A 71,839-nucleotide genomic window follows, 5' to 3' on the forward strand; every position below is an offset into this window, starting at 1 on the left:
CATGTTTGGTAATGTAGAATCAGGAAAGCAGGTGATTGTGTACAAACTAAGTCTAGCTGAAGCTGAATGCCTGAACCCCTTCTTTGTGCAAACTCCATCCAGTCCACCCGTAATTAATAAAATTTATTAAGCCATAACAAAACTTGGATGGTAAAGACTGAAGAATGAAGACAGAACGGCCATCATATAACAAAAACGTACCGCATAGAAATAAACTCCTTCTTGCATGGTTTTTGAATTGTCGTTGAATCGGACGGTCAGATCGTTTGGCCTAGAATTCGTTGAGGCAATTGGTTTCATTTTACCCTAAATTCGGTCTTTAGTCAAAAACCGTTGAATCGATCAATGATTCGTTGGTCTAGGCGGTTGAACCATTGACCCGTTTAATTGTTTTTGGCCATTTTTTATTTTTAAAATTTTTACTATCAGACAATCGAACCGTCAACCCAAAAACCAATGGCCAGAGCAGTTCCATTTCCATGTCATTTTTTAAAGGAATTTTTAAAACCATGCCTTCTTGTGGATGCAAGCTAGTTCTTATTATCATCTATCCCCAGCACTCAACTATTATTGCAACCAAATTAATAATGCCCTTTTGAATTCATACTTTTCTTATTGACTAGTAATTAAGCACATGCGTTACACGTGAGAAACTTTTCTTCACATTAATTACTTGAATATTAGATATATCATAGTTAAGATAGAAATTGAAAAAAAAAAGAAAAGAAAAAGTAACAATATGATTAAAAATAAAGTTAAATATTTATTATTCAATTATGATATCATGCATTTTTTTGAAAAGTTTGATCATTAACCCACCATCTAAATAAAAAATAGTATTGCTTTTGGATTAGTTTTAAATTAGAGAAAGTTATAATCAGAGTTGGCTATACATTTAAAATTTGGTTACAAGTTGGTCCATAAACCAAAAAAATTCTAACAAACAGCTTTACATTTCAAGTTATAAAAACCCTCACCATGTCATCGGAGGGTTATGTGGCTATTGTTAACATAGACTCTTAATCCATATTGGACACAATAAAAAGCTTATACTGAAATTGCCCTTTAATGTTAAATGGATTAATAAATAATCCATTTGACCCCAAATGGTCAAATATTGAGGGTTATGTGACTATCCCAATGTTTGATTTTTTTTCTAAAAATTTAGTTTAACACAAAATTATAAAGGGAATAAGGAACAAATAAGAAAAATAAAAATAGTTAATTAGTAGATATTGGCAGCAAGCTCTTGCTATATAATTGAGGAAAGATGACTGATATTAATTATATCGTGGTGCTGAAAATTCACAATCTCCCCCTGGGCCCTGGGTCCTGGGTCCTGGGTCGTTGATATGATAGATAAAAGTGATAGAAATCATTTCTCTCTCTCTCAACAATTATGTCTGTTCTCACTCACAAAACCCGTAATCAATTGTCGAAAGAGAAATTAACAAAAATGAAAGTCAGAATTCCCTTCACCTAAAAGCAAACGGTCAATTATTGTTTTCTTTTCAAATTTTTTAAACTGTTAAGCAACCTATGACCACCACTAATTTCAGAGCTGTTACTTATGTCGTGCAGGTACAAGCAAGAGTTGAAGAATAAGCACGTGTTGATAATGCATCATAGGCTCTTTAGTTTAACATATTAGTTGGTGATCAGAACCCCAAATGTCGACTACTGCCGTCTTGTTGGGTTTGTCGTCTGGGGGTTAATTAGTCAAATGGTAATGAACTAATGATGAATCTATAATCTAATCTATTGATTGACCCACGACACGACATCAATTAATTACGCCAGATCATATACCCTTGCCAAGTAATGTGCTAGCTAATTCCCACCATATTAATTACAGTTAATGGATGCAGATTTTAAATGACGATTTATATATAGATAGATTATAGATAGGTGAAGAATTTATGCTACCAAAAAGAAATTTGATTTCTTTTATTCAAACTCTAACCCCTTTCATCCTCCACTCATTTCCCTTTCTACCCCTATTCCTTCCTTTCCCTGACCTATATTTTCTTTCGAATTAACCAAACACAGCCTAATGGATTATATATCAATAACCATTATTAAGCAAGAATAGTTCACAAAAACCCACGGAAAATTAACACAAATACAAAGCAAAGCTGATGTATTTGTAATAACTAATAGGTGTGACAGAATAAGTACTGTTGTCTCACATGGCCATTGCTTAATTAGTTTGAACAAAATAATATGTCCCATGTGCATTGATCGAATGCTAATACAAATGCAAATGCATTTTCGTCAATTATTGTTGATACTGCTTAAATGATGAAGGGGACACGTGGACTTGACTAAGGGATGAAGGTTCAGCCTGACAAGCGTCGAGGCACCTCGGCATCCAATCTAGTTCGAAATTAAAGAATCGAAGTTCAGTTCGAGGCTAATAATTCGAATCGCCATGTAACCGACTCCAAAAGTTTCTCCAACGGATCCCAAGTTAGTCGAGATCACGATGAGCTAAGAGATCCTGATTTTTCCGAGATCACGATGAGCTAACAGATCCCGGCTTTTCCGATATCATGATGAGGACTCATCCCAGCTCCGCCAGAGTAAAAAATGAAACGATAAGCCTTATCTATATATTGCTCCTTCGGAAGCTGAACGAACCCTATCTCCACACCCCGGAGATCCCGGAGCTCCTTCGTGAGACCCACGATTACTCCAGTATATAAAGATGGGAACCTTAAGGCAAAGGCACACGTGATTACTCTACTCTCTAGCACTCAAGCTCTCAAACTTTCAAGCACTCAGCTCGCATTTACAACATACTAACTTAAGCATCGGAGCGACCTTGTCGGGTTAGCCACCCCGGGTTCTCTGATAGATTGTTTTGTAGACCGATCCAGCTCGCCGTCCACTTGGAGTTTGGATCGTCCTCCAGCTAGGAGTAGTCAGATCACGCACCATCAATTGGCGTCGTCTGTGGGAAACGATTGAAAGGTCATTCCTACCTCTTTACAACTTCAACTTCAATGGCATCCTCCATCCACATCGGGGAAAAGCGTTGAGATGAACACCACCGGGGGGGCAAGCCTAGCAGCCAACCTTTCCCTAAGCTCCTACGGTGTGCATCGAATAGTTCACCATTCCGCTCACAGCGTCTGGAGTCTCATCATTAATTGCACTACCGAGCACCGCACAGGTAACACCCCGCTTCCCCCCGAGGTAGGCGCAACTTTCTCTGAGCCCTCCGTGGTTTCTCCTAGAGTGGGGAGTTTCCAGTTTCACGACCTTGTTCAGTGCATCTGGGCCATTCAGATCCAGATGTAACAGGTTCAGCAGTTTCAGCAGTACCAACAATATTACCTCTACCAGCAATATCAATACCAGTTCCCTCCATTGCAATCAATCCAGCAGCCGATTCTACCTCGGCACCCAGGGCCCCATCATAATCATAACCCAAATCGCCTTGGAGTTAACCAGAACATCAACCGATCCCTCATCGAGACGAAGAGACTTCACAAACACCGATTCCTCTCCGATGTCAAGTCTCACCCCGAAGGAGGAGAGACGGTCAACACACCCCGAGGGAGGAGTCCCGGAATAGAGTTGCTCGTGAGAGTGCTTTATGAGCTAAGAGGTTTTTTTTTGGTTGCTTTAATGAATTGTTTCCCTCTTGATTTGTATATGTGCCGGACGTTTTTTTATTTTTTATTTTTATAAAGAATATATGTGCCGGACTCTGAGTCACTGACTATGATGGTTGGTTCCCGCCTTAATTGCTCTCCTTTGATTAATAAATTTTCCATATTTTGATCAAAGAATATTTTTGTAAAATTAAATGATCTAGCTTAACGATAAGGCTTAATATCTACTAACCACAAGACGGTGAGTACAATAGCCACGCATCGATAACATCTCTTGTGCCTTTGATTATTATTCATGAGAAATGTTCCTTGCCGTGGTTAGCATTTTGTGCATAGTACGTTGGATCACCCTTTCCCTGATTAATTTGAAACTTGAATTCGGATACTAATGAAGTAATGGGTTTGGCTGATACTTATCATATCCGTGGTTTCTCGAATTTAACCTGGTTCAAAGGGTAAAAGGGCTTTCAAACCGATCCCTATGAAACAGTGAAAAAAACTAAAAAAACGAACCAAGATGCAGTCCGATAAATTTAACCTTGTGTGTAATGTGTAATAACTAGTACTGATCGAAAATTGTTCAGTTTTTACTGTTACTGTTTTATGGCCAACAATCAACATGGTCTCGTTTTGTTGGAATTCGCACACCTAATCAAGTGATTTATGGTGAAGTGATAGCTAACCAAATATCAGGAACATGAAGAGAGATATTGGTCGTAACTCATAAGACGTGACTGGAGCCACTTTTGTTTCTTGTTTGTTTTTTTCCTCCATTCCAGAGGCTAAGGTAAAGGTTTAGTCGCGATCAGTATTGTAATCGATAGGGTGAGCATAATTCGGCTAAAACCGAAAAATCGAATCGAAATTTTAGTTTTGGTTTAAATGTTTCGGCTTAATCAGTTTTTCGGTCGGGTTCGATTTTTTTTTCGATTTTTTTGAATTTTAGTTTTCGGTTTCAGTTATCAAACTTCATAAATCGATTAATCGAAAAAACCAACTTAATATTATAATTTATAATTTAATTTTATATTAACATTTAATAAATTAAGAATCATGACAAAGTTAAACTGCAAAAAACGTGTTATACAAAAAAGTGAAAAGTTGACGTGCGGGCGTGTAAGAGTCAGAGACAGAGACTCAGAGAGTCAGAGACTAAAGACTCTAAGCATCTTGCCGTCTCGGGACTCTCGTCTTCTTCTTCCACTCTTCCCGTTCCAGTCTTCCAGACCAGAGTCGAGAGTCCCGTCTCTTCGACTACCACGGCTGCCGAACGTCACCGATTCACCCAGCACCAACAGGAACACCGAACATGAAGTCACGAACGACGTTGGCTCATTGCCGAGTGCCGTGGCTCCCGACTGCCGCTGCTGGGCTGCATCTTCCTCAGTTCGTCTCTTTGATTGTCGCGGCTGCCGGATGTCAGTTCAGTTCGTCTCTTCAACTGTCGCGGCTGCCGGACGTCACCGGCTCACCTAGCACCAGCAATAACACCGAACACGAAGTCATGAACGCCGTTGACTCGTTGTCGAGTGCCACAGCTGCCGACTGCCGCTGCTGCTGCTGCATCTTCCTCAGTTCAGCTCCTCCATGCTTTGGTCATCTTCTTCTTCTTCCTGCGCTCCAGGCTCCGAACACGAACAGCATTGAATCGTTGCCGAGTGACATTGGCCACCTGAATCTTCTTGTGCTGTGTTGCATTTTCAGATTAAATAATTTCGATTTTAATCAAAATATCCGAAATAACCGAAAAAAAAAAATCAATTCGATTTATTTGATTTTCACGTATTTCGGTTTCGATTTGGTCTTTCATATAGTTAAATTGGTTTTTAAAACCGAATGCTCACCCCTATTAATCGAGATCAATCGAAGTCTAACAGTCACAGACAGGCTCAAATAATGCAGATGCGTTTTTGTTTTTACTTTACAAAACAAATTTCCATGCATTATGTCAAAACAAATTAGTAGCTAATAGCCATGATGATACAACAGTGTTAGGCTATTTGCTTCACCAAAACATGCAGAAAGCTAGACACTGCTAGCTTACGTGCCATATAGTATCAGATTTTAAAATAATACATAATATTAAAACTTTTTTTCATCCATATAATTTTTTTTCAAGAAAACAAAGGATCACGAGGTAGAGTGTAAAATGTTCTCCAGCTTCTTAATTTGCATGACACTTTGCTTTTTGCTAGTATTCTGTAAATCTGTTTCTTAGTAGTGTTTGGGATCATGATGTTTCCTCATAAAACGTGTCACATCAGCACCATATCAGAAATCTATTTTCAGAAAAAATGCATGTTGTTTGATTGACTGTTTTTCGAAAAATGTTTTCTCAGACTATATCTTGGAAATCAGAAAACGTGTGATATGAAAAATGCCCATTTTAATGTTTTCCTATTTTTCTACAGTTACTATCAATGGCGTACTGATGTGGCATTAAAAGATGCCTATGTGGCAGCAATAGCAATGATACCAAGTAGAAAAGCTGAGAAACAGCATGCTTATACAACACCTTTTTTGAAAAAATGCCTCTCAAAAAATGGCATGATCCCAAACACCCCCTTAATTTGCATCTGAAAATAGATTAAGCATATTTGATTCCTCTATATGCTATAGCTAGCCCATAATTCATAGCTCTGATTTCAGCATCTCCACCTCCTTTGGCATCACTAATTACCTTATAATTATTTGCTGTGTGTAATTAATTGCATCGCCCTTATTATATATAGATATAGATAAAAGATATAAGGAGACATCTGATTCAAGGAAGTACAAGAACAAATGAAGCATATCTCTGAAGCCTTGTATGTCCCCCTTACAATCCCATTTGGGGGGTATTCTGTTTTCTTCCCAAAAGCAAACCATATAATATCTATAGTTGGCCTGCACCATTTTTTTGGACAGCTATGTATGCATGTAATAATATTTATAGTATAGAAATTGATTTTGTCTATCATTTTTTTCATAGGATTAGTTTGGAAGGAGTACAAATGCAAATATGTACAGTATAAATACATACAAAATAATACAAAAATATATAGTTTTGCGCTCTACATATTTGTATTTGTACTCTTTTTAAACTAAGTCTTAGGGGATATTCTATAAGATGAATTTTTTGTTTTCATTTGTTTTTGAAATTGCAACATTAGAAAAAAAAATGTTTTGAAAGGGCAAAAACAAGCTGGTTTTGTTTCAAAAAGCAATACATATTTTTAGAGCCATAAAAAATAATGGTCATTAGAACAAACATAAATTTTATGTGTTTCTGTTTTAAGAATCAATTTGTTTTCAAATTAGCTAGGTTTTGTTTTATTTTTATAACAAGCAACAAGAAAAACAATTCACATTTGAAGAAACCCTTTAATGTTTTTAAAACTATTAGGTGGTGTTTGGCATTGATGCCGTTTTTTGAGAAAATGATGTCACATTAGTGCCACATCAGAAAAACGGTGCTTCAGAAATGACCTCTTATTTGGCATTGTTTTTCCATAAAAAACATTGCTCCAGACCATGCATTAGCGGTGCAATGACATGGCATCATCTTGGGCGTTGGATAATGTAGACTAATGTTGAAAACAGTTATACAACACTAGTAACAAACAAAACCAATTTGTTTTTTAAGGATACATTCTATGTAGCAGCATCAATGCCAAACAAAAAAAAAGGAGTCATTTTCTAAGGAAAACGGTGCAATAGACCCTCATGCATATAGCATCTGATGAAGGGTGATTTGGCCCGACCTAGCGAGAAGGGGACACGTGGACACGACTTGATTAAGGGACGATAGCTCAGCTTGGCAAGCCTAGTTCGCAACATTTGGAGCTCGGGTATTCAGCCACCATAGCCTAAAACTCACATCGGCATCAAGGCACCTCGGCATCCAATTCAGTTTGGAACCAAAGAACCGAAGTAAAGCTCAGGGCTAACAACCCGAATTGCCACATAACCGACTCCAGAGGTTTCTCCAGCAGATCCCAAATCTCTCGAGATCACAATGAGGTAATAGATCCCGACTTTTCTGAGATCACGATGAGAATTCATCCCAATTCTACCAGAGTCGGAAGTGGAATGATAAGCCTTATTTACATATTGCTCCTTCAGAAGCAGAATGAACTCTATCTCCACACCCCGAAGATCTCAGAGCTCTTTCGTGAGTCCCACAACTACTCCAGTATATAAAGATAGGAATCTCAAGGCAAAGGTACGCGTGATTACTCTACTCTCTACCTCTCAAGCTCTCAAATTCTCAAGCATTCAGCTCGCATTACAGTACACTAACTTAAGCATTGGAGCGGCCTCGCTGGATTAGCCACCCCAGGTTTTCTGATCCACTATCTTGTAGACAAATCCAACTCGCTGCTCGATTGAAAGCCAAATCGCCCTCCAACTGGGAGTAATCAGATCGCACAACAACAAATCATTTTCTCATAAAACATCTCTCAAGCAACGACATCAATGCCAAACAACCTACTTAATTGTTTTATAAAACAAAGCCAACTTTTGTTTTTGCTTTTTAGAACAAAACACAATTCAAAAACATGGTTTTTGTTTTTTGGTTAATGTGACAATAATTTCAAAAGTAAATGATAATAAAAACATTCATGATTGTAAAAACATTTTGTTCAAACGTGTGAAGATTAAGAAGAGAGTCATCTTAGGCATCAAAGCCGAAACAAATTTACCATTTAGAAGAAATGTTGGTTATGTAGGCATTTGGTTTGATTGAAAGTAAGAGAAACAAAAAAAGAAACTTTTTTTTTTTTTCTCATTGAACATTATATAAAACCAGACATAATCTCGGGGGGGAAAGCAGGAAAAGGCCTTTTTCACATTGGATAACCGTCTCCACACTTGGAAATCTCAATTATTGTTGTTGGCATAGGTGTGCATACTATTGTATGACTTATCCTACTGATGAGACATGATGACGTGGTGTGGCTATCTACTTCACGTGCTTAGAATTAAAAGTCTTTATATAGCCACGTCACTCAATAGGTGTCTCCAGTCTTCAGCTATAATTGGGTTTTGCCACGTGTGTAAAGGCCGATTAACTCAGAATCTCAGATTGTTAAAAAGATTAAAAATTGAAAAAGGGTCATACAATGATACATACACGAGAGCCTTTAATAACTTATTGCCTTTTTTACAGTTTTTCTACAAACATTGAGTTTTTAACTGCCAAAAAATGATTAAAATCCTTAAAATAAGAAATGTCAAATGCAGTTAGAGGGCCATCTTCCCCTTAAATAAGAGCTCCTTAATTAATTTCGATGGTGGACGCTGAAGCCTAAACACTATATTTGGTTTGACAGAGGATAAAAGAAAAACAAAAATTTGAAGTTGTAATGGTGGGCGCACATCATGAACAAGAGAAAAAAAAAATACAAAAGTTCTAGAATTTTACAAAATTTATTAACAACCTTTTCTTATCTTTCGTTTTTTCTTTCTCATTCTCCATCAAACCAAACATAACTTTAAGTGATGGTGGGTGCAAAATGCAAATCGTCTCGTGGACCGTGGACGAGGGACATGCAAGTGGTGACAGGGCCTCATCATAGCGTGGCTCCATTGGTTATTAACAATAATAACAGTAATGCTACTTCGTTGTTTTTATTTGTTAGGGTGGAAATTAAAAGATATTTTAGGTTTTCTGTTATGATAATTTAAATTTAGAAATAATTAAATTTTCCAAGCGAAGTGTGAAGACTTGGGATATTTACAATTTTTCATAAAAAAACAGAAAGAAAAATGAGTAAACAAAGGTATATTCACACCAGGATATTTACATTTGATCATTATTGAGAAGTTCCGATGAAGTGCTTCACTCATGCTGGTCGAACCGCGGTGACTCGCTCAACTCTCTCGTTTCAAGTTGCATGCAATCTTCTGGAATCCTTCTCGTTTACTTGCTGATGGCTATATATGAGGATTTGATAGTTTGGATCAAGACCAACAGTACTGAGAAATTATTCTCTTACAACTGATCAGCTTAATTATGAATTAAATCATAGTGAGAAATATTGCTGCTCCATCTTTCTTGCAGTCAATTGCCAACGGTCCCGATTCTGATCACATGAAAGGATTTTCGGAAGGAATCCGGATCTCTATCCCTCACACCCACCTCACAGTATGTTCTGGTCGGAGCTCTATCTCTCATATTTGTATTTATTATTGATGAAGATGTAGTTGTGAGATCAGTATGAAAGCAAATCCTAATTCTTACGCAACATCAAACATTTACCTCCACGTGTCCATGCCTTCCTTTGGTGTTTCTTAAATGGGATGCTCCCAGTTCTGGAAAATCTTGCCACATTATCTAATGTGAGGATTCGTGGTGTTTTTAGGCTTTCAAATATAATGGAGATGTAGGAAAGTATAGACTTTACCCGTTGGGATGTTATATTAAGTGCCAACGCCCAGCTCAATGAACTCCAAGTCTTATTACAAACAATCCGAGGTATTCATCTGATTGCTAGAGTTGCATCTCCCTCTCTCTTTAGATGGATCCCACTACCAGAAAATAGGATGGAGATCAACGCTGATGAAGCTACTTTAAATTTAGCGCCAGGTACAGAAATTATGATATGAGATCACCACGGAGCTTTTTGGATGGGCCAGAGCTGTCCGTCTCTCTTTGCTCAATGCAAGAAGCTGAAACTCTGGCCGTCTTCTCAGCCTTACAGTTCACGTAGTCATTGGGCCTCAAATGATATTATCATTGAAAGTGATTGCCAATCTGCTATCAAACTTCTGTTGGTGGGTTCTACCCCCAAGCGCGCGTATCGCCTCTATCATTGGCAACGGTAGAAGTTTAGTATTTTCCTGTTCAATCTGTAATTTGATGGTGCGTGATTTAGTTATTCTTACCTGGAAGGCAATCCAAACTTTAATTGGGCGGCGAGTTGGACCAATCTGCAAAACAGTGAATTAGAGAACTTGGACCAATCTGCAAAATAGTGAATTAGAGAACTCTGGGTAGCTAATCCGGTAAGGTCGCTCCGATGCTTAAATCAATACTTATGTTGTGAATGCGAGCTGAATGCTTGAGAACTTGAGTGTTAGTGAGTAAAATAATCAGACGTACCTCTCTTTTTTCTCCTCTCTGGGTCTTTGGGGTTGGTGTCTTTATATATGCATTGTTCAGTGTGGGCCTCACGCATCGCATTCGAGATTTCCAGGAGATTGTGCCTAACCGGTCCAAAATCTTTGGAGGTAAACATCATGCTCGTTGACCACCCTCTGGAACATTCGATACGTGGGCTAACTTCCAATAATCGTGGGAGTGTCGGGATATGCATGCCGAATTTGTCGGCAAGCACGTCTCGCAAGTCACCACCTGGACCTCAGTCAGGCCGGCACACCCTTGAGGGAGGTCGCTCCTTGCGTCGAAGTCGCTTCGGCTAGTGACGAGGTGCTTCTAGCCGACCTGAATTGTCGTCGAGGTCGCCAGGTTGGCGGTGAAGGCAGGTCTTCAGGTCTGGGCGAAGAGAAACCACAATTTGGGACTCCAAGTCATTACTTAGGTGGTGTGTGTCAACTAGCTGTTCCAAGATGCCATGTGTCATGATGTCATTGGAGAGCCAATTCTGCCATCATCAATTGCCCCCCACTCCCGAGCTGAGAGTAGCTCGGCGAAGGGAGGAGATTGCTCCTTTTGGCCTAGGATGACTGATTCAATCAATTCGTAGTCGCAAGCGTTGGTCTGATTTACTTCTCAGATCGGAATAGTTCGAGTGTTTGCTGCCTTACGCAAGACCTCGCTGTCTTGATTCTCGAGGCATGAGAGCAAATTCATCCTCTCGAGGAAAGGTGAAGCAGGTACCTCGAGGACATCTACCTTATTAGGGATGTAACCATCAATGGGTTCTGCAATCCGACCATTACCTCGAGAGCGAAGCTTACCATGTTGTCTTCAAAGGGTGGTTTTAACTGCGTGACTGTTTTATTAGGTCACTCCACCTAGGTAGACTTCGACACAGTGTCACTCAAATTGGTTCTTAAAAGAGTAGCCAATGAGTTCAACGCAGAGCCTAAAACCGAGGTAGAGGTCTACTGTGAAGAGATCAACCAAGTTTGAGTTTGTCATGGTGCCCAACTGGTATGCCGAATAGGTGATGTATTTTGTCATTCACTCCATTGCATAAAAGTTTTCTAAGTGTGGATTACCCCGAGGTGCCAAATTGTATGCACACCAATGAGGCTAAACGCAAACTGCTTTTTTTTTATTTTGCCCATGCCAAAGAGGCGACTAGGTATATGCCCGAGCTGACGTGGATAAGTGTGGATTACTAACGAAGTATTGGGTTTACGAGCTAGGCTCTAATAGGAATAACCCGATCTCAATGTACGCCGAAGTGAACAGACATTGTAGGGCATGTGCTCGTCCTACCTGCGCATAAGCTACTTTTTTATTTGCCCATGCCGAAGAGGCGACTGGGTCTCATGTGGTACCAAGGTCTTTTACCAACTTGGCACCTTAGCCCTTGGGCTCTAGGAGCGGCTTGCAGTCCACTCTCCTTATCCTTATTTAGCTAACGTGCGACCTGACCTTTTTGCCTAAGCGGGTGGTCATTCTGTAGTAACTTCTCATATGGCTGCTTCTATGTCATCCCGTGGGATTATCTTCTTGGGTGAATGCTTGCGAGACCACAACGTACATGTCTTGCCCCCCTTGCGAGCGCATAATGTTGTTGCTAGTGTGAGTTGGTAGTCAAAGGCCACGACTACATTGCATCAGCCTCGTTAGTGACGCCGATCATCCACTCCTACAATAAGCCACTAGGAGCTCGACCTACGGGGGCAACACTATTGACTTTAGGTCACCAGCTCGCATGGGATCCTTGGAAGGCTCAACCTGCAAGGGCGTCCATGCAGTCTGTTGGTCGCCAATTCCCACGGAAGCCACGAAGAGGTCGTCTTGTAGAGGCGACCTCGCAAAACAGGGCTGATGAGGCCTCGTCCTGGCTGACTGTTGTTGAAGATGAGTTGATGATGTTTTGCTATTGTCTACATCAGGCTTCTCCCATGCACAGATATGGAAATTCATACTTCATCTCATAGAACTGCTACGCTTCAATCCCGGTGGAAACCACTGATGGCTCTACCGCGAGGAGAGGGGTGTTTACATACAACAGCGGTGTATTTATCTAGGGCACTGGGGATGCTGAGTTTGGCCTGAACTTGTCTGCTTGTAACAGGGGAGTTCTCCAAGTTCATCATAGGTGTTTTTGTCCCCCAGTAATCGGTATTCGTTCTGGGTGTTGATGATGCTCAAAAGTGCCATTGAGTTCATAAAAAATGAAAATTAGAAAGTGATAACTTTAGTTTCTAAAATGTGAGATCTTAGCTTTCTGGAATAAGAGGATTTAGCCTTTTAGAAGGTAGAACTTAGCTTATTGTAGCATTTCCCACAGACGGCACTAATTGATGGTGCGCGATATAGCTACTCCTAACTGGAAGGCAATTTGAACTACAATTGGGCGGCGAGCTGAACCGATATGCAAAACAATGAATCAGAGAACCCGAGGTAGCTAACCTGGTAAGGTCGCTCCGATGCTTAAGTCAGTACTTATGCTGTGAATGCGAGTTGAATGCTTGAGAGCTTGAGTACTAGTGAGTAGAATAATCATACATACCTCTCTTTTTTCTCCTCTCTGGGTCTTTGGGGTTGGTGCCTTTATATAGGCATTGTTCAGTGTGGGCCTCACGCACTACATCCGAGACTTTTGGGAGATCATGCCTAACTGGTCCGAAATCTTTTGAGTAAACATCATGCATGTTGACCACCCTCCGAAACATTTAGTATGTGGATTAGCTTCCAAGAATCTTGGAAGTATCGGAATATACATGCCGAATTTGTTTCAATATGCCATATGCCATGATATCTTTGGAGGGCCAAATCCGCCCACATCATAATTTATTCAACCTCAAATCTCCTTCCCACAAATTCTTCTCATATTTCTCTCCACGTAATACTACTGTCTCTTGTCATTAATGGGTAGGGATGTGTAAGATTTTTGTGGGTAGGAGATTTTGAGTGAATTTATATAATTGTGAAGTATGAATGCCGTTACATTTAAAGCATTTTTACTTTAATGGTGTCTGGTTTCATTAAGGCCTATATGAAAAAATAACATCTCTGTGCCACATAGACGTTATGAAGTTTCAAGTGTAGTTTAATCAAAATATTTATCAAATAAATGTTATTTTCAGATTGTGTGAATATTGAGAAAATTGTATTTTTTTATGTTTCCCATTTTGAGTGTTTATTCACTATTTAATTTATGTGGTGCTTAGTCCTTGTTTGTTTGAAACAGTACAACTTACCCTTATTCATATTCTTTTGATTTTTAGGATTTCCAGTAAATAATAAAATAATATTTCTATCTATAAAAAATAATTATTAAAATGAGTAAAATAGGCCCATCTTGTTTTGTAAAAGTTTTTTCCAATTGAAAAAGTCACTTACTCACCTAAGAGAGATATAACTTTTACCCAAAAAAGTAAATTGGTCAATGGGAAAACATTACCCATTGATCAAATTTTCCATGCATATTTACATGCAAAAGAAGAGACCTTAAAGGTATCTAATAGTGCTTAACTGTAAAAAATATTATTATTATTTTTTTTAGGTTCAAAGAAAATATCATACAAAACATTTATTTAATAATTGATAATGGAACTAAGCAACGCTTTGATCTGCTAAGTCACATTTCTTCCATGAACTTATTGCATCTGATATGTTGAATGAATAAATTCTTTGAATTCTTTAGACATAATCGCAAATTCATTATTCAGGAAACTTTACTCAGTGAGACATATAGTTCCGATTTCGATTCTAATTAGCAACTTTTAAGCAATCCTTGGGAGGCAAATGAGGAAACTCCCAAACTGGCCAATATGCTTGTAGCAGAACAGGTATTAGGATCCTCCGAATTTATTTTTCTGTTAACTTCTTTATAGAAAAGGAATTTTTCCTTTTTATGTGTCATCTTAATATTAACTAAAAAACACATATATATATATATATATATATATATATATTTTTAAGAAAGAGATTTATTGGAAGGGCAACCCGCTTGTTGGTAGAGTCAAAACATAAAATGTGAATCAAACGGCTTTCCAATCCAACGCTTGGCCCCCCTGGTGGGGCCCACAATGATTTACTTATAGGCCGAGAAAAAAAATAATAAATTGACTTGATTAATTGATCTTAGCCACACATTCAATGGCAGTGCTTTAAAGAAAATAAAAAATGGAAAATAATGAGTCACTGAAGAATAGATTATAGTGTCATGATTTGATTTTACCATAATCCACAATTATTATTTATTAGGTGGAAGTGTAAAACCTCTGTCAAATCTCAACGATGAGAGATACATGGTGTATGAATAATGAATCTACCATGAGCCCAATCAACTCATGACTCAAGAGACAGAGACCCTCAAAGCGGCATGACTCGTTTATTGTGAAAATAACTCGCTCGAGTGACCGACTCACAACTTTTCAATCTTCAAATATTATTGAACATTGAGAGAGAGAGAGATGGTAATTCCCGGTTGCGGTTTAATCCTTTAAAATATCAATTTGATTGGTCAAAACTCTTTGTATATCATATTTTTTAGGAATTTCTTTCCTTATTCCCTCCCTCAACTATCCTATTTTTCTCTTAATTTACTGTTTTCCGAATTTTTCTTTCTTTTTTAATTCAAAGAAATTTCTTTTTTTACCCCAAAATCCTTATCACCGTAGAAGAACAATAAAAGCTGGACTGCTGGAATCCAGCTCCAAATTCTTGAGAACTTTGATTTTTTTTTTAATATTCACGTTTTCTTTTCCTTTTTTCGATCTTGCTAATAAAAAGCCCTTGGGAAAAATCAGTTTTCCTACTTTTGTTTTTTTGTGTGGATTGAGTGGTCATCGTAGCTGTGGTTTTCCTTCGCTCTGAGAATCTGAGCTTATTATTCTCTCTCTCTCTCTGGTTCTCTGAAGAACAAGAAGAACCATCGATTTCCAGACTTTTTCGAGTCTTTTATTCCACTCTTTCCCTCGCTGCTTCAACCTCTCCTTCTATCTCAGGCAAAGAATGTTTTGATTTTTCCGATGTATTTAATTTTTCTAGATCTCTCCGTGTCTGTGTGCGTTAAATCAGATAACCTCTATCTAGAGTTCAACTAGTTTTGAATGTCTTTCTTTTCTGTTCCTTTCTAATTTTCAGCTTCCGTATTTCAGTAATCTTCTTTTTTCAATTTCACAAGCTTGGTTTTTAGAGATTAAAAGCTTCTTCATCGGTTCTACATCCATCTTCGCCGCGTTAACTCTTGGGTAGTTCGTTCTCTCCGTCGCCCGCGCATTTGCTTGTGAATGGAGGAAAATGGATTTCATACGGCGTGAGGTGGCCGGAAGAAAATGCTATATTTGAAACAACCTAGCGCTATGTTAGGGTTTCGGAGCTTGGAATTCCGGTGATCTTTTCTCTCGCATGTACGTTTGATTCTTCCCGAGCCTGAGGCTCGGGATCCGAACCATGGCGTCAGAAAGCGAGCCACAAGCTCGGATCAAAGAGGAGCCAGACCCGGGTAGTGGTTATCTGCAAAAATTTCGATTGTACGAGACTCAATCGGTAATTAATTTTTACGAATTCTAAAGTTCTATTTTATTTGTTTTCAATCATTCCTCCTGTTTGATGTTGCGGATATTTTCCGAGGATCTACAATTTTATTGTTATGATAGTGTTTGTTACTCCTCCTTAACAGAGATGTATAATGTATTTTCCTTTTCGTGGTTGATACCGAACTTGTTATCCTTTCCCCTTCCGTCTGACTAAGCAGATTGTGATATATTTTCTCGGTTCACTGTTCATTTATTTCTTTATTTTAAAAATAGGGCAATTGTCGAAATGAGATTTTTCTAATTAGGGAAAATTTTCTGGCACCGATACAACTCCTTTGTTTCTTTATCTTCTCATGCATTACTTGGTTTACCATGTCTATGTTTTGTATTTATTTCCATGACTTGTTTATGCATTTTTTCATCATTTGTCTTCCATGGTTTAATATCATTTTGGTTTGTAAATTCCCACAGAAAATTTACACATTTCAAATTGAAATTTTCCATGCCTCAGAAATTTTATTTGATAGGAAGAGACAAGAGTAGAACATTATGGAGAGTATTAAAGATCGACAGATTAGAGCCTTCTGAGCTAAATATTCGTGAAGACTCAACAATTTACACAGAGGGAGAATGCTATGATCTGTTGAAGCGAATTGATGAAGGAAACAGGTCCACTGGTGGACTTAAGTTTGCCACCAGTTGCTATGGAATTGTTGGTATGCAATATCCAGCAGTAAAGTCTTCTGTAATACCTTAATAGACTCTGCTTATGTACATTGCGTCACTTACTGCTGCTTCTTTGCCTAGGATTCATTAAATTTTTGGGACCTTACTACATGCTGCTTATCACAAAAAGAAGGCAGATTGGTTCTATCTGTGGCCATACAGTATATTCCATCGCCAAGAGCAAGATGATTCCACTTTCGAATTCTTCTATGCAGCCTAATATGGCTAATTCTAAGAATGAGAACAGGTCTTTTGTCCATTCTTCATGTAAATGTGTAATATCAGTGGTACTTCTGAAGAAGACTTTAGGAACTAGTACTAAGAGTAAATCATTGTCCCCATGTGTACAGATGTGTAGTGTCTTCTGATGTTATTCTTTTATTATTGGCTTCTATTTTACCATGTTGGGGGAAATAATCTGAAAGTCAGACTTTCATAGTATTTCAAGCTATATTGGTTTTGGGGGTAAATATTCAAATTTTGCACTTGCATGAATATAAATCAATTTTGTTGGACTATCCACCTTAAGACGATCCTATGTATTTCTTGTGGTTAGGGTTGTTTTAATGAAAGATGAGAATGTATTAAATAAACTATTGATACATCTCAGTATTGTGCTCCTTTTAGTTATTACAATTTTCTTAAAGGCCTAGTGCCATTTTGATTTCTGCAAATGTTCCAAGTTAAAATTCTTGCTGTTGTGAGATTAGTAGTACATTATGAGTGAAACAAGGTGTGTTATCAGGATTTTCAGAATGCAGGTTAATTCCCCAACCCCCATGATGGGTTTAGCTTTTAAAAGATAACTTTTGTGCGGTTTAATATTTCTGTTCTAGCTTTGGATGGTGAGTAATCATTTGCATTATGTTTTTTGTTTCTTATTGATGACATAGATACAAGAAGCTCCTATGCACAGTGGATCTTACAAAGGACTTCTTTTTCAGCTACTCATACCATGTTATGCGTAGTCTTCAAAAGAACTTGTGTGATCATGAGACAGGGCAGGTAGTCTATGAAAAAATGTTTGTCTGGAATGAGTTCTTGACTCGGGGAATTCGGAATTACCTCAAGAATACCCTTTGGACAGTTGCATTAGTCTATGGTTTTTTTAAACAGGTAAAGTATTTGGTATAGTGATTTGAGGATGAACTTATTAATACTTAAACTCATGATTTTCCTTCCAAGAATAAAAAAAATTAAGCTCATTAAACAGAGGTAGCTGGATTTAAAATGTTCTATTCAAGGTTCCACTTATCCAGGTAGAATATTTGGCAAAACTGTTCCTCTAGTCAACCTACTGTAATGAAACTTTTTAAGTTCTGTATCAGGGTGGATTCGAGCCAAGCTGGGCCAATTATCTATCTTTCAAGCTCTGCTTGGCAGAAAAATGTGAGGCTCGAGTTTGGGCTTGAGCTAGAAACATAGGCTCAAATTCAGCTCAACTAAAATGCTCATGTATTTGAGCTTGTCTTGTTTCAAGATCAACAGTGAGCCATTATTTATATAAAAAACAAAAAAGTTATACATGTTAAAATTTATACATATAAAATATTATATATGCAAAGAATTATTTATTATTATACATTTAAGAATTAAAAATATTAAATATAGTATACGCTCGATCAAGCTTTGAGCTTCACCAGTTGAGCTTCATAGGTCTCAAACTTGGCTCAAAGCACAGTTTAGACCGAGACAAATTGGGCCTTTCATGAGTTGATCTTGAATAGCTTGTGAAATGCTCTATTCATATACAGCCTTAGTGCTGTCATATTTTTTGGTTGTTTCTCATGCTGGAATTTCTTATAAAAAATCTTATTTGTGCATTTTGACCTTGTGATCCTTTGCCATCTAAGTCGCTTTCCTGTGCCTTTTGAATTTAACTCAACTCAGCATTAATCCCTATTCCTAAGTCCTAACTATTTGGAGTTTAATTGCTTCACTTTATAGTGCTTTATCAAGAAATTTTCCTGGTGTTTGAGTTCATTTATGTAATTTTTAATACAATAGAAGAACTTTTATTCTATTTGTTCTATGGAATCATTGGAATATGCCAACTTTCACATGCTGACTTTGCTTGAATGAGCATACACATAGTTATTTGTGTGTGTTTGATTGCTACAAGCATGTGCTATGATAGGTTAATGATGAATTTGTGCTTTGTGAAACCAGGATAAGTTTTCAATATCTGGGAGGGAGTTCAAGTTGACACTCATTGCTAGGCGTTCACGTCATTTTGCTGGCACCAGGTTCAGACAAACTGAAGCTTGTAAATTGTATTTTAGATTCTTGTGATTACTGACAAGCATGTTTTTCAACGATGGAGAATGTTCTTAACAGTGAAGTTTTCTTCAGGAAAAAATAAAAAAACCAAGGCAAACCAAGGCACTGTAATATTGACTTTTAATGGAATTGTGAGTGCATAGTAGTGTTTATAAAATGTTGAGGAGTCACATTTTCTGGGGCTCAGGCCAGATATAGGGTGCAAGGACTATTAGAATTGCCTAGACACATCACACATCCAGGCCATTATGCTTGACATATAGACCTGGACAAGTTCTAGGTCAGACCAAACTGGATAAGAAAATTTAGCTGCCATTATATGACAACTTGGAATCCATATAGAAATTAACAAGATGTACAGGCTGGGCTGGACCTAGCAGGTAAAGACACTCAACACATTTGTGGAGTTTTTTTTTGGGGGGGGGTAATAAAATAAAATTGGATCAGAATGAAAAAAAAGATTACAAGAAAGGTGATAAGAAGTCACCTGAAAGTAGAAAAGAAGCTCTACACTCGTTGAAGCCACTAAACTCATCACTTCTCACAACCAAACACCCAACACACACATGAAAAAATTAAACCAAAAGAGAAACTTATCCCTCCAAACAGGTCCAATTAACTAATAAATTATACATCCCACAAAACATCTCCCCCCCAAGGCACACTTAACCAACCACCTGGCCACCCCAACTTCAGACACACCCACCCCTAGACAGACTGACAATAGCAAACATCTAAGAACATTTAACACCACCTCTCTTTAATTCTTTCTCAGCTACTCAGCATCATCAAATGCACGAGAAAAAAAAACCTTGTTATTTTTTTTAAGAACTTTCTTGGCTTTTTTCACTTCTTTATTAGGCCCTCCCAAATAAACCTCCTATCAACCTGGCAAAAACGTTTAAGAGCTGAATAGCTTCATGTATCTTATCCCTTCTAAAGCATCTTACTGCATAAGGGATCTTCCTAGCATCCACATCCTTCAGATCTTTAGAATTATCAGTAATACTGTCCAACTCCAAAATCACATTTATTTGAAGGTAAATGCAAAAGAAATTTTTATTAGAGAAGAAGGAAAAACACTTACACCCAGGTGATAATATTATCACCCGAAAGAAACAAACTCAAAAGCACCCCACCCGAACCCCGCAAACTTTTCAATCACAAATTGCTTTCCCAACCCTTACAAACAATAAAACAAGGCATTATAAATACCAATACATTGACACCCAGTCAAAATCCTTATAAGAATCCCAAACCAGCAATGAAACTAACATCCTTCACCAATTTCTCCCCTTCCCATAAAAGATAACTCTAAAATCTCGCTAACTTGTACTTCAGCTTCCACAACAGAATTTAGACAGGAGGGTGAATGTGACATTCAGTTCTTTAATACAGAAGAAAAGCGGTGCAGTGAACATAGCAGAATTCAGGCCAGTTAGTTTGTTGAGCAGCCCCTACAAACTATTGGCAAAAGTACTGGCAGGTAGGCTGGGAAAAGTGATTCTGGAGGTGATAGGGGAGACTCAGGTGGCCTTTGTAGAAGGTAGATTCTGGATGGGGTCTTGGTGGCTAGTGGATGTATAGACTCAAGGTTAAGAAGTGGAAGACCAGGCTTGGTTTGTAAGCTAGACATAGAAAAGGCTTATGACCATGTTGAATGGGGATTCTTGGAGGAAATGCGAAGGTTGATGGGGTTTGGGGAGGGCTGGATGGGTTGGATATATGGGTGCATTTCTTGAACCTCCTTCTCATTGTTAATTAATGGTGTGTCATCGGAATTATTTCAAGCCTCTAGAGGGCTGAGGCAAGGGGATCCACTCTCCCCTTTCCTGTTTGTCATAGTCATGGAGGCACTTAACTTGATCATGAAGAAAGGAGTGCAAAGGGGATGGATAGAAGGATTCAATGTTGGAAATGAAGGTCTGAGTATCAATCATCTACAATAAGTTGATACCCTAATTTTCCTAGACGCTTCAGCAATTCAAGTCCTGAACCTAAGAGCTATCTTGATCATGAACTTAGAGAAGTGCTTTTTGATAGGAATTGGGGACTTCAGAGCTGAGGTGGTGAAACAGTATTCAGAGGTGCTGAGATGTAAGGTAGGGGAGCTTCCTTTCGTTTATCTTGGGTTACCGTTGGGAGCAAGGGCATTATCAGGTAGTATATGGAAACCTTTATTAGGTGGAGAGGAGGTTAAACAGATGGAAAGCCAAAGTACCTATCTTTGGGTGGGAGAATCACACTCATCAAGAGTTTTCTGTCAAGCCTACCAACATATTACCTTTCCCTCTGGAAAGTCCCCAAAGAAGTTGCTGCAAGGGTGGAAAAAATTCAGTGGGACTTTCTATGGGAAGGGGTGGGGGGGACTAAAAAAGTCCACCTGGTTAAGTGGGAGAAGGTGTGTAGATCAAAGGAGGGGGGAGGCTTAGGGCTAAGGAGGGTAAAGCTATTTAATAAAGCTCTGTTAGACAGTTAGAGAAATAGCTATGGAGGTTTGGGCAAGAGCTCCTATGGGGTGATGAGGTTCGGGTGGGAATCTAGGGTGGTAAGAAGTTCATATGGGGTGAGTGCATGGAAGGGAATCATGAGCTCCAATCATAATTTCAGAAGCTTAGCTAAGTTTAAAGTGGAGGAAGGCTTTAGGGTAAGGTTTTGGGAAGATGAGTGGTTGGAGGTGGGAAGATTATGTGAGGTATGTCCTAGACTTTATAAATTGACAGATCAGCGTGTACCTATTGAGCAGTGTTATGAGTGGAGGGGGAAGAAAGTGGTCTGGAGTCCAAAGTTTAGAAAGACCTTTATTGGACCAAGAAGTGGAAAAATGCATTCAGCTATTGGAGAAATTGGAAGAGGCTAACATTTCCAGAGATACATCAGATGGTTTATGGTGGAAAGATTGCAAAGAAGGATGATTTTCGGTTAAATCCTTTTACAAGGCTCTGCTGAGAGATGGTAGGGATTCAAATCGGATGGAGGGGTGTGTGGGTTAATCCTGCTCCCCCAAGGGTAGAGGCTTTTGTGTGGCTGGTGGCACATGATAGTATCTTAACTAGCGATCATCTGAAATCCAGAGGCTTGCAGCTTGCAAGTTGTTAGGAAACAGTTCTCCACTTATTCTTTTCATGCAATGTGGCAAACTTTATGTGGAAGTTTTTCTCTCATCTGTTCGGAGTGGCTGCTTTTCATTCAGCAATGTCTGCAGAAAATTTTGTGGAGCTGTATTCCATTTGCAGTGTGTTGGGCCATTTGGAAAGAAAGGAACAGAAGGGTATCTGAAGACACAAGTAAAAAAATATAGAATATCTGATAGCAGGAGTGGGCAATATGACTTCTGCCTGGGCTCCAAGTCTTCCAGAGTTTGACCAAGACACAAGGAAGATCTGTTAGAGAACCTCTGGAATACTTTGGATTTGAATCCATGTAATTTTGATTCATTTTCAGTGTAATTCTGTTAAGCAGATGGTTTGTCATCTAGACAACCAGTATTTTGAGATGTACTGCATCTTTTTCAATTTATTGAATTTGCTTTTTATTCTTCAAAAGAAATCCTTTTCCAAGTTTAAATTTCTTTCACCTTTCCTTACTCTATCAATATTCACCTCCTCAACATTCGCCACCCCTTCTGCATTCTCTTCAGCTAAATCGAACTTATCCTGCATCTACTTTTCCCATGGAAAAACTTCTTTTTGACTACTAGAAATAGGTTCCAAAGCCTCCATGTCCAAAGCTTCTTCCAAAGGATTCGATTCACAACTGGTCTTTGTTAAATGCTGTAATCTTGATTTGATTTTCATCCCCTTCATCTTATATATTCTCTTGAATCTACTACAAGGACCATCCCCAACAAGATCTTCCTTTCAAATGCTGGAAAACTTTGCTGACATGAACCAACTGACAATTGCAAGATCCTTTTGATTTTTTCAATCCCCTACAGTGAAACCATCAGTACTAGGATCTTCCAGTGAAATTACATACCTTTTCCTTTCTATGTCCACCCCAACTTTCTTACAAAAACTTGTGTAACAGAAGCTGAGCCAATCATTTCTGCCTCGTACATAATCCAATGATCCAAGGGCCTCAAACCTTCTACATTTTTCTTAGCCATTTCACTGTTTCCATTCTCAAATGCAGGCAAATCAGTTCTCAGAGCACTGAAACAAGAATCATTTTCTAGATCACCCACCATTGAATGTCTCAAACTCCAAAACCACTTTTTTCTTAAAAGTCTCGAATTCAACCCCCTCTCCACACTCTACCAGTCAGACCAATGATTCCAGTCGCACTCGTATTGCCAAAAGCTTAAGCAACACCTAAATTGAAACCCTTTTCTTCGGGAGCCAGATTATCCTACACTTCTGTGAACAACTTCCTTCCAAACTCTTCACCAAAAAAAATCCCAATATTTTACTTACCTCCGCCACTTTATTCACAATTTTCTTCAAACCAGCCTCTCTTCCAACTGAATGTGTTTCGTCAATAACAACCAAATCTGGTTGATCAACTTCCTCTTCCTTAATCTTCTTCATTATCTCCGTCTTCAATTAAAGGTTTTGTTCTAAAGTTCAACCTCTTTTTGTGCCCCTGATCCTCCTTACCACACTAACGGCCTTTCTCATCCACCCTATTAACCATGTTCAACTTCTCAATTTCTCTATCCTTCTTAGGTTCTCCCATCCTTGTTATTGCCTGCCTAATTTCCTTTTGATTTTTAGCAGAACCAATCTCATCCAGTCCTCCTGAACATCCCTCTTCACCCCTTCTCCCCCTTCTTTCCCTTAAAATTATTGAGATCTTGCTTTGCTTAGACCTTTCCATCCCCTAATGATCAACCCCTTTTACACCATCTTCTATCAACCGCTCCTTCATCGAACCACTTTGACAACCAGCCCCCTGAAATTTGCTCTTTCCAATATTTATCAGCTTATTGCCTCTTTCATGGTGAACAGCTCCCTGCAATCCTTCTTGGGCCTGGACATTTTGTCTAGGCACTGCATTCAACCCACCCTTCGCATCTACTGTTTTGTGAATAGAAATTGGACACCCGACCTACTGCTTTAGAATGAGCCATCCCGATACCATCTTCAGACCTTCATGACCCAATCTCTCCATCTCCACCTCTCCTAATGATGTTGCTCTTTCCACCTCTCCATCTCCACCCCCTCTTGGCATTTATTTTGGTTTTGCATTAATTCCAGAGACGACGTAGCAACTATCCTCACCATGTTCTGATCTAAGAACCACTGCAGCTGACCACTCTGAGAGAGCTTTGCTCTCCACAGCAGTACCTAGCTTTCCATTTCATTGATTACTATTTTCAAGCGATAACCCAAATCCACTTTTCTTCCTTTTTGCCTTTTTTGGTCTATTTTTACCTATAGCCTGATCACATTTAGCATTTAGAGAGAGGTGTTGTATGAAGATATTTGCTAATTTCTGAGTTCTATGACTGGATTTTGGTTATAAATAAATACCATGCCTAACGTGCATCAAGAGGTTTCTAAGACTGCGACTGTTTTTAATAACTCCTTTGCTGTTGGTATTCAGATTGAGGTCCACTTCTTCCATGGCTCTTGTTTTTAATTTATGATGACTAAGCATTATAGCTTTTCAATATTTAAATAAACCAAAGGGTAATTTTTAATTGAGGCAATTTTTTTTTTGTCTTATTATAATTTGTTAATATGGTGGTTAATTCATTTGTGTATTTGTTCTGGTACAAGAATTATAGTCCTTAATTCTTGTAACATGATACATATAGCCTTGTACTGTTATAAGGTAAGACCAAAATTTTAGTGTTCGCATATGTCATCCTATTTGAATTCAGGGCTAGTTTTAGGAAAATGAGGACTTCTGATGCCTAATCTTCATGCTTCAATACTTCCTTTTTTTTGCCTTCTATAAAGCATTCTACAATAGCCATTTCTTCCTGAATATACAGAAATCATTTGATCGTGGTTCACTATCTCACATATGTGCCCTAAAAATGTTGGGTTTATAAAACCACATCCCTGCATGCGGAGTTTGATTAGGAATTTTAAATAACCCTTTTTCCCAATAATATCCTTAGTTTTTTCTACATGCTATTGATTTTGAAACTTGACATGCTTTTTACTCTTGTTGTAGGTATCTGAAACGAGGTGTAAATGAGAAAGGTAGAGTGGCTAATGATGTTGAGACAGAACAAATTGTTTGTGAAGATGTTCCTGAAGGATCTTCAATGCAAATAAGTTCTATTGTGCAGAACCGAGGCTCAATACCCCTTTTCTGGTCCCAAGAAACATCCCGCTTGAACATTAAACCTGACATTATTTGTATGTGTCAAGCTTGTTGAAATTGAAATGAAATGAATTTTTATAGGTATTTAAAGAAATGTACATAAGCTATATTATCTTATAACTTGCATCTCATTCTCATTCAGTGTCAAGGAAGGACCAAAATTATGAAGCTACCAGACTTCATTTTGAGAATCTTGTTAAGAGATATGGAAACCCAATAATCATTTTGAATTTGATTAAGGTAAGTTCCTTTATATTCATTACTGACTGGAATGTAATCTGTAATCATTTACAAAGCTTCAATAATAGAAGTTTCTCCACTATATTTATCCTTTCTTTCATTTATTTTTATTAATATATGGTTGGCTGTGGACAGACACATGAGAAGAAGCCCCGGGAATCTATACTCCGGGCTGAATTTGCTAATGCAATTGATTTTATTAATAAAGATCTATCAGAGGATAGTCGCTTAAAGTTCCTTCATTGGGATCTGAATAAACATTCTAGGAGGTGGATGACTTTTATATTTTCTCTTTGGATTTTTTATATTTTGTCGAAGTTCTGTTTTAGTAACATAATCTGACTTCAAAAAACCTGGATTTTTTTTCAGCAAAGCAGCAAATGTTTTGGCTCTACTAGGCAAAGTGGCTGCATATGCATTGAACTTTACAGGCTTTTTTTATTGTCAAATAATGCCTACTTTGAAAACTGAAGGGTGTTTAAAGTTGCCCCACTTCAAGTGAGTATTAATAAAAAGTGCATTAACTATTTTTGCCAGATTGTACTTTTGGAAAAGCATTCTGTTTAGATTTTAGTTTTGCTGGCTATGATTTTTTTATCAGCAAGAAAAAAATTCTTTATTGAACTCTGAGATTAGATACAAGTGTTTTAGCTACTCAGTAGCCCAAATTTATCAGAATACTGCTTGCCCCCGATGCTTAGATTTGATAGTTCCCTGTTTTACCACTAACAGATTTCAACATTGCCCAAAATAAAGTTGATCTATCATCTCCCTGTTTTGCTTGGACATCCTACACCCCATTTGTTGCCCTTTTAATCCAGCCAAAACTATTGTTCAAACTCTTTCCAATAAAGTCAATTTTCCTAGACATAGATCTGTATTTCCAAGGGGCTGAGTTGGTTTTCTTAGCCCAAGAAATAACCAATAAGGACTCTTCCAATGTGTTAAAAGCGCAAAGGCCATTTTGTGCCTGAGGCGCAAGGCAAGGTGCACAATTAAAAAAAAAGGTAAAAATTAAAAAAAATGCAAAAAATTAAAAAAAAATTATAAAACATAATATTAATAAAAATATACACTTAAGTTTTAAAATAATTGTTCTAAAAAACCTAGTATCTAAAATTAAAATACATAAATATAATATGTAAAGCATATTCAATTGAGAATTTAAAAATGAAATCAGACATATAAAACATTTCCAAGCATATAAAATCCACAATCTCTTTTTTTTCTCAATTGCATCAAGTAGGTAACATGGCATATTACATTCCTAATTCTATGAGCCGCCTTTGTGCCACACCCCTTGAGGCAAGCCCAAACAAGTCCATGTTAGGGTCTTAAATTCTTAGTTTTCACACAAAAAAATAATAATTTTATAGTTTTAATTGCTTTTAAGAAGATATTTTATGAGGATGAATGAATGCACAACAGTGAAAACTAAGAATTTAAGACCCTAACATGGACTGGTTTGGGCTAGCTCAAGGGGTATGGCACGGGGGCCTGGGGGCGGAGACCCCGGCCCAGTCGCCAGACTAAAAAAAAAGGAAAAGGTGGGAAATTTTCAAAAGGCACACGCTTGGGCTATGGCGCAAGGCGCAGCAGGTGCACGCCTAGGCGCACTAGGCGTGCGCCTTTTGAATGGGTTGTGCCTAGGATCTGGGCGAGGCGCCTACCCTAAAATGCACCTTGCCTATGCGCCTAGGCGTGCCTTTTAAATCATTGGACTCTCATACTTCCAGTTCTCTAATTCCTAGTTGTACTGCTTGTTCTAATCCTTGTAGAAGAGCCATTATCTCAGCCTTAACCAAGTCTCTGAATCCAATTGGTCCCAATCCCAAAGAACAAAGCCACTACAACTCCTTTATGGTTTCTAAAGACTACCCTGCCCTCCCCAGATTGCCAAAGGAGTTGCCATCAAAGTTTAGTTTTAGTTTATTGACTTTAGAGGTATTCAAGGTTCTAAATATCAATATACCTACAGTGTTTCAGGCCCTTTTTTATTTTTTTTTCAACCGGTTCAGGGGGCCCGGTTTAGGTCTCCTCTATCCCCTGAACCAGTCAGACCTTCGATACACCCATTGTAGGGGCATATCGGAGGGGTCGCAGAATAATATGTATTGGCCGATATGAGCCGGTACGTGTCGATACTTCGAACCTTGGAGGTATCCGTTTCATTCTCATGACTTCCTTGTGTGTTTGTTTGTATCACTTCAAATCATTTCCATAACAAGTCATTTGTAGAGAAATTGCTGAAAAGTTCTAATGTTTTTGCCCAATTTGCAGCTCTTACTTAAATGGTTTCGATCACTTTTTCCTTTGACTTGTTCTTCTCATTGAAGATTCTTTGGTTTCTTTATTCCTAAATATTCCACACCAAAGCTGCTCTTGTTATCCTCCACAAACATCTTCCCCTTTTTTCTGTTGCCTCAGAAGTTGGAGTCGAACAAACTAACCACATCTTATGGGGGAACCCATCTGCAACCAAAGAGAGGACGAAAGTATTCACGAATGCAAGTCCCAAAAGAGCAAGAGATTAGTAAATGAGGAAGGGTCTCACTACTAGCCTTACTAAAGAAACACGTATGAGGAGAGAGGCAAGCAATTTGGCTTTCTTTTCTTTAGCATGTCACAAGTCTTAATCTTTCCAAGGAACATCTCCCAACAAAGAGCCTACACTGTAGGAGGGGTTGGTTTACACCAAATTTCTCTCATAGGGAGTCTCCCCCATAGGACCATGAGGCGAGGGGTACCAAATTCTTCTATCCAAAAGATTTTGGTCCAACTAAACTTTTTTCCAAAAAAGAGATTGGGAGAATAAGCGTTCCACATTCAAAATCCCTTAACCTCCTTCTGAAACCAAAGTCCCAGTTTAACCCGTGTTTTGAGGGCAAGCCAAAAATTGAAACATGTTCAGTCTTGTGGTTTGATAACGAGTGCTGGGAATTGCAACTTAAGTGGTAGGTCCCCAAGCCAGAGGTCTTCCCAAAATAAGACTCTATTCCCAGAACCCACATCAAAACGAAAGTAGTTTAGAAATGTAGGCAATACCTCGAAGATTGCTCTCCATGGGGAGTTTTGAAGTAGTATGAGGTGCTAGTTTTGCATCCCAGCCATTGTCCGCTACACCATTAATGCTTTTAATAACCTTGTGCCACAGTCTATCTCCTTCTAAGGGGAACCTCCAAAGCCATTTTCCTAGAAGAGCTGTAATTTTTGCAATCAAATTCCCAATACCTAACCCTCCTTGCTCTTTTGATTTACACACTTGTTCCCACTTTACCAAATGGTCTTTCTTTTCTTCTGCCGGCTCCCACAACAAGTCCCTCATCATTTTTTCTAGGTACTTGTCTATTTTTTGTTGTGATCCTAAACATGGACACTGGACAAGTAGTAAGTGGGCAAATTTGCTAGGGTGGATTTGATCAAAGTGATTCTTCCTCCCAAAGAGATAGCTTCTCTACCACAATCAAGTAGCCTTTGCTTGGTCAAATTTCCCCTTTTTGAAAGAATTCAGCAAAAACCTCAATCAAGTCTTTATGATTTCCCAACAGTCCTAATAAATAGCCATTGAGAAACCGTTGGGTCTTGGAGTTTTAGTTCTATCCATTGAAAATCTGCTTCATGGACCTCCTCGCTAAAAGACCTTTCTAGAAGGGTTACTTGGGTGTCCAGTACTCTACTCCAATCCAGGTTTCCTAGTTCTGTGTTCCTTTCTCCACAAAATTCTTGACAATCTCCTCCCCCAAAGTTATCTCCTAACCTTCAACCTCAATGCTAGAGATCAAGTTTCTTCTTCTTCTTCCATTTGCCATTGAGTGAAAGAATTTTGTATTACCATCTCCCTCCAAAATCCTCCTCTCTGACCTTTCCTCCACAATAATCTCTCTCTGGCCTTCCTTTTGGTCTAGCATTTCAATCCTTTTTGCAATTCTCTCTTTTGTTTCTTCCATTCTCCCAAACTTTTAGTCTCTTCAATGTTTGAGTAAATCCCACCCTTGTATTACACGAGTAAGTTCCCATCTTCTATACCTGATTGTTGTTTATACAGAATCATAAAATTGAGAAGTACATATCTGTCATGCATCTTCATGAAGAGGTAGTAGAACTAGGGATACAACTTGGATTTATTCATGTTGACCACTTGTGAAATCTCAAAGGGGTTCAGTTTGAGGCCCAACTGTGGAGTCAAAACTCTGCATTTTGCTCCCCTTGTGTAAAACTCATTCCATTGAGTTTGCTACAGATTGGTCTTCCTAACTCTGGTCACATTGCACCTACTACCAATCAAGCATGGCAATAATAGGGTTGAGTCAGTGATAAGAGAAAAAGAGAGTTTAAAAGGGCAAATTAACACCATAAAAGAAAGGTGAATCAAGTAACCTGCTTCAAAATTAAGTGAGGCAAAGAAGTGGTCATAGAGCCATCAACAAACTTTTCCTGCACAGAAAATCTGCAAGCAAACCACCATAGTGCTCCCTCTAAATGCCTACACGGTTTTCTGTTCAGATCCAATCTTCTCATAGAAGTTCTGCAATTAACCACTATAGCTTTGTTCAAAAGGTTTAAGCTGCTAGCTGTCCAGTTCCTATTTTTGCACAGAAAGCCTGAAAGCCATAAAGGCTCAAACTATTTGCTGAACAAGAGATTTCCACTTTCTTTCATATATTTACCGTTAACCACTGCCAAACTACTTATGTTGACATTACGCCAATACGGTAATTGTACAATATTCATCTTTACCTGCAATTCTATAGATTGATAGAAGAGAGAATTGTAAATCATCTTATCAGGAAGGGCAGAGAAACAACTTGGATAGGGGCTCAATGACCTGACTTTGAAGGGGTTTGAACACAACTCTGACATTGGGCAGGACTACATTATACTGGTAACATGCCCAACCAAATTTGTATGGGTGGTAGGTGGAGGACACCCAATTAACCACCACTTTGACTTCCCTACCCTCCATATCCTTCAGCCACCAATTGGATATGAGAATTTAAGTCAGTTCATATTAAATATAATTATAACATATAAAGTGGGACCTCCCTGCTTACCACCTTCGGACTTTTATGTTGAAGGATGTATCCTCAAATTCTATCCTAATGTGGTCAAATAACAGTACTTACGTTTTCTTGGCACATGCATTATTTTTCATTTTAAGCTGTACTTACAGTGAAATCCATTACAGGAAAAATGACGTTGGTGATAGGCCTCCTGATGAACATAGTAGCAACAGTGGAAACACCAACAATTTGGTAACTAGACCCAGTAAGGATACCGGTTATGTTAATGGAAATCACATGGTCAAGGAACCTATGCTTCAACAAGGTGTCCTCAGGACAAATTGTATAGATTGCTTGGATCGTACAAATGTTGCCCAATATTCCTATGGTTTGGCTGCACTTGGACGGCAGCTGCATGCACTGGGATTTATAGATGCACCAAATATTGATCTGGATGCACCTTTAGCTGATGACTTGATGGCTTTCTATGAGACAATGGGTGACATTCTTGCACTTCAGTATGGTGGGTCTGCTGCACACAATAAGGTAACCTTCTAACTATGTTGGTAGTACCTAAAAATCGTCCAACTTAGTGCTGGTATTTTGTCAAATTGGAAATGTGGCTCAGGAACCACTACCTCAGACATAGGATGCCTTGTAGTATCTGGAACCTGATATCCATATCCTATGGCCAAGGGTGGAGACAGGGGGGACCTGGGGGAACTTTGGTCCTCCACCCCCCTCCCATGGCCCAGAAATCTTCACTTGTATTACTCCCCACCCATGTTGATGTGGTTGTGTAATAATGGTTCATGCTGATTTATTATAATCCCCTAATTGAAAATTGGCAATATCAGGAATATACATTGCTTGGAAAGTGCCTCATGGTACAGGAACATACTGGTATACAGAAAAATGAAAGAATGACAACCTACCTTCTTCTCTAAAAAAAGGGCAATGTCAAGAAAAAAACATTAGCAACTATAGAAGGGTCTATTTTTTAGCTAATAAATAAATTTAATCTACAAGATGTTGTCTTAAAGTCTGACATGCATAATTATGTATGCTTGTGACTTTTTTAAGCTATTGCTTCTGCTATATCCCCTTGTAAGTTTTGTCTTTCAGGGAATGTCCTTATAAGGGGACATATTTGGAAACATATTGAACTTTATAGAAGGATCGATCTTTGTTTTGTTAACCTTATAAAATTTTGGGGACATATATGGGTGGGTAATTTACCATTGAGAGATAAATACCCCTCTCTTTGCACTTTCGCAATATAAAGGTAAATCTGTGGCATCTTTCCTGGTTCCCTCAAGTTCAAGAACTGGTTTTGATTGGGATTTGGACTTAAGGAGGGGTCTGAGGGATTCAGAAGTTAATGAGGTCCTGGATTTGCTTCATATCTTTGATGGGGTTTATTTGGAATCCTCGAAACCTCCAGCCGTATTTGGACTCCTTCTTCCTCCAGTTCCTTTTCTTGTGCTTCTTTCTTTAAGGCCCTCATTCAACCTTTTGATTCCTTGGGAATTTCGTTTCCAGTGGTTGAGGTATGGTGTAATCCTATCCCTCCAAGAATTAGGGGCTTTTATTGGGAAGTCTTTCTAGAAAGAATAGCTGCGATTTACTCCAAAGGAAAAGAACAAATTGGTGCTTACCTCCTCACCAGTGTATTATGTGTAAGGATAATGGAGAAACTTGCTTTCACTTATTAATCTCTTGCCCTTTTGTTACTTTTATTTGGGAATGGTTTTTCTCACTATTTGGGTGCAGGTGGTCTCCCCTGACTAATGTGCAAAGCTTGTTTGGTTCCTCTTTCTTGAAGTGGCCAAAGAAAAGGGGACGAGTTTTATGGAGATGTGATAGGGTGGCTGTAGGGAAGAATGCAAAATTGTTTTCAGAAAAGGAAAGTAGAGGAGCTATAATAGAACCATTACGGTGAGAGTGATTCATTGGGTTAAATCTATGGATATGTTTGCCAACTTCTCAATAGGTGATATCCTGAATTCTTGGAAGTGGCCAGTTCTGATAGTCTTAGACCCAATATAAGTCTTGTTTGGTCTCCTCCAATGCCTAATTGCATTACATTGAACTTTGATGGGAGTAACACTGGAAACCCGGGTCCTTCTGTATTGGAGGGGTTTTTAGAGATGGTGAAGGCAGATTTATTGGGTTATATTCAGGACCAATCGATGTAGGTAACTCCCCAAGGGCTGAGGTTATGGCAGTCATGGAAGGAGTGCAAAAGGCGAAGGAAATGGATGTTAGGAAGTTGATTATTGAAGGTGACTCAAAGTTAGTAGTGGAATGGTTGCAAAAGGAAGGCAAGGGTTTCTGGATGTACAACAACAAGAAAAAAATATTTAAATGGCTAACTAAAGATATGGAAGTGCAATTCAGCTGGGTTAAAAGAACTGCAAAGGAAGGCAAAGGTTTCTGGATGTACAACAATGAGGAAAAAAGATTTAAATGGCTGACTAAGGATGTGGAAGTGCAATTCAGCTGGGTTAAAAGTAGACCTGTTCATGGGCCAGGTAGCCTGATGTGCTGGCCCAGTTTGACCTGATCTAAGTTGGGCTTGGACAGGATTTCAGGCCTCCGGGTTTGGGCTTGGGCTTAAAATATCGGACAGGATTTCTTTGGCACCTTGTTTTGAAACAAGAGAGCACAAGAAGTTTCTATTAGACTATTTTTCCTCTCTTTAACTCCATTTTGTTGTGGAGTGAAATTGCAAACGGACTAATATAATGGTCCCTCATCATCAAAAAACACATTTAGAGAATTTTTGAAGAACTCTCCCGCATTATCAAAATGAAATTGTTTAATCTTTTTTTCCAAATTGAGTCTCGATTATTTTATAGAAGGACTATGGTGATTCTAGGAATTTTTTCTCTTCCTTTCATCAAGTAAATCCAAGTACATCTTGTAAAGTGGTCTATAAAAGTGATAAAGTAACGATAGCCATCCATAGAAATAATGGGTAAAGGATCCCATACATTAGAATGAATCAAATCAAAAGGATCATAAATTTAATTACTATAGCTTAGATAGTTTGTTCTACAATGTTTGGACAATTGACACATTTCACAAAACAGACTCTCATTTAGCACATTTTGAAACAACTTTGGAAACAAGATTGTTAACAAGGTAAAAGACAAGTGAGCCGATCTTGCACACCAAAGATAGATGGTAGCACTAGACTCCCTGCATTCACCAATGTGACTTGTTGAAGCTTGAAGAGTTGAAGTAATATCTTCATTGAGATAGTATAGAGACCACTAGCCTCATGACCACTCCCAATTATTTGCCTCGTCAGCCTATCCTGAAACTGAAAGTCACAATACAATCCAAGGTTTTAGTAATTTTAGAAATTGAAAGCAATTTAGCTGTAAAGTTTGGAACATGCAAAACAGATTTGAGAGAAAGATCCTTTCCAAGTTGGATCTCCTTTTCCATGAATAATGGTAGAGCAGAGAGCCATCAACAACTCTCTCTTTATTGCTAGAACCAAAACGATAAGATGAGAAGTAGGAGGAATTATTTGTCATATGTTCAGAGGCACGCCTGAGTCAATGACCCAAGGGTCATTCAAATGAGGCTAAATAGCACTAAGGGTAGAAGCCATACCTGTCTTGGCAAAGGATCAGGAAGGAGTAGTGGATTGTTTCAATCAAACCATAGCCCGATTGAGGATGTCTACCTTTGCTGCTGTAAATTCAACTAAGTTATTTGAGGTAGTAGCAGTCTGTCCTACACAAGAAGAAGCACTCTGGGTGGTAGACATTTGCACTTCATCCACTAGATTTGAACTTGGCACATGTCCGTAAGGTCCTAGGCCTTTATTCAGCATTTTCTCCTTTCTAAGAGTTGCTGGTTTAAGGTGAGGATGCAAGATCCAGCAAGTATCTTTGTTATGCTTCTCTCCTCCACAATGAGAACATTTCAGATTTCTTTTATCACTACCTTTTCCTCCTTTTTGAGTGGCTGAAACAAGGGCTGAGTGTTCACCCAGCTGTGGAAGGGCTTCTATCCTCATTTATTTTCTCTGAATCTCCTCATTTCTATTCAAGTAAGAAACATGCTGCGAAGAGGGAAGTCCTTCACTCCCCAAGATATGAGAACTGATACTCTCAAAATAAGAGTTGAATCCAGCAAGAAATTTGAACACTCTCATTTCCTCAGTTTTCTTTTGGTGTATTTCTTGGTCCTCAGAATGCTTCCAATCAAGGACAAGATGATGCTCAAGTTCTTCCCAAAGCCCCTCAAGAGTAGCAAAGTTGGTTGCAAGTGATAAAATTACTTGAGTCAAGGCTGCAATGTCTTGTGTCAGTCTAAAAACTCTTGCATTATTTTTCCTTTGTCCATAGGTGTTAGATAATTTCTCCCAAATCTTATGAGCTGTATCAGATAGTGTTGGACTGTCCATTTATATACCCTAGTAAACCACGGCTTGTGATGTGAGGTTTTGGAGAAATGGACCACTCCTTGCAGTTGTATTTATCTAATTTTACATTTGTGATTTGAAGATTAGGAAAGCTAAAGCTAGGGTTCTCCATGTTAAATAAGCTCTCACTTGGTTGATTTTCCTTAGAGGTTACCTCACTAGAGTTTGAGGACATGATGAACTGTTTCTGATGTGAAATTTCACCCAAAAAACAGAAGAAACAATCAGTACCTACTGGCCCGTAGACTGGAAAACACTCCAACAAAAAAACAGCAGGGCAATGTGAGGGAACTTGAACTGAAATACAAATTGAACGCCTGGTTTGCAATCCTTGTTCCGTCCTCAGTAAGGCACTTCCTGGTCTGCAACCAGTCACTGTTCAGCTTCTAAATACTTGAACTATAGGGCAACAACTTGTACTTCACTTTCAGTCTGTTGGAAGCCTCCAACTGAACATAAAATCTTTGAAACAACATCTGAAAATCTTCTCGGAATGCACCTTCCTGTAGTTCAGAATCTTAGCCTGCTTAGTGCAGGTTACTCTAGTAGCCCAGAGACTACTCACAGCTTGTCTTGCCCTATTGGAGTAAAACCAAACCTCTTCTGGGTTCCATGGACCTCCCAAGGGAAAACCCAAGAAAGTAACTGGGTTTTAGGACACCACGAGCAGAGCTAGGGTCTCTTTAACAACCCTAAATAAAAAATAAATAAATAAAACGAGCAGAATGGAAAAGCAGTATATGAGATTTTGAATCAGTGAAGAAGATAGTATCAAAGCTCCGATACCATGTTTGTATTCAGTTCTGAAGAAGATGAAGAAAACGAGCAGAATGGAAAAGCAGTATATGAGATTTCGAATCAGTGGAGAAGATAGTATCAAAGCTCCGATGCCATGTTTGTATTCAGTTCTGAAGAAGATGAAGAAAAACAGAAGAAGAGAGGTTTAGAGGTAATGGGTGGCACTTTCATCCAGCCCTCCAAAACAGTCTTTTATATTAGGGCAATAAGAAAGGGATACAACGACTAATCTGCCTCTGATTAGTAGGCAGTAAGAAAACATAAAAATAAAATAAGCATAGGCCCATTTAGGCCAGAAAAGAAGTTACACAAATAATTAGCATGGCATAACATAAACAGGCCAAAGCCCACAATGCTAGGCTACACAACAAAATCAACCCCAATTTCCCCATTTGTGAGCCTTGTTTATTTGCCTGTTCTTGGTGGTGCTCTTTTTGTTCATAGTTTCTTTTCCAACTACAGATGTATCTTTCTATATGTTGACTTTTTTATGGAAAATAGATATTCTCTGAGAGAAGGGGTCAATGGAAGGCTGCAACCCAATCCCAGGAATTCTTCAGAACCCTGCAACGGTACTACAGCAATGCCTATATGGATGCTGAGAAACAGGATGCAATAAATGTGTAAGTCATGGCCTTCCTATTTGATACCTGTAGATTATTTTTGAGTTTTATTCGTTTCCTTAATATTGATATTTGCATGGATTTATTGCTGAGTAAGCAGGTTTCTGGGGCATTTTCAACCACAACAGGGTAAACCTGCATTGTGGGAGCTGGATTCAGACCAGCATTACAATATTGGGAGGCGGGGTTACACATTTGCAGATGAAAATTCTAGGTACTGTTGTAAGTCCATGTTATTGATTGTAATTTTAATTTAAGGTTCGATCCCTGATTTTAGTCTATGGTTTGGATTAGATTAGTCTACATCATTGCAATTGAGAATTTATTCTGTTCCAATCTAGTTTGGGTATGCTGTTTTATACCCTAGGATATATGTGGATTTTATGATGATACCTTCTATCAAAAGTCATCCTGGTGAAAAGATGGTTCTACCAGAGAAGCACCTTTCAGGCCCATGTATAGGGGATGTAACTTAGGTGGGCTGGGATTGGGGAATTGGGTACCTGACTTGCACCTAACCATGTCCAATTACTGTTTGTATTTTGCAATAACAGGGATCTGTAATGTATTTTCAGAATAGTACTATGCACTTGATCAGTAACTATGAGTTTCTGTTTGTAGGTCATTTTTCAAAAGATCCTTGTCTGATGGCAACATCCTATGCGAAAATAATACACCGATGGCAGCTACAAATACTGGGCAGAAGAAATTTTCTAACTCAGCATTGCCTGAAAGAACACAAGGAGGGAGTGCCAAAGGTCTTTTTGAATCCATGAAAGAAATACCAACTTGTGAAAGTGAAGTCTCATATTCCAGGTTGGCTTACTTTGTCTTTACCTGATGCTTTGAGGGCCCAACTACTATCTCCATGTTCTATGATTCATAATTGCAACTAGATAGATAGAATATCTATTATCCTAGGACCAAAAATATTGTATGTGAAACATTAGTAGAAGTATAGACTCTGCTATGTGCAATTGTAGTGAACACATATTCTTTGAACCATGACCTTTTGGGGGTTTTTTGATTGGTAGGAGATCATTTTATCGAAATCAGTCTGAATGTCACTCCCAAGATTGTTGCTATTTCCTTAATGCCCCTCGTTTTATGTCTACCTGACCACCTTTGTATTCTTGAAATTCAATCTATTTGCCAGTTTTAAACCTTCTTTACCATAAATTATTATAATGATAATGTATTCTGCAGTATACAAGAATTTTTCATTACAAAAAATCAAATCTCTATTATCTGCTAAAAATGATTATGCTTATGCCATTCATTGGAACAAAAAAAAGTACAGGTGGAATGATATGTCCTGTGACTCCTGTCTGAATAAGGACCTTATGGAATGTGATGGGATGGTCAAGATTGTCCCTATGACAAGCAACTAGTCAATCTCTTGATTAGCCATGTATTCAGGGCCCTAAAGTTATCACCAACCCGACCTGTGAACGCCCCTAATGTCAGCCATACTACTTGTAGACTGATATAGGCATAGTTATCAAGGCACCAAGGCAAAACTAGGCAACAGCAAGTGTGTTGTCTCCTAGGCAAAGGATTTTTTTTGAATAAAAATCCTAAATCCTATGGTAATTCCCCAGGATTCATGGCAACCGGCAATCATCTTAACTATTAGTTACTAAATGCTAATAATTGCTGTAATTATGTATGAACTTCATATCAGAACATAGAAAATCAACATGCTCATCAAATGAAAAAGAAGAAAAGAAAATTCATAAAATATAGCAGTGGAAAATCTGTCTTAAAAAGAAGAGGAAAATTTTAGGTGTTGTTTGGCAAGTCTCACTAAAATGATCTTTCAAAAGCTCAACAGAACAGACCAAAAGACTTGATGAGGTTTTGGGAGCTGCTTTTTGCAGAGCAAAACATTTTTTGTAAGGTGTACTTTGAGAGATGTTCTCAAAAGACAAAAAGATGAAAAAAGACCATGGTAAGTTTCGTAAGGTGTACTTTGGAGAAGAGGTTGTTCTTTTGTACTCAGGTCCTTTGGGACTTGGTGACTCTGTTAGGGCAGAAATGCTAGCTGCTATACTAAGGGTGCAGTTTACAAACCAAATGGGTGTACTGGTGTACAGCAACTAATTATTGAAGGGGACTCAAAGGTGGTGGTGGGCTGGTTAATGAAACCTAAGGAGACTGTTTGGTGCTATAAGAACAAATCTAAGAAGATTAATTGGCTGATGAGGAATATGTCAATTTCTATTCAGTGAGTCGGGAGATCAGCAAATACTTTGGCTGATGTGTTAGCCAAGCAAGGGGCTGATAGGGAAGAATTGTTTTAGGCTCAGATATGATTCCCGTACTCTTTTATAGTTTCTGCAGCTCATTCCTCTTAACCTGAATCAGTTTCTGTTTTAATAAAATGCCATTATTATTCTTCAAAATAATGTATATTACTTTTTAGTATCGCAATTTATAAGTATTTATTAGTTATTAATTAATAATACTATATAATAATTTTATTATTATTGAAAGATAACTTAGAAGCCTATAATATTATAATAATTCGTAAAATTGTTTCAACTCATACACATTTGCTAGATATACATGTACTAGAAAGGTTCAATTTAAGCTTTCTTTAGCTCAAACTTCATTTTAAGTTTCCTGATTTTAGGTGTTTGGTCTTTCAAATGAGGGGGTCTTTTGATCCATCTGTAACCAAATGGAAATAGACCATTTTTTGATCTTTTGGTGTTTCAGAAGACCTATTCTTGTCCTGGAAAAAGAAAAGAAAGGGACAGAAGAAGAAACTTGAATATGCTCTTCTGCGTTAATCATGTAAAATCTTCAATTTCAGGTTATGAAGTTCTCAAGGGTTCAATACAGTGTCAACTAACTTGTGTGATGGTTGACCCTGAACAAATAAGGAAATAATTAAAAGAAACTAGTATATGAATTATGAAAATATTATAAACTGAGAAAATGAATGATTTGGTTTAAGAATATTGTTGTAGTGTTATAATCATACAAATTAAATATGTTAAAACATTATGATGTCTTGTACCAAAACTAGGCAATTGGGTGTGGCCTCCATGAATGCTTTGTTGCTTAGGCATCACTTTGACAACTATGGAACTAGGTTTTTTCGCCCGGGTATGTGTAATTTCATCAGTTCAGTACCAGTTCTAACCTGATCTTGCCCTAATTTTTAGCAACGTATTTAGAATAGCCCTTTCTTTGTGCATTTGTTTATATTTAGAAATGAGAAAACCCAACTGATTATATCAGTTGGTAAGACTACCATTACAAGGTAGGGGGGATAATGCTACTGGAATGATGGGAACTGTAGATTGACAATAGGGCATATCTACAGGGCCCCCTTACCCTTGTGCCTGTTAGGATCTGCCACATCATCCTTACATTTTATAAATAGGGTATGTTGTGTAGGGAAAGCTTTTGAATTTTTATTATCCTGATTAGGAAACTACTTTTCTACAATGTCATAAATTGCTAATTCAGAATTCTTTTATTGTCCTTTTGTAGGTACACACCTTCAATGGCTCAAAGACAGCTTTTTGTTGATGGGCAAAGGGATAGATGCCTTGAAAGTGATCAGATTTGTTTCAATGAAAATGGGGAAGCATTTAATTGCTCAAATTTTCTCGACCTTGATTGGCTTTCTTCGTCAGGAAATTCATGTGAAGAGGAAACATATGAAAGGTAATTGATGTTATCTTGCTATGCTCTAAGTTTTGTTATTCTACTGCACTTGAAAATGTGTATAAAATAATTATATGCTTATCAGCATGATATGATGGTTCGTTCTTATTAATCAGGTTCTTAATGACTGGAAATACCTCAGTTTCATTTAGATTTCTATGCACGTGTTTATGTTGTTTGCCTTCATTCTTCAATGTGGAATTAAAACCTCTCTTTCAATATTGTTATTGCTCAATAACAATATTAAGAAGGAAGACTTTGGAGCTCACTTTTGGCACACTCTGAATGATTAATTAGAAGTTTTGGTTATGCTTTATGTTCTATGAAGTTTGTTTTTTGTGATACTTTTCCTTGCCATTGTATTGGCTGGATGGGGTGACTCCTTGTCACCTGTTTAAGCTGTATTCTCCTTTTTAAGCAATAAAATTTTCTTTATTTATCTTCAAAAAAAATGTTATTGCTCAACGACACAACACCCAAACAAGAAAGAAAAAAGTTGGTTTTTTTATCTTTGCATTAATGCTGATGCATATGCAAGGAGGTGGTTCCGCCTTGATTATGTTCAGGGTTGAAAATCACATTGATCAGATGTTCTATCTGACAACATTCTGGGAGTTGAGTATGCTTTGTAGATATGCGTGGCAAGACTAGCCTACTGGTTGAACAGTAAAAGTTATATAAATTATGTAGGTCCTTACCAAATCTTCGGAGTTCAGAATTAGGATGGCTTTATTTTTAACTGTCTTAATCTGGCAAATATGTTGTGTGGCGAAATTAAAAGGGGCCTGCTTTTTCAAATGCTGCAGGTCTGCCCTCATTAACTCTCCAATCGCAGGCATGTCATCAGAGAATGTCATGAGTGTTATTACAGTGGAAACAACCCCATCTCAAAGTGATTATGGATCCAGTATGAAGGTCAGTATGTCATCAATGTAATGCTATTTTTTGTCAACATATTTTTATCCAGTATTGATCAAATGATAACTATACAGTAGTTGAAAATTACACCTACAGTAATTCAAATAATGCAAGAAAAGAAGAAAAGAAGTTTCAGGAATAGATTGTAGAAGAAGAAAAGAAGGGACGAGAGAAAAGAAGAATTTGAACCTCTCTCTCTAGCCCCCTTTCATCACTTTTATTAATAATTCTGTCTGAGTGCAATTACTTGGACGCCCTTAATGGGGCGGCCAGCACTAAGGAGATAATTAAAGAAAATAAAAGAAGGCGCATAACTTTTAAACACTAATTGAAAAAAATAAAGAACATTAGGGCCCATTTGGCCCATTCTCACAACAACAGTGAAATGTTAGTACTGTCATAGCTGATAAATAGTATGACTATTGTTTGCAATTTTTTTTTAAAATTTTGGATCAAAATTTATTTGGAATATTTTTCAAAGTAATGTTGGAAAATACAAGGATGTTTTATTAAAACAGTTACTACGCAAATAATACAAACACATCTTTGGCCTGTTTTTTGCCTATGACATTCGTTTGATCATGTTCGAGGTTCAAAGTATCGATATGATACGCCTCGTATCAGGTGTATCATATCGGATCTTTTGGTCCCTGATACACCTGTTTACAGTTGTTTTTTGGAACCCATTGTGTGTGTGTGTGTTTGAAACTGAAACTTGAAAAAAAATGAAAGGAGTATTGTTCAAGGTACCAATACTCAGGTGTATCACTCTGTACACTTGTCCACCAATATCTTTATTCACTCAAAATTTAGTATCTGTTGAATGCCATGAACCAAAAGCAGTTCCTTGCGGAGATTAATCTGAACCCTTTATTATTTTAGTGATCAAAGGAAAGTTGTAAGAATTGTTTTTACTGCTAATAAGTGTTTTCAACCCATTGTTGACCTGACTACACTACCAGTTTGGGTCAACCTCCAACCTGCTATTTTAGGAAATCGGATTTGTCCTCACTAAATTGTGCTCACACCATTCTCTAAGCTGTTTTTGTCCATTTATCCCATGAATAAAAAGATAATGTATGGAGATGTTTCCAATGCACTGCTGAAAAAGGCTGTGAGAACGGAGTGAGCATAATTTTGTGAAGACAGAATCGGCCCTCCTATTTTAGACAAACCCATTGAGTGGGCTAATGATCCATTGACCTTGGACCTTGGTGGTTTAACTGTTGACCCATCTTACCCATTCTGTGGGTTTAACAGGTTCTTGTATTATTTTATTTTATTTTTTATGTTGTTGATAACATCACAGGTTGACATTTTTTCCTAGATGGATGAGCCACTGACCCATTAACCTGGAGGGGAGAACGGTTCAATCTGTTTTTAACACTGCTGCTGATAAACCCTGAACCCTGTTGTCTGTAATGCTTTGGTACTTTATCTGATGGTCGCGGTAGAATGTATATAGTCCTTAACAAATAAAATATCTGTAGTTTATTGTTAGTAGCTTGCATTCTGCAAGATCCCCTGTATTCTACATATCAAGTTCTGCTGCAAGCCGTCTTCCTTGTCATATGTGGAATGGGTAGAGTTAATCCAGTTTTTACCAAACTTTTAAGTACATTGCAGACACTGAAGAAAGCCCTGAATTAAATTTGAACGAGACCCAAATATTGCAACAGAGCCAATTCAAATAATCTTAATATTTACTTTTGATGTAAATCTGAGACTAGTTGTGGACTGTAAATGTGGTGCCCTTGTCAATGTGTAGCGTCATTCCCCCATTCACACAGAGCAAGAGAGGAGTGTAATTATCCCTCTACCTCCATCTGTGTTTTCAAGTTCGTTTGTTACCTGATTGTGAACTTTCTTTACCCGTTTGATCTACACCGACACTGCTTTATGTTTTTTCCCTGCAGGAAAGAGATCAGGTAGAAGCCGATCTTTCTTATGATGCTACCCAGAATTTGGACATACTTGGTGAATTTTCTGATAGTTTTGTGCAATGGGTGGCATATGGAGAAACACTATGCCATTGATGTCCACGGTTCCATCATTCAGTTTTGCTGAATCATTATACATTTCTCACCTCTTCCTGATTCAAGCTGATTCAAGGATGCTGCGCCTGGAGAGAAAATTGCGAACACGGAAGAAATAAAATCTAGCGGTACCGGCATCCTCTTTGTAAGATAATTTCTTAAAAAGGCCTTCGTCTTGTCTAATTTGCTGCATCGGTTGATCTTCAAAATCCCTCCTTCAGAGTGAAATACAAAGGTACAAAGAGTAAATAGTTATAGTTAATTCTTTTTGGAGCTCTCTATTCCTTCTCTGCAATTGACTCCAAAGTTCTCAATCTTGTATATATTATATAGTTATTATTGCAAAACTGAGCTCCAATTACAATAGTGCTTTATTATTTCCCTTCACAAAATTTTGTTTCTCCAGTCCCTTGACTATGTCCCAGAGAAAATCTCATCTCATCTTCTTCGCCTATAAACCCATCACTGATGATGTAGTAGAAATCATGCACGAGTAATATGGACCGTACGGCATCTATTCTTTAAAACACTCGCTAAAAGTAACCACCAATCGGAGGGTGTCTCTTGTCCTGAATCCTAACCACAATGCATCTTCATATCATCTAATGCCCTTATCCCTCAACTTGCAAGTTCGATCTCGGGAAGTGTCTAGCAGAGTTACTGGACTTGGTCAAATTGTTAATAAACTTGAACTATGCTCTTAATTTTTATGACATTTTATGACCTGCATTCAAGTATCTGCTTAATGCTTATAGATATTAGTAATACGTCAATCCACAAGAATTTCCATTCATATGATTTATTATCGGTTTAAAATAATATATGTAAAATTCTGGTACTGAGCCCAACGTGCCACGAGTCCACTGTTATAAATCAATGCCCATGATGAAGGCAAATAATATCTTATACATGTGAAGTGAATCTTACCTATATATTAAAATTTTGTTAATTGCTAAAATCCTAAAACCTCCCTAATTTTATGGTTGTTGCTGAAACCTCCCCTGAAGTTTTGTAATTGTAATCACCTCTCCCAAACTTTCTATCATGGTTAGAATTCTCTAAAATGAGACATGAAAATATCTAAAATATCTAAGCATTTGACCAAAATACCGTAATATGGAAAATATATGATATCTGTAAAACAATTGACCAATAAATTGGAACCATAGATGTGGTGGCGAATGGTGTCATTTATCAAAATTTATGGGTGGGTTTTGATTGGTCAAAACTTTCCATGCCATATCTTTTCTGCATCATTGATTTTCTCTTTTATTTTTTATTTTTTGTAAAAATTGTAGGCTTTTTCTATAAAAACCAACCTCAGTGGTAACTACATGGGTATTTTGGATATTTCCATGCCTGGTTTTGGAAGATTCTAACAGAGGATGCTTGCTTGCAACCCTCAGAAAGTTCAGGGAAGATTATTACAATTATCAAACTTAGAGGAGGTTTTAATAGTGGTATAGAACTTAAGGAGGTTTCAGCAATTTATCCTATTAAATGACACATCATTAATTTATGGGTAAATTATAAAGACCTCCCTGTACCATGGGGTCTGTGACAAAGACCCCTTTGTTGATTTAAATAACACTTATTAACAAAATATACAATTAACAGAAGAAGGGGCTCATTATCTCCATGAATAATGAATAAACAGAAAACAGAACTCCACATATCATCTCAAGGACAAAACAGAAAACCCGTATATTGAAAAGTGTACCAAGTAGGGAAAAGTTGAACATGGCAAACAATGCTTAACAACAGAAATATACCACTTAAAGAACACATATCATCTCAATGATGAAACGCAAAACTAGTATATTGAAAAGAGTAAGGAAAAGTTGAAAATGATAGACAATGCCTAAGAACAGAAATCTACATAAAGAGTGTATGCTTTTGTCCTTTAAGCTCCACATCCTTTTAAAAGAAACTGCCACCAAAGATCATCAGCCTATCTACTGCGACTAATATTTACACTTCGAAAAGGATTAAGAGACAAAGAAGCAAGAGTTTTAACGACAACTGAGATCCATTAAACAAATGGGGTTATCAAAAGAAAATTAAAAAAGAAATCAAAAGGAAGGATAGGTAAGCTAATGAGAAAGAAAATCGAGAAAGGTAATGGAAGCATTGGTTGGAGAGAAAAAATTCCCGTGAAGAGCGGACAAACGAAAGAGAGAAAATCTGTATGCATTTGCATTATGGGTAAGGCTGCATACATTTATCCCTTTCCATTGAACAAGCCTCATGAATTGGGCTGCCTTACCTATTCAAACTAACAAAAAAAGGGTTAAATCTCAATAATTTATCTGTAATGTGGAAGGAGGATTTTGGAGGGGTCAAAGTTCAGGACGAGATTGAAGACGGAGAAAGAATGAGAGAGGATGGTGTGGGAGGGGAAAAGAAAAGAAAGGAAAAACGATAGGTTAAATAGGTTTTAAGAGAAAAAAAACAAAAAATAAAGAAAATAAAAAAAAAGTTTAATGGGGTATTTTGATAATTTAATGCATTCTGTCATCTAACTTAATGGTCAAGGGGAGTCTTTGTCTCATGGTCATAGTACAGGGGTCTTTGTAATTATCCTAAATTTATATTGAACAAATAAACTTAATTAGATTTAAAAACATGAGTCAGAATTAAGTATACAAACCAACTGTAATGAAATCCAATCGTATCAATACATTAGTTTTCATGGGATTTGCTCCAACATCCCACTGAGCATTGGTAATTTCGTAATGGAGATGTTCCTATATGCCAAATATGCATTAAGGAATTTGTGTTTAAAATTTAGAGAATTTCCCATTAGTACCCTGTATTTTGTGCCTGTCACTTCAGTCTCTGAACTTTTAAATGCAACAATTTAGAACCTGCCATTAATTAGCAGTTAACTTGCAGTTAAATGATATTTGAAAAGGACACAAATCCTTCAACTGTCATTTAATTTTTTTTTTATCAACCATCTAAATGTTAATAAAAAATTAAGTCACAAATCACTGTTTCCATTCAAGAATGTTGGGGTTATATTTGAGTGGACATTCTAGTAACTCCAACTTTTTTGAATAAAAACAAGGATTTGGGATTGAAAGTATTAATTTTTTTGTAATAGTTGATAAAAAAAATTAAATGACATTCAAAGGGCATTTGTCTTTTTAAAATGTCACTTAACAGCTGATTATCAGCTGGTTAATGATAGATACTGGATCATCACATTTTAAAAATTCAGGTAATTAATTATCACATTTTAAAGTTAGACCAAAAGTGACACTAAACCCAAAGTGCAAGCTAATAGTCGGAATTTTCCAAAAAATTAAATGCTAGAAGCCAATAATAATAACAATAAGCAATATATTAAACAAAAAAAAAAAGGTTTTAGTGAGTGACGTTTTACGCATACAAAAAATTCAGCATGTACTTGTCTGTATCCATCTATGGACTATCTGTCCGTTCATTTTTGCCAAGAAAAACTAAAACCCAGCAAGGGACAATGCATCAAATAATCTGTGCATGACAAGCCTGCCAAATTTCACCCTTCGGAAACATCCGTTAAAAAACAGTTTTAAGGGTGTCTGTTGTGATAATTTCTAGCGTGTCAATTCTCCTTTGTGGTCTATATGCAAGGGTATTTGCACACACGAAATGGAAAACCTGATTGGAATAATGAACGCACGCGACTGTTGTAATTTGTAACGTGCCAATTCTCATATGCATCGGTATTTGCACACATTAAATGAAAAACCTGATTAACACAATTAATGTAAGTGCACGACCAACCTGATTGACACAATTAATACAATACCACCATTGCATTAATACAATACCACAATTAATGCAAATGATGATTGCACAATACCACACATTATAAATTTATCATGGCAAAATGACATTCCAAATTCTTGAAAGAAACTTTCGAAGACAACATATAACCCTCGGTAATCTCCACAAATCCAGCCATGAGACCTTTTACATCACCAAAAATAAAAATAAAACAAAAAAACAAAAACGAATAGATTCACCTAAAAATTCAAAAGATTTCGCCAACTACCCATCACAAGCTACATTCTATCAAAATTAAGTTCATTCCCTCCACAGCAGAGAATGAAAACGATTGTAAAACATCAATAAATTTTCATGGCAAATCAGATAAAGGTAAGTTCCTAACTAAGGCGTTCGTAAAACTGTAGATCTCAAGCTTCCCAACCCGAAGGAGGAGCCATAACAACATCTATTCCGGTTCCTGCCATTGTCGGTGGTGCAGCTGCTGTATCCCATCCATCGCCTGATAATGGAACTATGGTACAGAATAAAAAAGAACAATGTCACACACTGGTACAACTAATGAAATGGCAGAGAATCCTATAAAAGATCAGTTCGTTGGACTCATAAGAGGAAAATATTAGTCAGGTAGACTATCTACTGTGCATACTATTGCAGACAAATGTGGAAAGATGTTGGATCTCTCATTCAAGGTTTAAAATGTTGATATGATGCACCCCGTTGGCCATCAATGTGGCAAAAAATGGGAGTTAGGTTTTTTGTGATCAAAGGAAATTGGGGTTTGAATATTTTAATTTTTAAACATTAAAAGATGATTTAACAAGATACCTGCCTAAAGGTCAAGTCAAAGAAAACCAAAACATGATTATCTATCCAATGGTTAATTAGGATTTAGGGATAAAATGAGCAATCCAGATAACACAAACTACGCAATTTTCCTTCCCTACTGGCAGAGATCATCAAATTTCCAATACCAAAGTTCCAAACTCTGCTCGGGATCTTAAAATTTATCTCGCATATTTCACAATTTAAATCATTAAGAAACGATAAAATGAAATGTGAGAATTAATACTAACCTGGAGCTCCAGTCCATTCAACACTTGTAGCAGGAACACCAGTTGCTGCAGCCATTTCTGGAGCCCACTGGCCTTCTGTTATTTGACCAGCCCATTGATCACCTGGAAGGGCGAGTGTAGCAGATGAATATTCTTGTACCCCATAATCTGGGGCAGCAACAACATCTTCTTCTTCTTGTTCCTTGGCCTCCTCGGGCTCTCTGTAGAAAAATAGATCCACCTGCACATAAAACACATTATGAAAAATTTGGAGACACCATAGCATCATGGCTTTCAATATTTCATCTATGAAAATTGAATAGGCAGATGAACAGAAAAACTTCCCAGTTGAACTGTAAGAACAAAATGCCATCTTATTGCTAATAATTTTTCATTGTGTTTTTATCATTCTAATAATTTTCATTGTTGACCAAAAGAAATGACAACTATCATAGCATTCTCATACAACAAATACAAGGATGGAGCTAAGACTTGCTTCCAAGTATTTAAAAGCCCTTTTCAAAATTTTGCAGAACATTAGAAATTATTCTTACCATGACATCCCATTTCTGTCCAGGAAGAATAGTCCCACGCATTTGCAGAACCATCCTAGCCAACAACCAGAACAGACAACCAATGCTGTGTTTTCCCTTGTTATTAGCTGGAATTCCAATGTCAACATATCGCATTGGTGAATCAGTGTCACAAAAGGCAATTGTTGGAATGTTACCAAGGGCAGCTTCCTTAATTGGCTGCAGATAGATAAGGGAGAATTATAAGACAATATTTGGCTACAAAGAGAAGGAACAAATCAAATATACTACAGAATAACTATCTAGATTATACTCTTGGTAAATGAGGTTTTACCTGGTGATCTGTTCTGGGATCGGTGAGGATCAAGAGACGAGGCTCACTAAATGATGTCTGCATTTGGTTAGTAAATGTTCCAGGAGTATGTCTCCCTGCAATTGGATGTGCTCCTGTGTATTGAGCAAACTTTAACACTGCCCTTTGACCATAAGGCCTTGCAGACTGAACAATAATATCTTGTGGATTTTCAATTGCAACTATAACTCGGGCTGCCAACTGTAACTTCTCCCACGTTTTCCCAAGGTTAATAATGAAAATACCTGAGCATTAGGCCAGAATAAATTATGCAGAAAAGGTTTAGTAGTTGAGCAAATTAATGGAACAAATTCATGCTACTGCAATTGCCATGAAAATATGGCATGTCTATGTGTGAAAAACACAAATAAATTGCAACGAAAACATAACAAACTGATTATTTCCCTGCAGTCATGTTCAGCATTCAGGATTTTGGTCTGCTACATCGATCATGCACATTCATACAAGATCCAATTGACTCCAATACATATTAGCATATATATGGAGAACCAAATACATAAACGCACGAGAAAACTTGCTGTACCTATCTCATCAAATTGAACTAGATCGCAAGCATAGGTGAGACTGTATTATGGGTTTTTTTTCTTGGGGGGGTAAGGAAACTGCATTGTACATGAGAAACCAATTCTTAATTCACTTCCTTTTTCCATTCCATCAAACTTAGTAGACCAGTGATCGTGAGGACTCATAAACCACACATGACTCTTATGCTTTAGACTATTAATAGGTTTTGAAAAGGAAAAGGGAATAAAAGAATGGAAGTGAAACAAAAACAGCGTAACAAGAAACAGAAACAAATACAAATAACAACAGAAATATGGCCAGAAACAAATAATGACAGTGGAAAATAAAAATGAGAATATAAAGGAGATCATACCATCGGTTCTTCTCTTGAAAACATAACGCTCCATCTGAAAGTCGCAGTTCTTTGTCCCGAGATGGACGTCCGCGGCCAACATCATCTGGATGTCAGCCTCCTTCTGCGACAATCCCCTTGTAGCATTTGCCATGGTTTCAGATCAGACAAGTTCTCTCTCTCTCTCTCTCTCTCTCTCTGGAAAATCTACCTCGCCTTTATTAGGGTTTTCTCCGGTTTTAGTTGAAGAAACCCTTGCTCTCTCAAGAATGAAGTGGCGCCGCAGAGCCAGAAAGGAAATCGGCGACTTCACTTCGCCCCTATTAAGGGAAGGGTTCGTGATATCGTGGTCCTCTTTAGGTCTTATACTCCTTAAACTACGACCGTTGGATTGACACCTTTTATAAAATGTGGAACTGATAAGATGTACTGAATCTCCACCGTTATTGTAGTATCCACAGTAAAATAAGACAAAAGATTCTCAATCACTGGTGCTTGTACATGTGAAAATCCGTACCCAACAGTTTCAAATGTTTGGTTTGATTTTCATAGAAAAAAATATATATAAGAGAGGAACAGAAGGTTGAGTTGACAAACTTTATAAAATTTCTCACTATTCCACTCTAAATTTCAAACACATCCTAAACCCGAGAACTGCACGGATGGACATCCTTATCAACTTTGGGGGCTTGAGAAAAAAAAGGAAACTTTGGGGGCTTAGCATCAATACCCAAAATACAGGGTGATTGATAATCTGCAATTTATCAAAAATGTGGTAAATAAACCCTAATGGGGTATGTGAAGACAAAAGCCTTTGCTAAATTTTGATTGCATTGAGCTGCTTTCAAGAAACTACAAAAATTACTATGCATTTGTGAGTGTTTTTAGGACATGGATAGATGTAAATCGGGTTGTTTTGGGCCGCGCAAAGTATGGGCCGTGTTGTATCAGTTCATGGGTCATTTCAGGTTTTCTTGGGATAATTTGGGGTTGGCTCGGTATGGCCCACAGCTTGAACTTGCATAGACCTGTGCCATGGGTTGGGCTGGTCCATGGGCCGAGCCTTGGACTAGATCGGATTGTGGACCAGGTGAAGCTATGAGAGGCCTATTTAAAAAAATTAAAAAAAAAGTTAAAATTTTTATTTTATAGATATTTTTATGTATACAATAATTAAATAAAATAGTATAATATAATTACATGACCCACGTATTATCATGCCAGGGCGGCCCCATTTACAACTCTCACATGATATGATGTTTTGAGTTGGGATCCATATGGAAATATCTGAGTTGGTGAAAATCCAAAAAGTCAATATGGGCGTTTCAAATGCCAGAATCATGACTTCTTAAAGCTAATTTAAATAGCTTATTTGGAACACCAAGGATCAACCAAAGTGATTCAATTAACACAGTTCGCCCCAAAATGTAAAAGCCATCTCAACTGGTGCCTTAGTTTCAATGGAAAGTTGATTACATGACTAAACAAAAGTATAATGGGGCTTTCCAGGTTTTTGAGTGAAAGGTGAATGTTGAGGAAACAAAACAAAAAAAAAAAAAAGGTTCTTAAAATAAACCCAACTGAATGGGCCTTAGAAACGAAGGGATACCATGTGACCATTTCAACTACTCCATCACCAATTCAATTTCGATGCAGGCCACATTAAGTGGTTGTTTGGGAGTGTTTATAATATATGTATTTTGAAAACTATGTGGCAGGCCAGTACAAGGGCAGAAATGTAATAAGCATTTTTTTTTAAAAAGTGCTTGAAAAAACTTGAGCTTATTCAAAACGTGCTTATTTCCTGAAAAAAAAAATAAATACATATTTTGGCTTATTTCCCAGACACATATATAAGTGCTAAGCACTTTTTCCAAGTAAGTACTTAAAAACAAACTGTCCCAATAAGAAACTCACAACTTCCTTAATAACTTATTTACTAAAAGACTGAATAAGTCCTCCTGTTCATTTCATTATTAACCAAACACAGCGTTTAGAAAATGAGTGTTTGTTTTGAAGTACTTATTCAAATAAATAGTGGTGTTTTCTCAAACCATTTATATTTATTTTAAGTACTTATTTGTGTTGCAGTTTTTTGTAAGCTATTTATCCTATAAATACTTATATTTATGGAAATGACAATTATGGCCCTAAATAGGAGACATTCAAGATTCAAAAATAGATTAATAAAGAGTTAGAAAATTAGTAAAATAAATGATTTAAAGCTGACTATTATAGTAGAAGCCACCGGCTAGGGCCGATTGGGTGCTAGATATAAAAAACCAAACCAAAGCAGGGCAAACATGATATATAGAAAGGGATAGATGTAATAGAATATCAGAGGGAAAAAAAAAAAAAAAAAGAAAAAAGAAAGTTAAACAGTGGGGTTTCACAAACATGATCATGGGATTCCACGATAGTCACCACTGTTACAAGTTAGCATTCATGGAGAGAAAACGATAGTATTTTATTGACTTTTTGAAGATGGGACAGTCCTCAGAAAATAAGTGTTTTTTACAAGTTTTTATTTTCACTTATTGTGTGGTCCTAACACTTAAAGTGCTTATTTACCAAACATGAATAATAATTACTTATTCAAATAAATATTTATTTAGGTCTGCCTCTATTTTCAAAAGGATGATAAAAACCCTATCATTTTTTCTCCATTAAAGGTTAATTTGCAGCAATGACGACTGTTGTGGAATCTAATATCATGTTCATGAAAAACTCTATTTTTTGGCAAAATTCTTAAACAACCACTATGGTCTAATTAATTTATTATCTATACCCCTACTGTTTACATATAATTTTTTTTTAACTCAATTTTACCCTTTGTCACTCTCCCTCTCCCTTCTTTTTTTCCACTTCTATCGTCTTCTTCCAGCAAATCAAACTGGTTCTTCCCCTTAGTTCTCTCTCCCCTGTTTCAACACCACCGCTCGTTGGAGCAACGGACCCTCCACCTTCGGCCCTCTCACTCCCTACTTCAGCACGAACTCCCTCTTAGAGGTTGTAGTAGCGAACGACATACCACATCTCAGATCCCACCTAAGATCCAACAAGCCTGCAAAGCCACTTGGTTTGTAGACAGTTGCACAACCACTATAGCTCAGTCATCGTTCCAGACACCTGTTGCCAGGTCGCCGCTCTTCCCAACGGAAAAAGGGTATTTTGGGATCATAAAGTGCTCTCTCTCTATCTATCTATCTCTCTCCTCTTCCCCTTCGTTCTCTCTCCCTTATGTACTCCCTACGAGAGCCAGAAGCATCGAGATTGGAATACCTTCGGCCAATACCTAAAGAACCACATGCATCCACTATCGCTCTCCAGGTGCAGCGGCTGAGGTATCTCGATCAATTAGGGAAGACCAAAGTCCACACCCAAATGTGCCCCTTCTTTGGCCACCCGAATCCCCTTGCACTGTGTCCATGCCCACACCGTCATGCTTGGGGAATCCTAAATGCTCTCATCGACGTCTCCGAGCTGCCTTTGAGGAGCACGGTGGAAAGCTGGAAGCCAATCCATTTGGTGCCTAAGCAGTGAGGTTCGTGAGTTGCAGGAGCACGGTGGAAAGCTGGAAGCCAATCCATTTGGTGCCTAATAGAAGAAGCGGAAGCGCCCATAACAGAGGAGAAGAAAAAGTCAGTTTTGTGTTGTGATGTTGATGCCCAGTTCTGATTCTCTCTCAGATTTGAGTATCTTTCACATTTGGAGATTCCAAAGTTTTGGAACTGCTCGGAGATTTCCAATTTCTATCCGCCGATCTTGGGAAGCTTCTCTCTGCAACGGGGCCCTTCTTGGCCTTCTTCTTCTCCGTTGCCCTTTTCCTCTCACTGTCATACACCAATCATGCAGAAGTTGCAGCGACAAACGTCAAATTGAACTTAAGGGCAAAATGGGCATTTTAGCCCCTCCGTCAATATTTAACGACAATTGGTAATTTTTTGGAACAGTAAGAGTAGTCTTAGACAATGGTTAAATAAGAAGGGTATACTTAGTGCGAAAACATAAAAATAGTTTAAAAAATTTGTCCCTTTTTATTTTTATATTTTCTCTATTCTCACTATTTCTCCCATACCTTTTTTTCCTATCTTCCGTTGATCATTTGGGTTCTAACGCTCTATTTTGCAGCTTTTGCTTTGATTCTTCAGATCTAGCAACCAATCAACCCTAGCCTTCTACAGTCCTACTATAATAGTGAGTTTTGAATAATTTATTTACTATTTTCTATCTCTTTATTCATATTCTTTTTTTTTATCAATTTATTTATATACTTTTTGAATCTTGAATGTTTTCCAAGTAGAAGTTAGGGCTATAATTATTATTTCTGCAAATATAATATTTTATGGGATAAACAATTTATCAAACACTACAACACAAGTAACTACTTAAAATCAATAATAAGTGATTTTAGAAAAGGCCTCTCAAACACTAATAAGTATTTATTTCTAACACACTTATTTTCCAAACATAGCCTATGACTCCTCTGTATAGGTGTAAATCGGGTTGTGCCGCCTGTGTCGGGCACAACATAATTGTATGAGCAATGTTGGGCTTGGGGTTTCAGGTCCGTAGGCCGGGCCGGCATGCTCATATATATTTGTATATATTTATATATAATAGATAGTATATTATAAATTATAATTATATAATAATATATAGTATATAATATATTAATAAAATAAACAATTATTTTCAATTTTATTATATTATTTTATTGAATTATTGTATACATCAAAATTCATATAAAATAAAAATTTTAAGATTTTTTCAATTTTATTTAAATAAATAGCTTTGGCCCAATCCACAGTCTGGCCTAAAAGGCTCAGCCCATGAACCAGCCTGGCCCGTAGCACGGCATGGCACAAGCCTGTGTGGACTCGGGCCGTGGGTCGTGCCATGCCAGCCCAGTGAGGCCCGTTTTATAGCTCTACGCCTCTACAAACCCCTAAATAAATAGAAAAAAGAAAAGATAATCTCTGCTAACTTATAATGTTATGCCTTGTTGAAGTTACAAATTGGCATTGTTTTAAGTATTTACTTTCTAAACCATTTTTACCAGCCTTTTCTTATTAATAATTGATGGTGCGCAATCCAGCCGGTCCTAGCTGTCGACGACCTTGCCTCTGATTGGAGCAACGGGAAGCCTGAAACGAAGAAGATGAGGGAACTCCGGAGGGAACTCGGTGAGATTGCTTTGAAGCTCAAGTTAGTATTCTGATGAACTTACAATTTATCTATAATTTTTTAGGACTTTAGCATGGATTTTTATGCCGGTTTTATTAATTTTTGCCTTAATTTAGCTTAATGCTAAGAATAAGTTCATGGATAATTAATCCAAGAAAAGTAAGGAAAAAGGCAAGAAAATAAGGTTCAAAAAGACCAATTTCAGTCCAGCTCGGTCGTGGAAGCAAGAGAGAGCACTTCGGCCCAAGAAGAGCAAGTGAATTCCTTGAGAAAACCCAAGAAAATAAAGCCTAGCTATGAGTAGAATTCGGCCCAGCAAGGAAGGTCCATTATCAGCCCAAAAGAGCAGCTCAATGTATAGCTATCATGTGCTAAGAGAGAGCCTAAGTGCAGCCCAAATAGCAGCCATTAGGAGGCTTTCAAGAGAGCTCTAGAAAGTTCAAGAAAGGGGTGTAATACACCCCATTCTAGAGGCTTCAAGAAGGGGCAAGAGCCCCCTTGAAAAACTATATAAGGAGGCCTCTAGGAGGGGGGAGAGGTGTTCAATTGCTTGAGAGGAAGGCTCTCCCACTCTTAGAGGTTCAAGACAAGGAAGTTCAAGACAAGCAAGCTAGAAGAGAAGGTGAGTTCGAATTGAGGGTTTGTGATTCAAAGATCTTTTGTAATAAATCAATTGTAGTTCATTCTCTTTTGATTCGAATTCAGTTTCTTTGTTATATTTTCTTTATTCTTTCTCCTTTTTTTCCAGTCTTCCTTGATGTAATTTAGCTTGTAAAATTTCAGTTCAGCAATCTAATTTTTTTTTATTCATTCAAATGGTCATGAATTGTACTTGAAGTTTCTTGAATAAGGGTGTTATTGTAGATTAATTCGGTCAACTAACCTTCAAAACTCATATCTGAATTCTCAGATCTGAGATTGCAAGATCTGAATTGCTTGAAAGAGAATTCAGATATGCAATTTTCAGATTGGCCGAATTAATCTACAGCTTGGAATTCCTAGAGTGCTTGAGAGAGACTCTAGGAATTCAGATCTACTATTCAAGAACTGAATTGAGTGCAAGGTTAGAGATAACTTGCACAATTCAGTTGGTGATCAATTCAGATTTGAATTGATGCCTTAGAAGTGTTTGAAGAAATGCATGCATGGGGATTAGATTCTTGCTAGAGATAGAAGAACCGTCACTCATGCATAGGATGAACATGCGCTTGAGAGAGGCTGTTCATGACCTTGGGGTTTCACCAAACCAAGGCTCAATCATGATTTATTCGAATGATCCAAATTGATAGATTGATGAATTCTGAGATTGACATTTACTGTTTACTCTTCTAACCTGATTTAAAGGCAATTGGGCCAATGATTTAGATAGATTTTAATTTAGGATTTTTTTAGCTTTCATTAAAGTTTTGATTTATTTGTTGATCAGATAAGAAGTGCTCAATTTAGTATTGGTAATTGTTTCCTAAATCCTCGTGGGAACGATACTTCACTCACTACTTTATTACTTGAACGGCTAGTGCACTTGCTAGTGTCACAATGAGCCACACATCATATTCTCTCAAAGGCAAGATAAAACCAGATGGTGCAAAGTTTGCATACCTTGTTGTTGGGGGTAGGGGGCCTTTTATAACCACTTCGCACACTCGCTTCGAGGCCTCTATCAGGTCGGGTATGATTACTTCTGTGTTTCTGCCAATTCGGGTGTCATCCTTTCTGCTGGGACAGAACCGCCACTGCTCCTTGTCGGAGTCATCTCTGTAACTGGAGATGGTGGTGGCAGGTGGCCGTTTGAAATGCGATTGTCAAGCGTCAGATCCCAAGTCAGTCAGGTGCACCACCCCTGGATACGAACTTCCTCGGTGTCAAGCATGGTACGATTGTTCAGTTTGGCGTCTTGGAGGTGAAGTGCTGGAGTGGTGAGCGCGAGTTGGTCTTGAGTTCGGAGGTGTGTTCCGAACTGTCATAGGGCAGGCCAGTTCGGAGAGGTGTGTCCCGAACTGCCATAGGGCAGGCCAGTTCGGGTTATTGCCCTTCGGGTTTGGCTCAAGGCCTAAGGGAGAGTTCAGGCTCCCAGTAGAGAGTTCGAACTGCTGGTAGGGAGTTTGGACCACTGGTTCCTCCCTTTGGTGCTCGTGCCTTGGGCGTGCTGTTGTGCCGAGCTGTTGCCTTTGCCACGTGTTGCGTAATTACGAGGTCGGGCGAAATCTTCCTTCATCAGTTGCCCCCCACTCCTCATGCTAAGGGTCTTGCCCTGGCACGGGGAATTCGTGAGGTGTCAGGTAGATTTGTCCCGTACTTCAAATCTTGATAGTGCGAGGTGCGTTGTCAAGGTTCTTTGGGTTTCTCGAGCGTCCAAAAGGTGGGAGACCCACCTACCTGCTTACAAATATTGACAGATGTGGCGGTGCGCGCTTATTTCAAATTTCAAAAAGGCGTGCCACTGGGAGACGTGACAACGGGTCTTTTTCGATTTTGAAGAAACACGTCACTGCCGTTTGAAAGGCGAGGAGACATGCGCTGTGTTAGACAGTTTTGTATGCCCTTAGCTTCAATCAAAATGATATACTTTATAAGTTTATTGTAAATGAATAAAAGTGCATATTTGATTCATGTTCCCTTGGGTCGGTCTGGGGAGACCTATCCTGACAAGGCTGACACTGTGGTGCCACCAAATCGGTTGGGGTGGCTTGTCTCAGATATCGGGGTGAGATCCTAGGCACATACAGTGTAGGATTAATTGAATCTTTGAACTGGCCCAGATTTCTAGTATTGCCCTGAACCTTGGAGATTGATGGGTAAAACTAGAAATTTACACCCGACCCCTAGACTCGATTATAATACTACACTAGGTGTCGGATTGGGTTCTCTTTGATGTACCAATCAGTGAGATCCTTAGCGGGGGTCAAAACCTGGGTATGTTGGGACAGTCTAAGTATTCATCTCAGTGGGTGATCATAGTGATAGGATCAGCCCCTTTGTCGAACAAAGGTAATGATCGGGGATGCACTCTCACTGATGAAAACCAAGACAGCCGGCAACCGATTTCAATCGTTGAAATTTGTTTTTGCAAAATATATTTTATATGAGATACAAAAGTATATATGTTATGGTTTCGAAATGATTTGCAAACGGTTTTAATTCCCGAGATCCATATAAGCAGAGAGTGCAACACTGTTCTTTACAGCCGAGGGAGAGGTCCTCTCTTGTCGGGGCAGTGTATGATCATTATGGGCTGAGAGGTTAAGTGTAAGACCATTGAGGATAATACCTGATGAGCTAATCTTGCATCTGCCCACAGTCCCTGGGTGTTACAAGGTGGCTTGGCCCAGGGACCACTTAGGGTAAGTGTTGGGCCCATAGAGCCCATCTGATGGGTTTCAGAGGGTGCACTGTCCATAATAGTGTATTCGGCCAGGCCTTGTAACAAAGGCTGGGCTGAACCCATGTGGCTGATGTGTAAATCAATGTTTGGGTCCCACGCCATACAAGGAAGCCCAACTGGGCAGTAGTTTGGAAGGATAATTGAATACATAACCTTAAATGGGCCTTAAGCCCATTTCGAACTGGGCTAATTTGATTAGTCACTTAAGGGGCGAATTCTGAGATGGATCAGCTGATAGGATTGGGCCCAGACCCTATCCACTTAGAGAGTCCAAGATCTAGAAACCTCCTAATTAGATTAGGAGATGACTGATCTAATCTGCAGATAAGATAAGGGTTATCCCTTATCACTTAAAGGGACTTCTAATCCAAATATGCTTTGGGTTAGCAACTCCTAATGGGATTAGGAGCTGATCCCTTTAAGTCTATAAAAGGAAGAGGGGGTGGCAGATTTTAGACATGCAATGCAATCCACAGATCCTTGTCTTCAGAGTTGAGATTACTAGAAGAGAGAATTCTGCACCCTGCAAATACTCTCTTGCCGCCTCCTTCCTGCAGCCGCCGCCTCCAGCAGTTCGATCTCCAATTCTTGGGAGAAATCAAGATTTGATCTTGATACCAATCTTTTGGAGAAAAGATTGGTGGGAGTTGTATTCACAAGCCGTCCAGTTGATTCTTGCGAATGGTCAAGTTCTTTTGGAAGAACACTGCTGATTCTGCTCCACCCTACACTGCGCCATCTTTAGTGGGAGTAGATTTTGGATCCTTCCTTGGGCGTGAACACCTCCATTGGGAGATACTACCTCTCTGTATCAGGTATTATCCCTCCCTAGTCCTTTTGGTTTAGATCTGGTTCAGTTTATGGTTCAAGAATGATCCTTGAAAATATGATTTTCTAAATAGGGAATTCGATTCCGAGTTGAAGGGAGAGAAAAAAATTTTGAAATTAACCCCCTTATTCCGCAATTTTTGGGCGTCGATGAGATGGATTTCCTATCCCTTCACGCTGGTCATTCTGTCAATTTCAGAAAGACGTGTATTGTCGTCTTGTCAGTTTCAGAAAGATGTGCGCCGGCGTTTCGTCAGTTTCAGAAAGACGTGCGCCAATCACGTCTCGGTCTCAGGGGACATGCGGTTAGCGTGAATGCGGGCCGTCGGATTGGCTCTGATCTGCACTGTTGGTTCTCAGTTACTATGGGTATAAATAGTAGGGGACCCTAGTCGCTTTGTCACTTTTGCGTTTTGCTTCTTGAGCTCGCGCCCAAGTTTCAGCTCGCGTCCAGGCTTTTAGTTCGCGTTTAAGGTTTTTTGCTTGTTCCGGTTTCCGAAGTCTTGTTCAAACCTTTTTTCAAGTGAGTACTTTCCTAGAATCCACCTTTTCTCCTCTATGTCTAGCTTGGATAGCTCAGACAGTTCTTCAAGTGGGTCAGATGTAGGTTCTACGAACCGAGTTGCATCCCTCGATGGCCTTAGTGAACCTGAGGTAGAACTTGAGGAAGAGTTTGAGCCCGTAGGTCGAGCCGCTTCGGGCAGTTTGGCGTCTACCTCTCATCGAGGTCGGATGTTAGACAGGTTTGGTCCTTTGACCATGACGCCTGAGGGCCTCCAATCCCTTATTACCTATTACAACTTGCCTGGGGAGTACGCCTATTTTATTCCTTTGGGTAGCTTTCCTTGGGAACACGGTCCTGAAGAGATCATGATATTTCGAGAGCAGCTCGTTGCGGGGCTGTGACTGCCTTTCCACCCCCTTCTTGTCGATGTCATAAACCACTTCGGCATTACCGTCGGCCAGCTTCACCCGAACTCCATTCGTAACTTGGTGGGGACAATCTCCCTTTTTTGCGAGCAGGGTTTTCCTTTAGATTTGGAGATATTCTCCTCTATTTTAATGCTTAAGAAACAAGCGGGTCCTCTTCCCGGGAGTAGGCGGGCATATTACCTGTCTCCTCGCCCAGGTTTTAAGCTCTTGCACGAACTTCCCAACAAGGTCCCAGCGTGGAAGTGGGACTACTTCGGGGTGCGAAGTGTACAAGGGTGGCCTTTTCAGACTGGGTGGGGGATGACCACCCCTGACTCCGGTGTCACACTTGATAAAGAGATGGTGAAGGGCCTCCGACAATGGGCATGGCTAGGGCTAAAATGCCATCAGTACCTGACGGAGGCCAAGCTTATGGCGATCGTCCTGAGTTCAGGTAGGTTCCTTGCTCAGAGTTTTTCTTGTTTCGCTTTGTTCTTTCGTTTTTTCTGATGCCGAACTCTTTTTTGTAGGTGTGATGGACTAAGAGAGGACTCGCGGTGGGCACCTGTTCCAAGGCATGAAGAGGAGGAAGCGGGTCGCCAAGCGAACTCGTACTGAGCTGCCCCAGGATGCGGAGCCTCATGTTCCAGACTACACGTTAGAGGATCTGCCTAGGGAGCCCGAGGTGGCTCCTTCAATGCAAGAAGCGGCAGGGGCCCCTTATGCCGAGATTACTCACACGGGGGCTCCCGCCTACTCTAGAGCTCCCACTTACTCTGGGTCTGCTCATACGCGAGCTGGGCCCTCAGGCTCGGGAACTCAAGGGGAATTCAGGAGTGTGCTGTCGCCGAACTACGCTCTTCAGAAGAGTAGGGAGGCAACCTTCCCTGAGGAGATCGCGGCCTGGACTGATCTTCCTTTGAACCAGATCGCCTGTCATGCTGCTACTCATGCTATGGTGGTGAGTCAAATTTCTTGTCGGGCTTTTATTTTTTATCCCTCTTGTTGTCGTTTTCTTAATCACGTGTTCTTTCCTTTTGGTAGGTGAACTCTTCTATTCATGCCTTGGCGGCCCAGGTGGAGAGGAGCTCGAGGCAGGCACGAGCTGCCAAAGAGGCTTTTCGTGCCGCCGAGGCGACTACTCAAGCTGCTGAGGCGGCTGCTCATACTGCTGAGGAGGCAGCTCACGTTGCTATGGCCAGGCAGGCGAGGTCTCAGAGGGATGCCAAGGCCATGGGGGTGGTTGTGAAGCACATGGCGGACCTGAGGCTGGATCTGCAGCATCAGGTTGAATACCTTCAGGAGGACATAAGGGAGAGAATAGATCTTTTCCCAAGGCATCGAAGATGCCAAGAAGAAGGTCGTTGATGAGTACATCGCCTCGCCGCACTTTGATGACCTGATGGTGGACTCGTACAGAAGGGGATTTAAACTGATCCGGTGGATGATCAGGAACACATACACCAAGCTCGATATTAGTGCCATATCCACTTAGCGCATAACTCAGGAGATGGCCAACGTTGTTGATGGCGAGCCAGATTCCGAGGGCAAGGCAAGACCTTCGAGTGTGCCTTCTGATGATGAAGAAGTAGCTCCAGGCTTGTGAAAATGAAAATATATATATATTATCAAATGTACGCTTCATTGTCTTGTAATGGAATGACTTTTCTTTTGGTTAAGGATTGGTTGTTCTTTCTCCCGAACTAACCGTATTTGTCAAATTGACCATATGCCTGATTTGTTTTCCTTGCCCGGGTCACTGCACTCGCGCGACCTGTTTCGATGTTTAATACTTCGCTTCGCCTGAGTCTGGCTGACTTCTTTTCTTGTCTATGCCGAGGTTCCTTCATTAGCTTGGCATCCTAGCCCTTAGGCTCTGGTAGCGATTTCGTCTACTTCGCTTGGTGGTCTATAGGTAGTATTGCCTTAAGTTGACGATGTTCCACGCTCGGGGTACTTGTTTGCCTTCTAAGGTTTCGAGCTCGTATGCCCCCTCAAGCGCTCTCTTTACTCTATAGGGTCCTTCCCAATTCGATCCAAGTTTGCCCACGCCGGGTTCGTGCACCATAATCTTACGGAGAACCAGGTCGCCGACTCGGAAGTTCCGCTTTTTTACTCTAGCGTTCTAGTACTGAGCTACTTTCTGCTGGTAGGCCGCTGTCCGAATGTGCACGAGGTCTCTTATCTCATCCAGTAGGTCGAGGTTGGTACATAACTCATCTCCGTTTGTCTGATCGTCATATGCTTCTAGTCGCAGTGTAGGTATTTCGATTTCCGTTGGGATTACCGCTTCAGTGCCGTAGGTGAGGTTAAAGGGGGTCTCTCCCGTGGCGGTTTTTTCTGTAGTTCGGTGAACCCATAGAACAGTTGGTAGCTCGTCTGCCCACAACCCTTTAGCTCGGTCTAGTCGTGCTTTCAGACCACGGAGGATGGCTCTGCTCATTACTTTTGTCTGATCGTTTACCTATGGGTGTGCGACCGATGTGAAGTTTTGACGAATTCCCATATTTTGGCACCATTCTTGGAACTTGATATCCTTGAACTATTTTTCGTTGTCAGAGATCAGTACCCGAGGTAGCCCGAAGTGACATACTATGCTCTTCCAAAAGAAGTTCTGTATGTTTCGGGCTGTAACTGTTGTCAGAGGTTCAGCTTCTATCTATTTTGTGAAATAATCTACTGCCACCACCAGGAACTTTCTCCCACCTATTGCTGGTGGGAATGGCCCCAGGAGGTCGATGCCCCATTGCACAAAGGGCCATGGGCTGGTGAGGTATTTGAGTCGGAAGCAGGCTGATGGTGGAAATTGGGTGCTTCTGACACTTATCGCATTTTCTAGCGAGCTCGACGGCTTCTGCCTTCATCGTTGGCCAGTAATATCCTTGTCGAAGTGCCTTTTGGCCGAGGGCTCTGCCCCCTACGTGTCCGCCACAGAGTCCTTCATGAGTGTCGCAGAGTACGAGCTCGGCTTCGGCAAGTCGCAAGCAACGCAGGTAAGGGAGCGTGAAGGACCGTAGGTACAACCGTTCGTCTATTATGACGTATTTGGCTGCCTGGAACTACACCCTCTTGGCTGCATTGCGATCCGCAGGGAGAGTTCCGTCTAGCAAGAAGCTCGTGAGTGGGTCGGTCCAGCTCGGCTCTACTTCAAGGACGGGAGCGACCTCCTCTGCCCCACCGAGAATGCTAGGCCGAGGTAAGTCCTCTATGTACACGGTTCTCATGGCATTGTGACTCATGCTGGCTAGCCGGGACAGGGCGTCAGCCTCAGTGTTCTCTAACCTCAGGATTTGCCTGATGAAGTGTGGCTGGAAGTTGAGCAGGGCCTCCTTTACTTTTTCCAAGTATGCGATCATGGAGAGGTCGTGTGCTTCGTATTCGCCCGTAACCTGGTTGACCCCGAGCTGGTAATCGCTACAGATAACTATGTGCTTCACTCTTACCTTTTGTGCTAGGTTCAGCCCAGCTATCAGTGCCCCGTCCCCTGCCTCGTTGTTGGATGTCGTGAACTCAAAGCGTAGTGCGTATTCCATTTTCGTGCCACTCGGGCCACATAGGACTATTCTAGCCCCACTGCCCTGCTGGTTCGAAGAGCCATTACGTGAAAGATTCAGGGCTCCTCGTCCCAGTTCGCATTTGGCATAACCATGAGAGATGTCACACAGGATGCTACTTCATGGGGTTCAGAATCTACCGGCTTGGGAGCTCCGGGTTCACCCGAACTGGGGATCTCGGGCTCAATCGGCCCAGGGGCTTCGAGGCTGAATGTGCACTCGGCGATAAAATCTTCTAAGGCTTGGGCCTTAATGGCAGTTCGTGGCTTGTACTGGAGGTCATACTCACTGAGCTCGATGGCCCACTTCGTTAGTTGACCGGAAACCTCGGGCTTGAGTAAGACTTGCCTCAGAGGTTTGTTAGTCAAGACGATGACGGTGTGAGCCTGGAAGTATGGGCAGAGCTTCTGAGCTGCAATTACGAGTGAGTATGCTAGTTTTTCTATATGCGGGTATCTCGTCTCAGCTCCCTGCAGAATTTTACTAACATAATAGATGGGCCACTGGACCCGATCTACTTCTTTTATTAGCACTGAACTGACCACCTCGTTGCTCGCTGAGAGGTACAGTTCTAAGACTTCACCTTCCTCGGGCCTGGCTAAGGTTGGCACAGTGGCGAGGTAGCTTTTTAGCTCGTCGAACGCGAGCTGGCAGTCTCAGGTCCATTCGAACCCTTTGCCTTTGATCGCCTTAAAGAAAGGGAGACAGTGGTTTGCCGATTTGGACATGAAGTGGCTCAGAGAGGCTATGTGGCCATTTAGCCTCTGAACCTCTTTTACTTTTCGGGGTGGTCTCATATCTAGGATGGTCTTTATCTTGTCCGGGTTGGCCTCAATACCGCGCCGGTTGACAATGTACCCTAGGAACTTCCCCGAGGTGACACCGAAGACACATTTGTTGGGGTTCAGTTTCATGCTAAATTGACGCAGAATTTGGAAGACAAAATCTAAGTCTTGTATTAATTCCTGTGAGAACTGCGTCTTGACGACCATGTCGTCTACATAACATTCTATTTTTGTGCCAATTAAGGGCCGAAAAATCTTATTTACAAGTCTTTGGAAGGTTGCCCCAGCATTCTTTAGTCTGGAGGGCATGACCTTGTAACAGTACAGGCCGAACTCGGTTATGAAGCTAGTTTTTTCCTCATCGGACTGGTCCATCCCGATTTGGTTGTAGCCTGAGTAGGCGTCCAAGAAGCTTAGCAGCTCATGTCCCGAGGTCGCGTCCACTAGGCGGTCAATTCGGGGTAGGGGCAAGCAGTCTTTTGGGCAAGCTCGGTTAAGGTCGATGTAGTCGACGCACATGTGCCACTTGTCGTTTGCCTTTTTCACAAGCAATGGGTTGGCTACCCAGCTCGGGTAATGAACTTCCCTTATGAAGTCCGCTGCAAGGAGCTTTTTGACCTCTTCGTCGACCGCCCTCCAGTGCTTTGGTGCTAAGTTGCATTTCTTCTGTCTAATGGGTTTGACTATAGGGTCAGCGTTAAGTTTGTGAGTTATAAGGCCAGGGTCAATACCGTGCATATCGGCCACGGACCATGCAAAAATATTTAAATTTTGAAGTAAGAAACTCACTAGTTCGGTTCGTAGAGGCTCTTTGACGGAAGCATCGATTTGTAGCGTTCGAGCCGGATCTATAGCCGAGGTCGGGATCGTGATCGTTTCTTCTATGGCGAAGCTCGTTCCTTGCCCTACTCCGTAGGCCGCTCTAGTTTGAGGTCGTCGGCTGCCTTGGCTTTTCCCTTCAGGGCGGCAACATAACACTTGCGGGACTCAAGCTGGTCGCCCCACGCTACCCCCACACCGAAGTCCATGGGGAACTTCATTGCCAGATAGTAGGTGGAAACCACTACCCGCAGAATATGTGTAATTGGCCGCCCTATTATGGCATTGTATGGGGAGGGGGTCGCGACCACCAGGAAATCGTGGTTGAGTCTGACCGTGCAAGGCCATGTGCTGACTTCCACAGGTACTGTTATATTCTGGAGGGGCCTGACTTCCTCTCTGCTGAAGCCCACAAGAGGAGTGTTTGCGGGCTTCAACTCGCTTCTCTGCAACTGTAGCTGGTCCGTCAAACTGCCTGAGTCCACAAGTATGCGCCGGACTTCGAAGTCGCTGATCCTTAGTTTTATGACGGGCGCGTCATCGTGGGGATAGTGGACACCTCGCGCGTTGTCTTCCGTGAAAAAGATCGGTTCTTCTGTCTTCGGCCTCTTTGGAGGGTTCTGTTCTTCTCAGGCTGCCTCGCGAACTGACGTCCGTGTTACTGCCGAAGTGCACCCTGCTACCACCGAACTTTCCACTATCACATGGATGGTTCCCTGAATTGGCCTCTCTTCTGGAGGCGGTCGCTGCAAGGCATCGGCCGGTCTACTGTTGGGCTTGGGAGCATCCTTTTCGTGCTCCCCTTGCCGACCTGCCTTATTATTATTATCATTATGTTGTACAAAATTTCTCAAGTATCCGTGACGGATGAGTCCCTCTTTCTCGTCCCGGAGATTATTACACTGTTCGGTATTATGACCGTGATCTCTATGAAAACTATAGTATATATTTTTATTTCTCTCGTTTGGATTACTCTTTAGGTGGGGTGGTCACTTTACGTAGGGGCATCCTTGATCGTCATCAAGATCTCGGTCCGCCTTGTGTTTAACGGCATGTAATCCATCCGAACTGCTAAGGGAGCTCAGGACAGCTGGCCTGGCTTTGCCTCTCGGGCCTGGTTTCTTCTGTCGCCTGGGTTGGAGGGCTCACCTTCCCTTTTTCTTTTCTTGACCCCGCCTTCGGTTCTTTGGTTGATTTCTTCCTCTATTCTCATGAACTTATCCGCGAGCTTGAGGAAATCGGCCACGATCGCGGGCTGGCTAGCCACCATGTGCCATTTGAACTCCTTGTGTGTTACCCCTCTCTTGGCCGCCACGAGCTGTACCGCGAGGTCTAATCGCAGTATCTGCAAGCATGCTTCATTGAACCGCTTGATGTAGCCCTGGATGGATTCTCCTTCCCTCTGGACTACCCCGAAGATGCTTTCCTCGGTTCTGGGGCACCGCTTGCTGGTAATGAAGTGTGCGGTGAAGATCTACACAAACTGGGCTCAGCTTCTTATTGACCCGGGGGCTAGGTTCCGGTACCAGGTGCGGGCCACCCCCCTGAAGGTGGTGGTGAAGGCCACACACATGCATGATTCACTGGCCCTGGTGAGGTGCATTTGGGACTGGAAAGCATCAACGTGGTCGTCGGGGTCAAAGGACCCATCATACTTGTCCAAAGGTGGGAGCTTGAAGCCTCTGGGCATGGGGACTGCTAGGAGTTCTGATGCGAGGGGGGAAGGAACTGAGAGAATTGGGGAAGCTTTTACCTCGTCTGAGCTCGTCTCTTCCTTTCCTTTGAGCTCGGACAGGACACGGGTGGCAGTTCGGTGACTTTGCCAGCACCTTCGTTGAGTGGGCCTGGTACTAGCGCTGCTGGCCTCGTTGTTGTCGAGTTCGATGGGCTCGAAATGTTGGTCTGCTGCTAGGGCGCTGAACCGGTTCTCCGTGAGCGGGAACTCAGGCTTGGAGTGCCAAGGTGCTGACTTTGTAGGCGAGGTTCCCAACCCACATGCGAGTTGCGAGGCGAGGGTAATTTTTCTTTCCTTTCGGCCTGGGTTCTAGAGTTGGGAAGCTTCTCCTCGGTGAGGGCGTCCACCCTGAGGGGAGGCCTTAACCGGTTTCAGAACTGGATGTCGAGGTGGAAGCAGTGACTGGTTTAGGGGTAGCTGAAGGAACTGCTGTTGATAATGGTGTTGGAAGAGGTGGTGTAGTACCTGGTGCTGCTGGAGTTGATGTTGCTGGAATTGCTGCATTTGGGCTTGCATTGCCCGCATGCATTGCATTAGGTCATCCAGCTGGTTCTGGCGGATCGCCAATGGGACAACAATTGGTTCAGCGAAGGTTGCTTTGATAGGGAGTGGAAGAGGGACGTTCAAGGCAGGAAGGTTCAGGGGCACCACTGCTTGTGGCGCATTCAAGCTGGGGATCCCATCCACTGAAAGGGGGATGGTGAACTGCCCGATGCACACCACGGGAACTTGGAGTTGTTCCCCGGTGGTGTTCGTTTATGTGCGACGTCCGACATTACTGGAAGAAGCCATGGGTGTTGGAGTTTTTTGGAAGAAGAGGAGGTTAAAAGAGTTTTAGAGGGAGGCTTTTAGAAGCGTTTCCCACAGACGACGCCAATTGATGGTGTGCAATCCGGCCAGTCCTAGCTGTCGACGACCTTGCCTCCAACTGGAGCAACGGGGAGCCTGAAACGGAGAAGATGAGGGAACTCCGGGGGGAACCCGATGAGATTGCTCCGAAGCTCAAGTTAGTATTCTCTCAAAGGCAAGATAAAAACCAGATGGTGCAAAGTTTGCATACCTTGTTGTTGGGGGTAGGGGGCCTTTTATAACCACTTCGCGCACTCGCTCTGAGGCCTCTATCAGGTCGGGTATGATTACTTTTGTGTTTCTGCCAGTTCGGGTGTCATCTTTTCTGTTGGGGCAGAACCGCCACTGCTCCTTGTCGGAGCCGTCTCTGTAACTGGAGATGGCGGTGGCAGGTGGCAGTTTGAAGTGCGCCTGTCAAGCGTCAGATCCCAAGTCAGTCAGGTGCGCCGCCCCTGGATACGAACTTCCTCGGTGTCAGGCATGGTATGGTTGTTCAATTTGGCGTCCTGGAGGCAAAGTGCTGGAGTGGTGAGCAAGGTGGTCTTGAGTTCGAAGGTGTGTTCCGAACTGCCATAGGGCAGGCCTGTTCGGAGAGGTGTGTCCCGAACTGCCATAGGGCAGGACAGTTCAAGTTACTACCCTTCGGATTTGGCTCGAGGCCTAAGGGAGAGTTCGAGCTCTCAGTAGAGAGTTCAGACTGCTGGTAGGGAGTTTGGACCGCTGGTTCCTCCCTTTGGTGCTCGCACCTTGGGCACGCTGTTGTGCCAAGCTGTTGCCTTTGCCACGTGTTACGTAATTACGAGGTCGGGCCAAATCTTCCTTCATCAATAATAAACAGAAAATTAAAAGAAAAGCCATGGTTTAATTGTTCTGTCATTTCCCCTCTAGAGAAATATGAGAGAGAAAAAGTGTTGAGGGATCACAAAACTTGTTAATAACTTTACGTCTAACTTTCTTCTTCATCCTTTTATTTCAGTTAAACCAAATATAGCCCAAGTGTATGACGTTGTTTCCACTTCACATGAATATCTTATTTTTATTAATGTTAGATTTAATTTTATTAAATTTATTTTTGAGATTTATTTCAGTTGCTTGGATTTTCTATGAATATCTTATTTTTTTCGACTATATCCATGCATTTTATATGCATCTGCATAAGTACGTTTCCTGTACAGCTGTGCCTGTACTCAACTAACCTTTTGTACAGTTTTTTCCCTTCAAACCAAACACAGCCTGAATGAATTACGTTCATATCCGATCCACTGCTTAGTGTGTATCCAGTTCACAATCCCATGATGAATCTCATTTCTTATTTTGTCATGCAGCCTTCCTTTTAACCCTCCCTGATTCACTTTTATAACCATCAACAAAACAGGAAACTGCATTGTTTTCTTTTAGCCCTTCTTGACTATAACCATCACTTTTAGTTCTCCCCGGTTCACTTTTACCAGCAATAAGATATGTTAGGAGAGCCCTTTACAGTCTATACATCATGAAAAAAGAGAATGTTGTTGCGAGAAATAACGGTTCCCAACTGAATTTCAGAAGTTAACGTAATAATCCTTCCAATAAACCGGCATGGATGCATGTAGAGTTATGCATGAATACATGTCAACAAGTTTGTTATGTTCTTTCACCATTCTAGAGAAAGGCAAAAACTTCTTGATCTGTTGGACCTCACTCGTAAACACAGCGAAGTGGCATGTCGTAAAAGAAAAAATTAGGATTCTTATGCTAAGATCAGATCATATAATGTGATTTCTTGGATGAAATATTCACTTATGAAAGAACTAAAGAAATAGGAGAGAATAGATTGAATCGTTGAGGATTAGAACCACAAATGTTTTCTTAGAGATGGAAAAGATTTGATATCAAGTTCCACCCATTCCAAGTTCTTTCATCAGAAAAGGGAACAAAATTGAGCTCAAACATCTCCTTAGTGATGTGCTCATCAGTTTCACAAAAACCAACAAGCTTTGCTACAATATCTGCACTCTCTTGTACATGCTGCATGTTGAGTGGATCCGTCCAAAGCTTGTTTACCAATTGTAGTCTCCTCCTTTGCTTCCCATCAGGTGGGACTTCCCACTTAATATAAAGCATTTCCCGTTCATCTGCTGTTAGCCTCGTACTTACCCTCTTAGCAAGATACTCTCTTTCTTGCTTGAGAGCTCGGATACTGCATCAAGACAAAGAAGATTAAATAGTAGACAAATTGAGAAAACCAAAAATTAAAAAAAAAAAAAAAGCTAAACAAAAGACAATCACAGATATTTGAATGTTCATCTCTAATAGGCCAGTACTATGTCAATCACCTTAAGCCACTAATTATGAGGTAAATATGTAGTATACCTCCTTCCCTCTCTCTAAACATATAGATAAACCAATTTCCAGAAACCCTTCCAAGTCGTACATTTGGACTCTGCTCAGCCATCATCTTTTGGACCAAACATGGATATTGGATATCCAAAAAAATCCATGGAAACTGGTAAGTAATTTTCCAGAAACTAGAGAATCATCTCACTCACTCACTCACCAAAGGGGTGTTCACTAGTAATTTTCCATAAACTAGGGATTTTGTTTTTAAAACAAGAATAACTGCAACATCAAAAAAAAATCATGCATATTGGCAAACACCCCCAAGTCAGTAGAAAATTTGGACAACTTCCATGAGATGGCTAGAAGAAAAAAATCAAGGTTTTTAAAGCCAAACTGGACAAAAAACCGGTCAGGGGTCCAGTTCCCGAGTTGAATGGTCCATCCGTTCGAACCAAATGGATGGCCAGTTCTGACAAAAATAAAAAATAAAAAAAAAACCAGCCAAACCGTTGAACGGTTCGACCACCCATGTCAGCGGTTTGCTGACCAAATCAATGGTTTTTGAGAAAATAACGGTTCTGGGGTAAAACAGAACCGGTCACCTGACCAGTTCCCGGTTTTCTGGTCCGACCGTCCGGTCCGGTCCGGTTTTGAAAACCATGGAAAAAATGAATGTATTCAGCATTTATTTTGATAACTACGCTGCTTAAATGTTAACTCATGATCTACTTGGATTGTCTCTACCTTATCCAAACTCCCCCAAAATTTGTCTACCATTTAATTTATCTAACCACAATAATAGTTGGTTTGACACCGCCAAGTGAACTCCCCTCAAATTTTGGCCAGCTTATTTTCAAGTCCAAGTTACAAAGTTTAGAATAAACAAAGAAATAGATGACCAATTGAGTGCAGACAACAGTGAGGACACTTGAATACCTTGAGGAAATGGAACTAGCAGGTTCATCCCCTAAGAGGGCAGGACTTGCATTGCCAAGCTCAGCCAGATATTGTTCCAACCATGTTAACCTACGAAGCTCAACTTCCATGTATATCTGATCAGCAGGATCCCCTCTGAATAACAAGTAAAATTGTGTACGATGTACAATTGAAACATGGCAAAGATGCCATAGCATGATAATCTGCTTTCTCTGGTCCTCAAATACAAAGTGCCATGACATTGGAGACTGATCTGGTGCTACTGTCTCACTGACAGCAGCTTCATTTGCTTCCAGATCCAATACCTAATATAAAAGATGAAAAAATAAAAACATAAGTGTTACAGGATATTGATGAAATTATGGTGCTTCAAAAGCTATGTTGGATCACAAACTACAATAATGCAGGTGGCAATTGGACTTTGAATTGCAAGATATTGATGTATATTTTCACAAAATCGGTAACATGTATACATCTATACCATATAAAGTGGATACTTGTCTTTGGGTTCTGTAGAGGTCACAAAAGTTAAATTCAAATACCATATATCATATATGGTAAATACTTACTTGTGTGTGCACATCACATGCCCTTACACTATTATATATTAAATTCATAAGGCGAAGCCATTGTCCTCATTTGGAAGTGTTATATCCATCAGAACAACCAAAACATCTTCATA

General features: G+C 39.8%; 3 protein-coding genes and 1 long non-coding RNA gene across 7 annotated transcripts in view; 2 read left to right on the forward strand and 2 right to left on the reverse strand.

Annotated features, from left to right (window-relative positions):
* Nucleotides 1-15,044: 15,044 nt before the first annotated feature.
* LOC148842078 (phosphoinositide phosphatase SAC2-like) lies at nt 15,045-43,652 on the forward strand. Of its 2 annotated transcripts, XM_088959255.1 has the most exons (16): nt 15,167-16,245; nt 16,747-16,951; nt 17,043-17,208; nt 17,855-18,077; nt 19,131-19,207; nt 25,368-25,555; nt 25,663-25,760; nt 25,896-26,029; nt 26,130-26,258; nt 30,946-31,306; nt 36,504-36,625; nt 36,726-36,839; nt 37,247-37,441; nt 40,130-40,306; nt 41,113-41,221; nt 43,141-43,652. In XM_088959255.1, the coding sequence occupies exons 1-16, from the start codon at nt 16,150-16,152 to the stop codon at nt 43,258-43,260; spliced, it is 2,514 nt and encodes an 837-aa protein (XP_088815381.1). In that variant the 5' UTR covers nt 15,167-16,149; the 3' UTR covers nt 43,261-43,652. The 2 variants fall into 2 exon arrangements, with proteins under 2 accessions (XP_088815382.1, XP_088815381.1); XM_088959256.1 differs by lacking the exons at nt 16,747-16,951; nt 17,043-17,208 and having other exon boundaries at nt 15,045-16,245.
* Nucleotides 43,653-47,099: 3,447 nt separating this feature from the next.
* Nucleotides 47,100-50,424, reverse strand: LOC148842079 (small ribosomal subunit protein uS2-like). The gene is made up of 5 exons (XM_088957043.1): nt 49,873-50,424; nt 48,957-49,219; nt 48,644-48,841; nt 48,111-48,330; nt 47,100-47,548 (listed from the first exon to the last, which is right to left on the reverse strand). The coding sequence occupies exons 1-5, from the start codon at nt 50,003-50,005 to the stop codon at nt 47,445-47,447; spliced, it is 918 nt and encodes a 305-aa protein (XP_088813169.1). The 5' UTR covers nt 50,006-50,424; the 3' UTR covers nt 47,100-47,444.
* Nucleotides 50,425-53,663: 3,239 nt separating this feature from the next.
* LOC148842080 (uncharacterized) lies at nt 53,664-55,073 on the forward strand. Its single transcript, XR_016103062.1, has 3 exons — nt 53,664-53,787; nt 53,983-54,048; nt 54,950-55,073. It is a non-coding gene; the product is annotated as an uncharacterized LOC148842080 (long non-coding RNA).
* Nucleotides 55,074-69,637: 14,564 nt separating this feature from the next.
* The window catches only part of TES (ATP binding microtubule motor family protein), a 25,200-nt gene continuing 22,998 nt past the window's right edge, over nt 69,638-71,839 (reverse strand). For 2 of the 3 annotated variants that reach the window (XM_088959258.1, XM_088959257.1), the window contains exons 14-15: nt 71,158-71,462; nt 69,638-70,081 (exon numbers count right to left, since the gene is read on the reverse strand). In XM_088959258.1, coding sequence (XP_088815384.1) covers nt 69,751-70,081; nt 71,158-71,462 — 636 coding nt within the window. In that variant the 3' untranslated portion in view covers nt 69,638-69,750. Of the gene's footprint in view, nt 70,082-71,157; nt 71,463-71,839 lie in introns of those variants that run through there. The other variant, XM_088959259.1, reaches the window with a different exon arrangement.

The sequence above is a fragment of the Nelumbo lutea genome, chromosome 8 (genome assembly GCF_056320005.1).
Source record: "Nelumbo lutea isolate HS-2025 chromosome 8, American lotus-T2T, whole genome shotgun sequence".
Taxonomy (NCBI): domain Eukaryota; kingdom Viridiplantae; phylum Streptophyta; class Magnoliopsida; order Proteales; family Nelumbonaceae; genus Nelumbo; species Nelumbo lutea.

Excerpts from the sequence above, each read along its gene's own strand:
- LOC148842078 (XM_088959255.1), top strand. The coding sequence starts at position 16,150 with ATGGCGTCAGAAAGCGAGCCACAAGCTCGGATCAAAGAGGAGCCAGAC. Across the intron at positions 25,761-25,895 it reads TCATTTTGAATTTGATTAAG|ACACATGAGAAGAAGCCCCG; the intron begins GTAAGTTCCTTT and ends GGCTGTGGACAG. Across the intron at positions 41,222-43,140 it reads ATTATGGATCCAGTATGAAG|GAAAGAGATCAGGTAGAAGC; the intron begins GTCAGTATGTCA and ends TTTTCCCTGCAG.
- LOC148842079 (XM_088957043.1), bottom strand. The coding sequence starts at position 50,005 with ATGGCAAATGCTACAAGGGGATTGTCGCAGAAGGAGGCTGACATCCAG. Across the intron at positions 48,842-48,956 it reads ATCCCAGAACAGATCACCAG|CCAATTAAGGAAGCTGCCCT; the intron begins GTAAAACCTCAT and ends ATCTATCTGCAG. Across the intron at positions 47,549-48,110 it reads TGAATGGACTGGAGCTCCAG|TTCCATTATCAGGCGATGGA; the intron begins GTTAGTATTAAT and ends TCTGTACCATAG.